This window comes from Amblyomma mixtum, chromosome 3, assembly GCF_055824585.1.
Source record: "Amblyomma mixtum isolate Tamu chromosome 3, ASM5582458v1, whole genome shotgun sequence".
Lineage (NCBI taxonomy): Eukaryota > Metazoa > Arthropoda > Arachnida > Ixodida > Ixodidae > Amblyomma > Amblyomma mixtum.
Window position 1 is genome coordinate 18,881,857 of NC_143014.1, and position 72,089 is coordinate 18,953,945.

Consider the following 72,089-nt stretch of genomic DNA (forward strand, 5'->3'; position numbering starts at 1 on the left):
CTGCCGCCTCTTTCTGTCGCGAGTTCGGGAGCCAAGAAAGCGCAGAGACCGGAGAGACGCTGCCGACACACGCTGCTCCTCGGGAGTGGGACAACCGGAAGTCGTAAACCGAACGTCAGCGAATGACGTGTTCATGGGCGGAGCCCAGTCCCGGAGCTGTTTTCTTTATTTTTTTATGGTACCCCGCGCGTACGAGTTGAGGGGGGAGAGGAGGAGCGTGATTTTTAATCGCCTATAACTTCGTTGTTATTGATGCTAGCTCAAAAATTCTTGCGCTGGAGTGACGAGTGATGGATTGCCTATCTTTACATAATCTCAATAAATTTGTTTCATAGTCCCTTTAAACCCCTACGACATTGCCTCCCCCTTGAGCAACTGGTTGCAATCAAGAGTCGTTCACCCCGTCCCTAAGACGCCAGGGCGTAGGCGTGACGTCACGTCCGAGGGGGGGGGGGGTGAGGAGAGTGGCCGCGTGCCCCCCTCTCCCCACGCCCGGCGGCGGGCGGGGCGGCGAGGGATATCTGTATATCCCACAAATGTTATGCAGTGGCCTGCGGCAATAGCTAAATGATATAGATACCCGATGTCCAGGGAAACTGGCTGGGGATTCGTTTTCTTCAGCAGGTTGGCCAGGATCTGCAGAGATGGTTTTGAATCGGTAAAGATAACCCAACGGCCGGCGGTTCGGCGCAGGATGTAAGAAATAGCTTCCTTAATGCTATGAAGCTCAGCTGTAGTAGAGGATGTCCTCCACTGCAGCCGGTAAGAAAGGGCATGGCCTGTTGAGGGCACATAAAGGCCACAAAAAGAGGTTTCTTTAGTAGTTGAACCATCGGTGAAGATATGGGTGTGCTGCGTATATTCCTCTGTTAAGTAGGTGAGAGTAGCTTGCAGAAGCGCTGCCTGTGGCATGCGGTTCTTTGCATTCACACCTGGAACAAACTTCTTCACCTTTAGAGGAGAGAATGTCCATGGAGGAAAGGCCAGAGGTAGTAGTTTCTATGGCTGATTAATAGTAGGGAGGAGCAGGAGCTGCACTGCCTGGCCAGAGCTAGAGTTGCTGTGAGTTAGGTGGACACGGTGTAGGAAGTGCTTCTTCCCTTGCAGGACATGGCGGAGATGGGTACGCATAGTTTCGTGGGCGGCAATGACCTCTAGTGGGAGACATCCTGCCTCCGCTGCTGTTCCTGATGCAGAGGAACCCTTTGGGAGGCCAAGGCATATTCGCCGGCAGTTGTTCCGTGCGGCAACGAGTCTTATTGTTTGATGTAGTTAATCTTTGAATCACTGGTAGGCAGTAGCGCAAGGTTCCTTCAACGTAGGCTTTTTCAAGCAGTATCATTGATCGGCAGTTGTTACCCCACCTTGTTCCCGCCATGAACCTGAACACTTGCGATGCTGCAAGTGATCCTCTCGCGGAGTGTTTTGATCTGAGGTGACCATGACAGATTTTAGTCGATTACAACACACAGGGATCGCTGAGATCGTACATATGGTGGCGATCGTCCGCCTAGGAGCAGCGGATATCGGGTCATCGTTTTTCTTGTAAACGCCATTGCACCACTCTATTCTGGGGAAAGACGAAGACCTCTGGAAGCCAGGTACATCGAAATGTGCAATAGCACTCTCTGAAGACGTTGCTGGGTAATATAGCGCGAACGTGATGCGGTCCAGATGCAGATATCATCAGCATAAATCGTTATGCGGACCCTTCGCGGAAGGGTTCTTCTTATGTGTATAAGGATATTATTGAACAGGAGAGGGCTGAGCACCGCTGCCTGTGGTACGCCCCTCTCCACTGCGTGAAAGCGTGTTGGACCGTTTGGAGTGGTCATAAAAATTTGCCGTTCTTTTAAATAATGCCCAATCCACTTGCATAGCTTTCCTCCAAGGCCAAGACTGGCAAAGGCTGCGAGAATTGCATGGTGAAAGACAGAGTCAAAGGCGGCCTTGATGTCTAGGAAAACGGCTGTCGGGATGTACACAGGATGAAGGTACTCCTCAAGTAATGAGACGAGGGCGATGATATTGTCAGTCGTAGACCTGCTCTGACAGAACCCGTTCATTTCTTGAGGGAACTCATTTCAGCTTTCTAGGAACCAAGTTATGCGTTTCTAGATCATGCGCTCCATGAGCTTACCTACGCAGCTCAGTAGGGCAATGGGCCGGAGTGATGTGTAGCTTGTTGGCTGCTAACAGGGTTTCAAAACGGACACAATTTTCGCCCGCTTCCATTCCGTGGGGACCTCACCAGCCATCCAGGAAAAATTGTAATACTCTAGGAGTCGAAGACGGGAGGTGTGGGGTAGCTTTGCAATGGCGTCATAGGTCACCTCATCATGACCCGGAGACGTGTGTCGGTTTGTCTCCGCGATAGCTGTGGATAGTTCTTCCATTGTGAAAGGCAGGTCTAACGCTGGCACTGGCGCCTTTGGGACGCCTGTTTGACCATCTGCGGAGAGTGTCGAATGCCCTGACCCTGCCGACAGTAGCCTGCAGTATTCTTCTGAGACTTCTTTTATAGATTTTTGTTCGTGAAGGGAGAGTGCAGCGAAGGGGTGGAGTTGTTGAAGTGGCGTGCACATACCTCTAACTATCCGCCAAATATTGGTTACTGGTTGGCGCACATCCAGCGTAGAACAAAAGTCACGCCACTTTTGCCGACTGAGTTTATCCATGTAGCGTCGAATGTGACGTTGTGCCCGGAGGTATGCACGTAAGTCATCGAGGCTTTTTGTGCGCAGAGCTTTCCTTTCAGCTCGCCGGCGTATAGCGCAAAGCATTTGAAATGTGTCATTTGAAGGTAGGCTATCATTTTTAGCTGTAATTTGTGCACTCGCTCTCAGGCAACACGCCATTGTCGATGCTAATTCCTCATCGCGAGTTGCCGCAGTAACTCCTTTGCTTACAGCGTCCTTGTATGCGTCCCAGTCTGTAGATTTTATAAGGAATTTCTTTGGGTTCCTCTGCGCACGGAAAGCCGATATGAGGATTGTGTAATGGTCGCTTCCGCGTGTCTCCAAATCAGTGCACCAGCCAAAGTTGTGGGCGAATGAACTTGTGACAAATGTCACGTCGATGCTGCTGGTAGTCGTCGGGCCTCGGAGGTAGGTGATGCTGCCGTCATTTAATGGCTGAACTGAATGTTTGGAGAGAAGTTTTGCAAGCTTGGCTCCTCGGGCACATGTATGTGAGCTGCCCCAAATTTCATTATGAGCATTGAAGTCTCCGCAAACAATATACGGAGAGGGCGTCCTTGCTATCAAGTTTTCAAGCCTCAAAGCACCAAATGGCGTGCCTGGCTCAAGATATACTCTAATCAGAGTGTACTGTTGTCCGGCAATAACTATGACAGCGCACACGTATTCATTGTCGCTGTGAGGCGGGACTTCAACCGATGAGGCCGGGATATCCTTGCGAAAGCCTATCAGCAATCTGCTGACGTTATCTAGTCGTTATGAATGATGGAAATAGTATCCGTGGAGTCACAAAGTTTCCTCGACGTGTGATTCACAGATGACTATGAAGGAAAAGCGTTACGCTCGCACGAGATGTCGGAAATCTGAGAGTTTAGAGCGTAGCCCGCGAGCGTTCCACAGGAAAATGGTGCATGTAAGGAAGATGTGGGTTGTCAGCTGTGGTGAAGTTCTCGCTGTTCAAGCCATGATTACTGAAGTGTGGTATTACGCCCCTGCGGAGCGTAGGAGACCGACACCAACGGCTCCATTGCAAGGACAGCTTCTACTTCTGGGAGTCCTCCTGACGAGGGGTTTGCACGGATAAGAGCCTTGATGGCGGCAAACAGCATCGGAATCAGTAGGCATGAGATATCTTCTTCAGAGCTTCCGGTTTGCTGCCTGTCGCTGATCTCCCTGTCATGTTGTGGCGCCTTAGGCTCAGAGCGAGCGACGCTGTTTGTCGGGTCTTGTGCAGTGTGTTGCAGCAGCTTTGATGAAGGAGAAGAAGCAACGGACTTCCCGAGCTTCTTTTTTACCGCACCTGCGTAGGTCTTGTCAGCTGCTTTGCCACGCTGTGTTGACTGATTTTCGGAAAGAGCTGCCGTAGTCGTCAAAACCTCGTCAGGGTTAGGTAGTGGTTCATGGCGCTTAGGGGGCTTCCCTTGTGTTTGCTCTGCCGTGCGAGCAACTGTAGCTGCTTTCTTTTCATAACACTCTCCATAGGAAGCAGGGTGTGGGCCACCGCAGTTAGCGCATTTAGGTTGTGCTCTCGAAGTGCATTCTTTGTGCGAGTGGGGGCCAGCACACACTTTGCAGCGCATGGGGCCATTACAATGTCTTGATATGTGGCCATGTGTCTGACATTTATAGCACTGAGTTGGTGTTCCGACGTATTCAGTTACAGGGTAACTACAGAACCCAAGTGTTACTCGTTTTGGTAGCGGCGCATCTTTTGCGAATTCCAATATAACTGTGCGACGGCGTGCCTCTTTGATCTTTCCACCATCCTCAGGAGTGTAGGCGGTTAGCCTCATTGCTGAAAGGACACCTTGGTCGCGTAGATATTCCTGCAGATCTTCGTTTTAGTATGTGACAGGTACATCTTGTATTTTGCCATAACTTGCCGTGTAAGAGAATGGGACTCGGGCTTCTACAGCCACTCCAGCCAGCTTAGTTACCGTGAGCAGACGGTTGCTGGCGGGCAGCGTCAATACTGTAACCATCAGGCTCCCGTCCTTGTGAATGCGATGGCTGAGGACTTTTTCTTGAGCCGATGGTACAACCGCCGAAGCCACAATGTTAGGGTTGGCTTTCGATAGGCTTCCTCCTACCCCGGTGGGCCTGAAGACAACAGGAACACCGGTAGCTCTCTTTTTCTTGTACGAGACAACTGTAAACGATGCTTGGTCCATGTAGTCTGGATGGTTGGTCAGAGGCTTGTTGTTGGCTTGGTTGTCGCGCCGTCTCTTGTTTGCCGGGCCGTGGTCTGTAGCCGCAACTACAGGGGCCGCTGAATCGCCATTGCCGCTGCTGCCATCAGTGCAGCATGGAGTTCAGCTGGTGGTGATGTTCCGTGTCGGCGTGGATACGGCGCACAGCGCCGAGGAGGTCGCTTGACGTGCTTTTGCCGGCGGCCAGGGACCCCCAGGTCGTCGCACGTCAAGGACAGACACCAAGAAAGCTGAAAAACCTCTGAAGTGAGAAAATAAAGCCGAAAATTACGGACCGGTGTCAGACAGCCGGCCCACTAATCATCGTCTTCTCTGCAAAGTAGGATATGCAGATTGTCTTACCGAATGAAAAAGAGATCAACGTTGAACGAGTTTTCATTGACAGCAGATTGATCACAGCAAAGGTTGGGACTGCAAGTAATTACTTCAAGAGAATGCTACTACCTGAGCTAGTCGCGCATTGGTTCTCAGAGCTCCGCGAGAAAAAAAGGCTTAGCTAAGGACCCTGCAGCAACAAAGGATGTTGGCGTAGTGCCAGCATTAGCCACACACCTTTTGCTCTACTGTCACTTAATACTCAGCGTCACAGCCCAAACTTTCTGCGTATGCAAGGGATCGAAGAAGGCAGTATGATTGCATGCGACAACAAGAAGTGCCAAATGAAATGGATTCATTACAGTTGTGTTGGACTAAATCGAGCACCAAAGAAAAAAACATTGGTTCTGCAGCTCATGTTCTGACAAGTCGAGCATCAAAATTAAATGTCTGGATCACTGGAAACTTTCAAAGAAGCAAGCTGTGTCCAGTGCATGATCGCCCACTATTTATAGAGCAATTTCGACTCAAAGCATGACTCATTTGGCAGCAAGGTTGGGTTTATTTGCTGTGCGTGACAACTTGATCCCATTAAAGCATGGTGTGGAGCATTTTGTAAAATTCTTACTGTTACAATTTCCCACAGTATGCAAGAGGAGAAGGAAACGTCTGCATAGTTGGTTGAGCACAAATATACAGCTTAGTGTGCACCTGTGTGTAAACACGCGTTTGCTTCTCTTCTCCTTTGTCACAAGCAGTCAAAACAGCACAAGGATTTCAGTTATGTCAAAGCAACTTTCCTCGGCTGAAGCCCCATACTACCTTGCGTTCCACATCACACAGCTTTGCGTTAAATTTTGCCTTATTAACTGAGACATTGTGTAGTGATCTAACGGCAATAGTACAAACTTGTCCCCATCAATTCAGTGTGGTACAAGAAAACATCAAGAAAGTACACACGTAAATCTTACAAAACACGCAGGGACAGAGTGAAATCAAACAATATGTATTAGCCCACATAGTACACGAACAGGCAAGTAGCAGAGCCAGATGATGCTGTCGTACTTCGCAAAACATGCAGACAGTGTGGACCGCAAGAGGCAATGGTCTCACTAGTCGAATGGGACCACTGAATTGCATAGGTTAATGAGTGCACAGCACACATGTACAATCTTGTCTATTGGGCACTCATTAGTGCTCTTCATTTTGAGAACTTCCAGTGGCAATGTTCCTTAAAGTATAGTGCACTTGTTTTTAACCATTCCAATGACACGTTCAACATGGATGCGAACACTGGCAATCTCTCTCGTTCGCTGAACTTCAGCACTAAGTAGCTGCTTCTTGCCTTTCGTAAATGCAGGAACAGCTAGTGTAGCACGACACATTCCGACACTCTCGGCAATTAAAAAGCCCCTGTCAGCTAACACATCTCCTCTGTTCAACAATTGGAGAACACCACTTTCTTCTGCTATCGTTTTATCACTTAGTCGTCCACGAAATCCCTTGGAAATAAATGTGATCATGCCTTGTGGGCAGACTGCTATCATGAATTTCACCGTATTATGGTGCCTGTATTGCGACCATGTCTCGGATCTAGGCAGCAGTGAAGTTGGTCTCTGTATAAAAACCTCTAAACAGTCCGCTATCACCCTCACTTTCCGTCCAAAATTTTCCACGAATGTAGCTGGCATTGTCCTCACAGCGCCATCTTTGTATGACTAGTGTACAAATGAGCTTAAACAGTCATAGCAGACATCGAGCCACTTCTCAAATATTCTTAAAGCTGTGGACTGCAACACATTACAGCGATAAGCTAGGTTCTGTGTCGAAATGCCTAGCCTCAGTCTCACGAGAAACATCATCATTTCTTCAAACTGCGCGAGCTTGTTTCTGGAAGAGTGCGACACGTGGTCTTTGAGGTGCTTAAACAGTGAAAACACCATTAAAATGTTGGCAGTCCTGTGTAGAAAGCAACTGTTTCATCGTTGCCACGAAGAGAATCTTCGGTGAACTTCGTCGCTGCCAAGTTCTCATTTGCGGTCCGTAGATCATTTCGAAGACTAGCGACTTCTGCAAGTTGCTGGATATATGCAGCTGATATTTCTGTTTAGCAGCTTACATCTGTAGCAAAGAAAGATAGGAAGGTGAACCACAGAAACCCATACAAAAGAAAAATTTTCAGACTAGTACAAAGCTTGAAGTTTCTAACATAACTGTCTTGTCTAAGCAATACCAAAGTGTGTACACCCTCTATCATAGCAAAGAACCCAAGCAGTTTGATTCTAAGGTATGCTGTGTCACTCGGCATGCATTGCAAGTGTTCAAAATTTCTTGACAGTGAAAGTGACTGAACCATCCGAAACTTGTTACACAAGCCCCGCCACATGCCTTGAAGTGAACCTCTTGGGCTCTAGCTTTCGACAGTGTGGGACATACCTCGGATGGCAGACCATAAAACCACACAATCAGTGGCACTTGATGAAGTAAAAGGCATCGAGTGCGATTTTCAATAGAGGCAGTGCTGAAATAGTACATACCAGGTTCCACGACAAGCACTGGCTGTTCGATTTCTACAACAGCTGCCTCAGGTGGTGCGTCTGCAGCTACATCTGCATAAATGAAAGTAAAGTACCAAAACGCATAAAGCAAAAATTTAAGATCGGCTGAGGTTTTCAGCATACGCTTCTGGCCAAATTGCTGCCAAAATAAGCGCAGCCTCTGTCAAACGTTAACAGCCCAAGGGGTTTGCTTTTGAGCCATGATATGTGGCTCATTCTGCTTCAAACATTTTCACGGGGAGAGGAACACTCGCCCACACCCATCCAAAGGTCAGTACTTTCGCAAATGCTACCACAGCTCCACTACGGTGCTTAGATGCAAGGCCCTTGAGCTCTAAACTGTTTAAAAAGGCTCTACATGTCACTGTTGATGGCAAGCCACAGAAATCAGTTACCCATGTAATAAGGGAAAAGGCACAGAGTGACTGGTAGTGCCAACCATCTTGAAAATGCAAGGGGGGGGGGCACTTTGTTGACCTAAAGTGCGGTGAGGCGAAAGCCTTAAGCAAGGCTTTGTTGCTTGTGTCGCTGATGTGTGGTTAAGGTGTTAAACTTCGCCTCTAAGAGTGGAACGCGACAGCGTCTTGCAACACTGCCAAGGAGTCCACAGAACGCCATCGCCCGTTCGGCTGTGCGCCTTGCACGTCGGTAAATTGGTTTTTCGGGAAAGGAAATGTATCTGTCTCGCATATCTCGGTGGACACCTGAACCTCGCCGTAATGGGAAGGGAGAAAGATGGCAGTGAACGAAGACACCGTATTCACTAGACGCGCCTTTGTTCATTCCAAACCATTGAGCTGGCATGGCGGAGTGGTTAGCGTGCTCATCTCGCACTCCGGAGACCCTGGTTCGATACCGCAACTCTACCAATTTCCTACTCGGTTTTATTTATCTGGTCTGACTAGAAATGTTAATTAGCCTAATTTATTAATTAAGCAATTAACTAAACTCAGTCCCACTTACTTGGAGCATCACTATACGATCCCTTTAATTGGTTGCAAGGTTACTAGCCGAAGTACAATGGCTCCCTTTGAAATTTGCGCATTGTGACGTCAAGAACATTTCGACCATTTGAAAAGCGTGACATTTCTGTCGACAAGTCCTGCTTACAACGATGAGGCATTAAAGGCTTCCGCCTTAAAATGGCACGTACCGCGTTCCAAAAACAATCACTGGCTGTTCCATTACCACAGGTGCCTCGGCTGATTCGTTCATTGCTTCATCTGCGCAAGTAAAAAGCACAAAGACTGTTTTCTTGGCAGCAGCATCTTTGCAGCCTTAAATAAGGCATGTAATTGACTTACCAGCTGGAGCTAGGTATGTGCGTTGGGTTCGTCGCGTCTTCAGCCGTTTGTATCTGCTCTCCTTGGCAGGCCTTGCATCGTAGCCGAGGTGTAGCGAGGGAGCCCAATCAGGACTACACTCATCGAAGAGGCCAGCAGGCGAACCTGCGTCAAAATTGTCGTTCGGTAGAACAGGCAACAATTGTTACCTACATTTTACAATCTACGATCGCCTAGTTAGCCGAGCGGTTGTAATTCGCAGTTCAGGTAGCATTGGTGAACCGAAGCATTTCAAAACGCGCAGCAATCGGCTCTTCACTACACGCTCCCATTCACCTTCAATGCTTTCCTCGGCCCTTGCAAAGTTCAGCACTTTTAGTAGGTAGTACCCGCCGCGGTGGCTGAGTGGTTTAGGCCGGTCGACTACTGAACCGGAGTACTCGGGTTAGATCCCGGCCGCGGCGGCCGCGTTTCGATGGACGCGAAACGCAAGGCGCCCGTGTACTGCCAGTGCACGTTAAAGGGCCCCAGGCGGTCATCCGGAGCCCTCCGGTACGGCGTCTATCATAACCCGAGTCGCTTCAGGGCGTCAAACCCCATAAACTAAACCAAACCATCAAGTAGGTGGTGTTTTATACATACCTGATTAAAATGCCGTGAGCAGATACGGCAGTTGTCAGGCTTCGGGATGCCAGCTCGTTTGATCCGTGCCAGCCATATGCGACATCGCTTCTCGGACAGTTGTTTTCTTCGGTTGCACTCGTTCGAACGTACCTTCGGCACCTTAAAGGGGCTGCGAAACACTGCTTGGGGGGATACCGGCTATACTTCAGGTGGGTTGTTTATGTCACACAGATGCTGACTTAAAAAGAATTACAGGAATCGATGCACAGGAACGGGAGTTATTGAGTGAAGAAATTTCAAAATACAAGCAAACAAAACGCTGACCTCAACTCGATTTTGGCGGGGCTTCCCACTCCTATTTCGCTCTCCCAATGACGGCACCTGGCGCAACCAATCAAAACAGCCAGACAGAGCACGTCGCGGAAGTTTGTACTCCATGGTTGCCTGCTCTCTGTAACTCGTTCTTGCTGAGACTAGCAGCGTCGTTTCCATGCCAGAGTGCCCCTGGTGGTGTATTTTTATTTTACTTGCTTTGCAGGGCTTTTATCTAAGACAAACAAGTTGTTTTTGTTGATCTAATATAGAACGCAGACAGGTGACAAAATGTGTCTCTATTTATTCACACAATTTGAAGTATATTTACTGTTTTTCCGATCATCAAGCTCGCGCAGGTGATGTAATATCCGCTGCTAAAAACCCGCCACTGTGTGGCGACGCCATCAGAGCCATGAATTTGTTTTTGGGAGGACATTAAAATATTAAAAAACGGAATATACGCGGTATTACCGACGCTAATAGCACCATTATAACTCACTGTATGCAATCAACAGGCAAAACAGTCAACTAAGATTGTGTTTCTGGGCCCCTTTAAAAAAGCGACGGTCTTTCGCGCCGCTCTTCAACATCTGCTGCCTGCTCTGCGTACGGCTATTGCAGCCTACAACAGCGCAATAAACCATAGCTGCGAAACGCCGCACCTATTGGGGGGGGGGGGGGGGGACACGCACGACATCTCTCGGTACTGCACAAAACACTCGCCCGGTGGACGCCAAGATGGCCGACTGCTCTGCAGTCACCCACACTGCACCGCGTATGGCGCGTCAGTGCATACCCCCTATAACACACATCTTAAATCGGATGAAACGCCTCAGGAAAAGTTTTAAGCGTATTGTATTTGCTGTATTAGACAAGAAAACTGAACACAAGCGCAGATGTTCGAAAAGATCATCGAAGATGTTCGCGCCGCAATGCTAATGAGCGTTGTTTGCCTGGCAGTATTCGATTACAGCTTGTGCAAAATTCGCACATCTCGAAACAAGGAGGCATATTGAAGTGGAGGCCAAGTAAAAAAAATTCTTGTATTAACAAGTCGGCTTTTTTGAGCGGGCACGCTCGTGCCAACAACACATATGCGCTGTGCTGTGCGTGCAATATGGTTATTTACTTGATAAAAAACTGCGTTCTCCCTTTTCCTTCTCATTTTTCCCCCACCTGGAAAGGTATTCCTGCCTGTACAGAAGAATTTGGAACAGGTGCCGTGAACATGAGGTAAATCAATAAAAACAACTGGATGTCAAAAAAGGGAGCTCTAGAGAATTAAGCGCTGTGTAACGCGAAAGAATATGCCAGAAGCACAATTTTTGTTGCCAAATAAATGCATTCGAGGAAAGTGGCGTCAATACGGTGCCGATGGTGGGCTGGTTCCTCTTCGGGCGCCTCGGCCGGGCAAGCCACTGCGCGTTGCAAAATACATGCCGATTCAAATGAACAAAAATTTATGCTCCTCATTCATTACTGTATTTTCCTAGAACCACTTAAAGCCCGTGTACTGCAGCCAAACGATCCGGCAGGCTTTCGTAAGGGATACTCGACAATAGGCCATATTCACGCTATCAATCAGGTGACAGAGAAATGCGCAGAATATAACCAGCCCCTATAATAGCGTTCATTGAATACGAGAAAGCTTTCGACTCAGTAGAAACCTCAGCAGTCATGCAGGCATTGCGGAATCAGGGTGTAGAAGAGTGTTATGTGAAAATATTGGAAGATATTTATAACGATTGCACAGCTACCATAGTTCTCCATAAAGTCAGCAATAAATTTCCAATAAGGAAAGGTGTCCGGCAGGGAGACACGATCTCGCCTATGCTATTAACTGTCTGTTTACAGGAGGTATTCCGGGGCCTGAAATGGGAAAAGTTGGGGATAAGAGTTAATGGAGAATACGTAAGTAATCTGCGATTCGCTGATGACATTGCCTTGCTAAGTCACTCAGGACACGAAGTGCAAAGCATGATGAATGAATTAGACAGGAAGAGCAGAACGGTGGGGCTAAAAATCAACATGCAGAAAACCTAAGTAGTATTCAACAGTCTAGCAAGAGAACAGCAGTTCGCAATTGATGGCGCGGTGCTGGAAGTAGAAAGAGAATATGTCTGTTTAGGGCAGGCAGTGACAGCTGATCCGGATAATGAGAGGCAAATAACTAGAATAATAAGCATGGGGTGGAACGCATTTGGCAGGTTCTCTTAGATTATGAATGGCAGTTTACCAATATCCCTCAAGACAAAAGTATACAACAGCTGTATCTTACCGGTACTCACCTATGGAGCAGAAACGTGGAGGCTAACAAAGAGGGTTCAGCTGAAGTTAAGGACAACGCAGCGAGCTATGGAAAGAAAAACGATAGGTGTAACGTTAAGAGATCGGAAGCGGGCGGAGGGGGTGAGAGAACAAAGGCGGGTTTAAGATATCCTTGTTGAAATCAAGAGGAAGAAGTGGGCTTGGGCAGGGCATGTAATGCGAAGGCAAGATAACCGCTGGTCCTTAAGGGCAACAGAGTGGATTCCAAGAGAAGGCAAGCGTAGCAGGGGGCGGCAGAAAGTTAGATGGGCGGATGAGATTAAGAAATTTGCGGGAATACTGTGGCGGCAACTGGCGAAGGACAGGGTTGATTGGAGAGACATGGGAGAGGCCTTTGCCGTGCAGTAGGCGTAGTCAAGCAGGTGATGATGATGATGATGATGATGATGACTGCAGAGACGGAAAAGTTTTTCTAATCTTTTCAAACCACGCAGCTGGGCAGAATGACGTGGTTGCCGGACTCCAGTCGACCGTATACGCCCACCACGCAAATTACCGTAGGCAGTGTATCTGCATCAACTGATTAGTTTGGTTTATTGGGGTTTAACGTCCCGAAGCAACTCAGGCTATGAGGGACGCCGTAGTGAAGGGCTGCGGAAATTTCGACCCCCCTGGGGTTCCTTAACGTGCACTGACATCGCACAGCACACCTGCATCGACTGTGTAATAATGCAGAACATATAATCAAAATTACGTGTAGTCTTCCTTTGCAAATCACATCATTCAAATAACATGCGTTCAGGTCTCTGGGGTCTTGGAGACGCGCCTCGGATGGTAATGATGAAGCTTCCTGTAATCGACCTCAAGTATTGACGGCGTGAGGCAGTAAGAAACTTGACGTTTTCAGTAACGCTCGTGTGGCCTTCCAGGATTCGCAGCCCGGCCTGCGAATATTCAAAGAAGGAGACACATACAGTGCACGACGGCATTATTGCGTATTGGGCAGAGCTGTACCTGCAATAAACGCGTGCATGTTGATTCCTTTTCAGAGGAATCAGACCTCTCCTTAGACTCCTGACTGGTGTAAACAACGTGACGTCAAAAGGACACGTTGTTGGGTGAGTTGGTTCATGACGAAGGGAAGTTAAGTGCGCAAAAAAAAGATGATCACGAGAGAAGAGACAGGACGGGACGAGCGCTCGTCCCGTCCTTTCTCTTCTCTCGTAATGATCTTTTTTGCGCACTTACCTTCCCTTCGTGACGTGAAAAGGGGGTTGCTCGATGAGCAAAGCCGTCCACTTCAGGTTCTGAACCGGCTAATATAGCTTGTGACCAGCGGTCTCCCGTCCTCTTTATTCTCTTGATTAGACACGCCTCGAAGCCTTTCTTCTCAAAATTACAGCTTCCTTGGTACGGTATCTCAATGCCGCTGTCTCAACCCTTACAAAAATTTCTACCGAGTTTTAATTAAATACTTATTGAGTCTCGGCAATAAATTGTATGGCGCTTTAATTGAGAGCTTATAGACTTTTTTGTTGAGTTTCAATTTAAAATTGGCCACCGTATTCCAATTGGCTGTTTATTAACTTAACTCGATAGATCCAAATTGAGATTTTATTGACTGGCAATACATATTTAACTGACTGTTTATAAACCTGCAGTTCACATTTAATTGCATGTCAATTAACACTGAATTCATATTAAGTTGCCAGTTTATTATGAATTCTTTTGTGGTTTAATTGACAGTTTATAGACTTTTTTGTGTTGAGTTTCAATTTAAAATTGGCCACCGTATTCCAATTGGCAGTTTATTAATTTAACTCAATAGATCTAAATTGAGATTTTATTGACTGGCAATACATATTTAACTGACTGTTTATAAACCTGCAGTTCACATTTAACTGACTTTATTAAAAGATCTAAATACATCCAGTCGAAAGTTTACTGGTTGTTTATTACCTTGCCACAGTGTTCCGACCTACATAGTGCATCCGCTATGTGCGTGTGGTGATCTCAAAATCACAACACTGCAATACACTCGCACAAAAGAAAATTGGCGAATTACCCTTCCTGGTGTTTCCAGACCAGGGTTTCAGAAATGGGTTCTGTGACATGGCATAGTGTGTTCTCATCTGGCGCGACCCAGCCGGCTGATACCAGCTCTGGTGTGCTTTGGTTTACTGTTTCCTGGTGCGGTTGGTGTAGCATTCCGGGATGATGATGTCAAAGGAAGGGTGAAGCATCCGGAAACAAATTTGTTACCTAACATGTCTTCATAGTGATGCTCAATGTTTGGACATACTATCGTGAGCAAAATTAAGAAACCAATGCAAGTGCATGCTGAAACGTGCCATATTGCATATGGGCATCGGTCTCGACAACAGGATTGCTTCGTCAGGCGGCGCCCGCATGCAGTTTGGTAAAATTCGGCAAGAACTTACAGGGGTCTCTCAAATTTGAGCACGGTAGTATGTACGTAGCAGCATGCAAATAATTATTACATGATTCATGTTCTTGACAAGCACGAAGAGCAAGTACGTATTGAAAGAACAAAACAAACGCTCACATTTGCCTAAGAGCAACCTTAGCTTTATTAGTAGACAAAAGCAGCGAATGAGTCACACTGGAGGCCCCTCGCGTCGTAGTCAGCATCTTTTTCGAGAAAGTCGAATATCTTTCATTGCCTTGATGGCAGCTTGAATCCATTTGTATGTAGCGACAGTGCCTGAAGATTAAGGGAGAAAAATTATATATTTATTATGATATACACTGCTATAGTAATGATCCCATTGCAAAGACAACTAGCAAATGCTGCTATTTGCATTAAAGGAGGATGGCTAATGTGACAGCACCCATGAATGCCAACACTGAATCAGAATCTCTTAGGCCTCAACACTTTTAAAATACCGAGCGTCACAGCACATGGCTGCCAAATACCAAAAGCCTTATTTCTAAAGCATGACAGCTGAGCATTCATGAAAAGTTGTTAATTCCTGGCTAGTTTTTCTGTTCATGCACTGCCCCATTGTGCTCAGAACCTCGCCATTTAAGCTGTTTATACTGTCCCTCACATGAGCTATGAACTATGCCCATCAATTAACCTCTTGTACACAAACCTTCACATGATGACATTCCTACAGTGAATTGGTCACTAGCTTCCATCCCGTACATTTGTTATTATCCTTTGTTTTGGGCTTCCTAATAAACCACTAACAAATCCTGAGTTGCAATTCTCGAATACATTGACGGAGTGAATATATACTTCTCTGCTAAATCCAGCTAAAACCAGTAATCACCTGTGAGTGCATCCATTTTCACTTGCGTGAGTGCCTTCTGTAGAGCCTTTTCCTAGCCTTCCAATATCCTTCTCCTGAGCAGTTGCCAATGAAGCTGCGCTGTACCACTGCTTCTCTTCACCACACAGTTGTGGTGGCCCGCTTCAGAAATACTGCATCCTTCGGGATTCCGTCCAGAGTTTGTACACAGCCTTTACAATCTCGAAACAATAAACGAATGCACCTGCAGGAAACAGAACACAGGAATAAAATTTCTATGCTATAGTCACAGCCAGGAATGAAACGTTAATTGCGGGTTTAACGTCAAAGCGACTCAGGCTTTGAGGAACACCGCAGTGAAGGGCTCCGGACATTTTCGCCACCTCGGGTTCTTTAACGTGCACAGACATCGCATAGTAGACGGACCTCTAGATTTCGCCTCCATCGACATTACACCGGCACGGCCAAGATCGAATTGCATTTGTTGATTGCATAGTGTCATATGGTACTATGCTTTCATGCCTGTTGAAGCACGCAAGCCAGAAATCATGTAGTTGTTTAAAATAAACACCAAACTTACACCTTCACAATGATGGTGTCATGCAATAGTAGTTGGTTCCGATGTAAGAAAGAAGTGAAAACGGTAATTGTGTACTTTGCCTTTTTATAACGTTAACTGCACAAATCATTTAGGAAAATGATTTCATGGTGATGAAAATCACAGATTAGTGTGTGTAATAGCAAATATTCAAAAATAAAAATAGTATGCAACAGTAGGAGCACTGCCTGTATACCACACAAGAGGCTGGGCCTGCTAAGAGCAATTCTGTAATTCCAGCTCTTCCACATGCCCTTGGCACAACACTGAAATGTGCAATACATAAAAAATTTAAATGTGATAAAGAAGGAAGTGTAACACAAACTGACGACTCACTAGTAGACAGAGGAAGTAGAAATAGTAATGCAATAACCAGCACTAAAACGCACTAGTCTTCATAACAAAACACGATGCAATTAGTCACATCAAGATGCAGAGCCATGCCAGACACGCCAGTTTCTTAGAGTGGCAAAAGCACAACTACACTCTAGTATTTCCAAAAAGGTGTGCATATGTTACAAGCCAAGTGCTTCTTTATTGCAATGCCATTTTTCACTATGACCATTGCTGCTAAGTGCATGAGAATAAGAGGGTAACATTTTGCATTTTACCTCTTTGTTGTTTGGTTTGCTTTTCGTTGTACTTGGCTCCTTTCTATTTCTTAGTATATACAGTGCAACCCATATAATGTGGAAAACTGATAATGTAAACAGTTGTTAGTGCAGCATGCATTCATGTCTTATATCCTATTCTTTTCGAGTTGTTTAGCCATGCCATCAGGTAGCAAGCCAAAAATCTGAGTCAACCAGGTCGCTACAATCTCCTAGACAAATATATGTGAATTAGAGCAAGTATACTCACTGAAATGGCAAAAATCTTAAGGTTTACAGTTAAACTACTATTTCAGCTGCACTATAATGCCTTTCATATTTTGCCCCTCAAGTGAAATCAGATGCCTTCGCTGGAAAGGTCTCTGAGGATCAATAACTTCGTGTGGGCTAGTCGGTTAAGCATCATTGTAAGAGGCAGCGCTAAAGAAACCAGGACGAAAGGGAAGACACATATACCACAGGACGAGCGCTGAACTACCAACTGGTAGTTGGACGAGCGCTGAACTACCAGTTGGTACTTCAGCGCTCGTCCTTTGGTATACGTGTCTTCCCTTTCATCCTGGTTTCTTTTGCACAGCCTCTTACAATGGGTCTCTGAGGAGTGTCATGCGACACTGGCGTTACAGTAGAAGAATGAAAGTTATCCTACTGCTACAACTGTTTAGGAGTGTTATGTGACACAGGTATTACAGTAGAAGGATAACAAGGCTGTCCTCCTGCACTAATATCGCCTTAAAATGCTGCTCTGTAGCCCGCCACTTAAAATCCAGAATCAAAGTTGCAGTATTGGATGACGCTTTATTGAGAAGAAAAACACATATACTATTTCAAAGGGAAATGCCAACATATGCCGTCAACACTGGTTCAAAGCACACTGGTGCAACACACTGATCTCAACACAGAGTTCTAGAAAAACGCACTTTAGAAAACTCAGTACTTACATGTGTTCTGCAATACACATTGAACGGACACAGACAAGGAAGACAGCCCCACAGTTGGACAGCGGAGACATCCTTTTCAGTGACAGCTCTTTTCAGACCTCTTCACCATTGGACAGCAGGCACTTCACCTGCATAACATCATAATTTGAATTTCACCTGTGCAATCTATGGAAGATGAAGTACCCACAATGACTGTGTAATGGGTATTCGTATTGCCAGTTTCACACAAACACAAGGCAAAGTTTAAACAGACAAAAGTTAACTTGCTCACAATTGAATCCACGATAAGCTCTGCACTGTTTAGGGTTCTTCAGAAATATTTAATCTGAAAGGGCTGTATGAAAAGGCTGCAAAGCGCTCGAGCCTATTTTTGGACTGGTTATTCTTCAACATCCAACATCACGGTCGCCTGCCACATCACGGTCGCCTGCAACAAAGGCGCAGCGCCTCATCTCTTCCGTTTCTCCTCGCCTTAGTGCTAGGTGCTTAACTTGCGTGGTGGCAAATTGCGCGCATTCCTGCGCATTATTACAGGTCTTACCTGAAAACGAAGACTCAACGCCTTCCAGTAACCGCTTTCTTCTTTTGTAAGGCGGTTCCGGTAGATAAAAGATGCAGCAGCTTCCATCGGTGAAGTCCAACGTGCTGTCATGACGAAAAACCAGCAGGCTTCCCCGGGCTGGAAATTCTACTGCCAGCGGTGCCAAAAGCTACGATCACAAGTCAACCCAAACACGAGTTTGAAGCAGCGATTTTGAAATAAATACAACACAAATCATGCCCAAACGAGCGAGCGGCGAGCACAAACGGCAGCACGCCGGAACGACCCGCGTGGTCGCGTGGTGGCTTGGTGCCCGGATGTGTTCGTCTTGTCACGTGACCTGCCAGCCTGCGCGCTTGATTTGAACGGCGTTAGCAAGTCTGCGCGGCGCGGGCGCAAGGTACATATGCCATATATTGGTTTCTCAATAGGTGTATTGAATACTGGTCTCACGAGGCATTTCAACAGCCTGTATGCTTATACTCTATGGTCCAATCAAGATGATGCCATTTTATTTCATGCGTTTGCCTCCTTTTTGTTGTAATATTCTTTAGTTACCCTCGTGTACATATGTGTGAGTGCTCCCTATGTGAGCAAATGTGTACGGGCCCTTATAACCGACACCTGCAAAAATCCCCGATTGGATTGACAGTATCTTCAATCAAAATAAATATCAGGTTTTTCAGGGAAGACTCAAAAATTTTCCAAAATAGGCTTTTTGGGGTAAAAATATGGCTTTTGCGGCACATTATTACCAGTATCGCTCGACACCGGGAAGCCGGTTAATTGTCTTAGGTAGTAAGCTGGTAAACTAATTTCTAACTTTTTAACTATCAGAGATAGGTAATTCGTTGCAATTAGAGATTTGTAGCCGGTCGTTAGTAGTAGCCATATCAGTTTTTAGAATTTCTAAAACACAATTACACTCGCTGCTGTGGCTCGACAAAATTTGGCTTTATCGTGCGAAAATACATTCGCTTTCGAAAGCATGCAGGCAAAGCAAGCTCTCCAGTGCATGTAACTAGTCGAAAAAGCCAAATTTTGTCGAGCCGCAGCCCCAAGGGTAATCGCGTTTTCCAAATTCTAAAAACTGATATGGCTATTACGACCAGCTACAAATCTCTGATTGCAACTAGGCGCCTAACTCTACTGATTAAAAAGTTATTTATTTAAAATTAGTAAACCAGCTTACTGAAGACAGTTTACCGGCTTTCTGGTGTCCGCCAACACTGGTGATAGCATAAACGATATTTTTACCCCAAAAAGCCTACTTTTGAAAATTTTTGAAAGTGATTGCTGAAACGCCCGGTATTCAGGTAATGCTGCCTCCGCACCATTATGCTGTCACATTTATGAATCAGTAACTCAAGTTAGCTCCCCCTTACATTGTGCAATTTAATTCCAACCTAAGGAGAGTTTCATACCACATTTCTCCATTGGTACCAAAAAAGAATACTGTGTTCAGTTATACGTTAAATTTTACACTGCGAAGCGACCTCATGAGCAGTGTTTTTCCGAGTCACAACCTACAACCAACTTCAGCATCATGACCTCTCCCATAGCAGATATAATATGAATAAAGGCTGTTAAGCTGAAATGGGAATCGTTTGAGCTGTTGTTGCGGTTGGTTCCATAATTGCTGAGAAATCTGTTGTAAATTTAATTTTTGTTGCTAAAGTTTTAATTCACTTGTAGTCAGTTGTAATCATATTTGCTCATATCAGTCACTAACATATTGACTTTCTAATGACTCCTCAGAAATCGTCTGTAAATGAATTTTTTCTTGCTTGAGATTTAATTCACTTGTAGTCAATTAGATTTATATTGGGTCATATGAGTCAATAACATATTTACTTTTTAATGAGTCGTGAGAAATGGGCTGTAAATGGAATTTTTGTTGCTTGAGTTTTAATTCACTTGAAGTCAATTAAATTTACATTGGGTCATATCAGTCAAGAACTTATTGACTTTTTAATGACACGGTGAGAAATGCCAAATGGGCTGTAAATTGATTTTTTGATGTTTGAGTTTTAATTCACTTGTAGTTAATTAAATATATATTGGGTCATATCAGTCAAGAACTTATTGACTTTTTAATGCCATAGTGAGAAATTGATGTGAATTGATTTTTTGTTGCTTGAGTTTTAATTCACTTGTAGTCAATTAAATTTATATTGGGTCACACCAGTCAAAAACATATTGACTTTTTATAGACCAAAGTCATTAGGATTTGAGTATTATTAGACTTTTTTTATAAACTTAATAAATACTCTATAAACAGCTAATTGCATCTCAATGTGCTTTTTGTAAGGGAATGGTGCGTCATGCCCGGTCAGGTATGTTAGTTGTCCAACACACCACTAGAGGACTGCGTCGTCTGCTACAGAGGTTTTTAAACGCTTCTAACCAAAATACTAGATGCTTCACAGCCCTAATATTAAAATTAAGTATTGTTCATAACATGCATAATACATCGAGCGCAAAATTAGCCGAAGTAAACTTTTGGTCGAGTAGGCCTTTAAGGTCGTTCGCATTATCCCAGGTAGTTTTTCAGCCAACGCGTGGCACTAGTGTGTTAGATCTACTCCTGACTAACATTCCAATGGCAGCACAGCCTCCACTGGTTATACCTGGAATCAGTAGTCATGATGCTGTTCTTATTGACATGAAGCTGCAATGTGCGAAAGTCTTTGATACCGGTTGTAGGCGCGTTTATAACTACCAGAAGGATCGAACTGCAGAATCTCACTTACGCTGGATAATTTCTACGACGTATTTGAAACGCTATCGGAGTCACTAAATATAAACGATTTATGAAACGTATTCATCGATAAAATAAAGGAACTGCGTGACATATACGTTCCATGCTAGGTGATAGCGCCACGCCGTAGTAAACACTAGTGCAACAGAAAGGTGCGTTTTGCAGCGAATGATAACAAGCTTAGGCAGTTTTCAAAAAGATTTCACCCCATATGCATAAAGATAGGCTTTTGCATTTGACAGAAGAAATGAGTATGGTGGTGAATGAAGCAAAGGGTGTATTTTTTAGTTCTTTCCATTCGGGCATTCAAAAATGGCCGAAAAGTTTATGGCAGTTTCTAAACGAAATGGAAAGGGCGATCTGTCTATCCCACTGCTTCAACATGATGGTGCTGAAGTAAGTGATAATCTTGATGAAGGAAACTGTTTGAGTGTGTACTTTAGTTTTGTGTTTTCTCATAAGTTATAACCAACGTGGGTTTCGTCGTGGATTTTCATGGGTCACACAGCTAACTGAACTCGTCCATGACATAGCTAGTTCTTCAGATAAAGGAGTTTCTGTTGACTGCGTGTTTCTCGATTCTATGAAAGCGTTTGACGCTGTACCACATACTTCATTACAAGAAAAATTATCATTATTAAAGCAAATTAAGTAATAGCATGGATCAAAGCATACCTCCATTTAAGAAAACAAAGGGTGGTGGTTAGCGGTGAAATATCGGACGAAGTTGCTGTAACCTCAGGAGTCCCACAAGGTTCAGTTATGAGACCAATTTCATTTGTAATTTTTAAAAATGATATTTTATCTGGTATATCATCTATATTGAGGCTGTTCGCGGATGCCTGGGCTTTTCCCGAACTGTTTCTAATCCTGCTCACCGTGATGCTTTGCAATGTGACCTTGACAGAATTTCTAAATGGTGTGATAAATGGGGCAATACTATTGATCTCCGGAAAAGTGTCCATATGTGTTTTACTAAGAAAAGGTCACCTTGTAATTTTCTTTGCAGCATTAACTCTGTGAATTTATTCTCCGTCACCGAATATAAATACCTTGGTGTGTATTTAACTAGTGATCTGTTTTGGCATTACTCACACATTACTTACGTAACTGTAAAAGCAGGCCGAATTTAGAGTTTCTTATGCAGGAATGCCAAGTGTTTTCCTTTACATACTAAAAAACTGCTATACACAACTAACTTAAGGCCTATACTGGAGTATGCGAGCACAGTATGGGGCCCTAAAACTAGCGTTGAGGATTTTCGGGGTCGCAGCGGAGCACCAGAGAGAGACGACCAGCGTGGCAGGCTTCCAGTTCCGAACTGCTCGTGCCGGGCGTGCGCCCCGAGCACGCGCAGTCCTTCTTTATTTTCTTCTAGCGCGCGCTGTAACGCCGATCTCAGCGCCGGCGCTTTATAGCGTCGCCAGGCGCTTAGGGGCCCCCGCCTAGACGGAACGGCGAAATTTACGCGCCGGCGGGGCAAAGATGGAGTAGCCAGAGATGGAGAGTCCGGTAAGTTCATGTCAGGTGCCGGGAAGAGCTGTCGGGTGGAGTGCGCGGGCTCAGGTGGACGAGCCTGGCTGCTGCGCAACGGGCGAATGACGCAGGGTGCCAAGCTGACAATGGACATGAGGGCAGGGAAGACCATGGTCGGGCCGTCACCGTTTGCAGTGCTGCCCGCGGACACAAGTGTCGTCGGTGATGGAACATTGCAGCTGATGTCGATGGGGATCCGACGCGCCGTGTACGTGGTCACAAGCACAGGAGCGACCGAAACGGATCCATGGACTGACAGCAGCTGTGGTGGGACCGTCGGCACAACGCTGACAGCCGTGACGATGCCGGAGCAAGTTGCTGGGCTCAATCCCAGGTGCTTGGGTGAAACGGGAGTGACAGTCCGGAGCGACTGGCCAGTGCTGATGCGCGTGTGGGCATGGTCGGCTGTGGGTGGCCGCAAGAAGGTTGTCGCAGTGACAGGCCGTGGAGCTGAGACGGCTACATCAGACGGCTGGCTAACAGCAACAGACACAGCTGGTGGACGGACAGTTGCTGCATTGCTTGGTACGGGTAGCTCTACCATTCGTTGCTGAAGGTTGCTCAAGTCAGGCACCAAAGCAGACGCTTGCTGCGACAGTGTCGAGCTGCCAGGGTCAGACTCCGAGAAGCGGTTGACAGTACTGAGGGCTTGGGGTGGGGCCTCTTGGGCAGGCGGTGTGGCCGCCTGGGTAGTGGAGCTGGTATCTGACAGATGCTGCGGTGCCAGCAATCTCGCTTCGCCCTTTGCACGATCACTCAGGTCACTGACTGACGGCTTTAGCGGAATGAGCGATGAGGCGGCAGGTGAGCGTTCGGCTGGCAGCGATGCGGGCTGTGCCGTAGACGCTGTATCGTCCATATCGGAGGCGGTTTGGCCGGAGGCGCTGAACAGGGTGGTGCGAGGCGCATCTGTTGCTGAGTTCGCTGACGTGGCAAACCGCGGTGGGCCAGGCACCTCACCGAGCTGCTGAGGGAATAGGTGCGGACTTGGGGCCGTGGAGTCGTCGCACAGTGCTGCTAGCGTGTCTGGAGTAGCAGGATGTGCTGTCGGAAGCTATGCGGCAGCGTCTGATGCGGTCGGTGCTAAAAAAGCCGGGCCGGAGACGCTGGACTGGAGTGGCGCCGAGGCGGCGAGGGGCTGCTGAGGCGGGCCGGGTTCTGATGGAGGCTGCGTGGGCGCGAGCGAGGCCGGTGCAGGGCCAGAGGCTGGCGGCGGCGAAAACGGGTCCGCTGCGTCGTAGAGCGGCGGCGGAACATAGCAGGCGCCGAAGAGCCAAGAGGGCCGCACGCAGCTCATCGTATGGCCGGCCGCCGAAGGCAGAGTAGGTGAGCCGACGCAGGAGGTCGGGCGGGAGGATGTCGCAAAGGACTGCGTGTTTGAACGGCTGGATGGTGATGCCGTTCAGGTACATCGTAGTCTCCAGTTGGGCGAACCACCCGCCGACGCCTGCAGGCCGGAACGCCGGGAGCGGCGGATCGAAACTTGGGTGCTGCCAGTACGCCATGCTAGGACGCCGCTGGGATAGAAGGCACGGTTCGCCGGGTCACCACTGTTGAGGATTTTCGGGGTCGCAGCGGAGCACCAGAGAGAGACGACCAGCGTGGCAGGCTTCCAGTTCCGAACTGCTCGTGCCGGGCGTGCGCCCCGAGCACGCGCAGTCCTTCTTTATTTTCTTCTAGCGCGCGCTGTAACGCCGATCTCAGCGCAGGCGCTTTATAGCGTCGCCGGGCGCTATACCTAGCTGTGCGTTTTGTTTTAAATACTTACAGCAGAAATTTCAGTGTGTCATCAGCGCAGAAGCCTTTAGGATGGGTTTCACTGCAGAGACGCAGATGCGTACTTAGGCTGAAATTCTTCCATAATATATAACCATTCTAAAACAGGTATTGTCCGTGACCATTATTTATTTCCGCCAGACTATATATCTGCAACAAGGGACCACACTTTCAAAGTAAAAGGAATTAAATGTAGAACTGATTTACGAAAAATGTCTTTTTTTTCAAAAACAACAAGTGAATGGAATAAGTTGCCCCAGGAAGTCGTTTCAACAAAATCTAATGAATCGTTTGCCGCGTTGCTGTAATTTTATGCTTTTGTTTGTATCAGATTATGCTTCAATGTATTGCCTGTGCATTTTTTCTTGCCATTATGTTGTATGATTATGTTGTAACTCTCTCCCCACCACTCTAATGCGAAACAGGCACTGTGGGTAATGCGACAAATAAAAATAATAAATAAACACCAGCTCCCGTGTGGACCGCCCGAAGGCCGTCCACCGGATGTATAGAAGAATGGATTTTTGGGCCGCACCACCGGACGTTACTTGACTGCCTTCGAGAGTCGAGTGTATGTTTATATTTGTAAATAATACTTTATGCCAGCAGGCACACTGCCGCAAAAAAAAAAAAATTACGCCTTTCGGTAAAGATGGCAAGTAACTACGGTCAAATATGTCATAAGTTTTCCAACGTACCGTTAAATTTAGAAATGAAGCAAATGAATATCCTTTGATTGTTTCAAAATCAATTTAAATTCCACATGTATTAGCTGATTAAGTGCTGTGTAATCTGCCATGACATCGTACTCTGCATTATTATGTTCACGTTACTTTCGGCAATATTGCGTTCTGTTCTGTATTTCTTGCAGTTCTGCTTGCATATTGCCTGCGGTTTATCGCTCTATATTTGTATAATTTGTGTTACTACCTTTTCTGGTTTTGTATTATATTTGATACTAAGTACGTCGTGTTCTTGACATTGTTAACTATGTACCACAGGTCATAGACAACCGACCAATGAATCGCGTCCGCAAAGCTCACTACTCTGTGCGACAATCAGACCCAGGCCTCCCGCCTGAGTAGCTGGGCGGACTTTAATCTTACGCCGACGCAGGCACGAAAGATAATGTTTTGCACACCGGTGTCGTTTGTCCAGCTCGGCTGGACGTGCGACAGACATGTTTGTATCTCACGTACCTCACTTAAGCGCCTCTTTTAGAGCGCAGATCTCAGGCGCCTCTTCCTTCGTCCCGCGTCGTCGGCGTTACAGGTTGTCCAAATAGCAGAGCAAATCGCCACCTGGTACGTGGCTGCCACGGAAACATCCCGGAGGGTGGCTTGCAGCGTGACACTGTGGCAGGTGGCGTGTCAACAGCTGCACTCAAACCGGCTATCGCAATGGTCTGCCAATTTTTTTCTGTGCTCGTGGAGCTTGTAACCATTCGAGATGGGTTATCCACATTGACAAATCGCCTCAGTAGTGCACTGCTACGCCGCGGCTTCTCCTGTATACAGACCAACCAGGTAGTTCGGGTGCTACGCCTTGTTCCCTTGGCATTTTTCGCGCTGCTTGCCACATGGTGGAATCATTTCCGCGCCCTGTCCGTATTGTGTGAGCTCGACGAACAACCTCACTGAAACTGATAACGCTTCTATCCACTGAATGCGCTTACTTCAGAGAACACAGCTCTTCTAGAAGAAGAATTGCCCCGGCGCTCCACGCGTGATTTAATTACACGCCGTGGGTGTAACGTTCCCAGCGGTCCAACTCGTCGTAAGACCGCGCTGCGGAGAATTCGAGTGGGCGCTGTGCTGTGGTCACGGCGTCCAAGACATCCAGGGCGTACACCCCTCTACTGCCCTTGTGCCCCGCGCCCTCGTCAGAGGCAATGCTGAATCACTTTTTGGGAACTTGCCCGGACTTCGGGCTGCGCGCAGCCGAAATCTACGCATCCAGGGCTACCAAACGAGCCTCCTGCCAGACACGCGCATATTTTGTTCCCTGCAGTACATCCACTCATGAGTTGCCGATCGGATTTTATTGATATTGCAGTGGGACGTCCCGCCTGCTGTTTTTATCATGGGACCTGTTTCTGTATATTTCTTGTGTAGTTCTTGCCGCAACTATCAAAATTTTGGAGAACAGTGCAGTCTGCTACAGGGGAGAAATGCGAAATCATTTGCGTTTGAACGTCAGCAACATTTTTTTTGCAAGTCTTCGTTGTCGCATGACACTGATCACGTATCCCTTGAATAACGTCAACACCTTTTTTGTAAGGCGTCGTTGTCGCATGACACTGATCACGTATCCCTTGAATAACGTCAACACCTTTTTTGTAAGGCGTCGTTGTCACGTGACACTTGTCACGTGTCCGTTGAATGACGTCAACAACTTTTTTCCAAGTCATCGTTGTTTAACATCACTACACGTTCCCAAAACATTTTACCGCCATGCAAATCACAACGCGTTCACTTCGTGTCCCTCTAACACGCTTCACCAAACGACTCTTTGTGGCATGTGCCGGCGGCTTCTTTAAGAAAACCCCACAAAGACCAACTATGACCAGTGGGCGGGAACAGAACAGGCAAATGGCCACTTAATCGTCGGTTAAACACTGATAGGAGGAAGGGATGGTTTGCTGTTTTTAAAAAGAAAAACCATGAAACAAACTGATGAAAAAACAAGTGCTGAAGGCCACTTCCTCACTGTACGGTTTTCCTAGAATTCCTCTACTGTGTATCTAGAAGAAAGGTGGCAAAAATTTTAGTTGAGATGTTTCCAGTGCCGATGTACTGGCAGCGTTACCTCTCCTTTCTAGAAAACAGTGCATTAAAGCGGGTGCAACGGATGTGTGTTCATTTTTAACTTCATACTTCAACCTTACCTATCAAAACGTGGCTTCGTGAAAAAGGGACTGATGTGCCACGGTCTGCGGACTGTCGCTTGTGTCAGCAGCCAGAAGCTATTGATCACTGCGTTGTGTTTTGTCGTGATGCCATGCTTTCTGGGACATTCTTCAATGGATTCTCAGAAAGTACATTGAGATTATACCGTATACTATAAGATTTTTACCTACAATGGGAGGTTCTAAGGTTCTATATTATCTTTTAGTGCTCGTAGGACTGTTCAGCTTGTGGAAGAGCCGCGTGATAGATCGCCACGCAAAGCCACCACGTGCATTGAAGTCTCTGTTCAGAGTGGATTGTGCTATGGTGCGCAGGCGTACAGAGGGCAAAACGCATGCCTAGAACAACCAAACTGTGCGTTCCGGAGCTCCCAAAACCGCTGCGACCAAGAAAGCAAAAAATGACGATGAAATTCTATGAGTTTAACCGCACATGTTTACATCGAGACCATTTTTAACAAAATCTTATGGCTAGTTATCGCGTGTTACGCACGAAACACGCTCAGAGCGTGTTCTAGACATGCGTTTTGCCCTCTGTACATGCTTCGCAGGATCCACGTCCTGCCTGGCTGCCTTTGCTCGAAGCATGTGTGTGTTTCCCGGAATTTTGGTGTATGGGCAAAGTGAGAGCAGGATGCTGGTGTGACTGTGTATGACGGGTTGCGTGGTGCGACCTGGTTTAGTCGGGCTTGAAGCCTGTTAGGGTGGGTGTACTTCCATGCAATAAAAAAAAAACCCTCATTCCATATGCGTTGCATGCCCACCAGGCTCGCTGAAGGCCTGGATTCGAACCCCAATAGGAGCGAATTTCTTCTTTCGAATGAGGTCGCGTGAGAAGTGCCACTTCCTGTGGACACAATTTGCGAACAACTTTCGGTGAAAGGTTTTCCTTGGCATGAGGCATGTAATGTTTTCGCATTAAAAACTACTTTCTACTGGAAACTACAGCGCCAGTGCGGGCCCGACTGCCAGCTCGCACGGCGGCCACGGCGCGGTGCAGCTTGGGAAATGCTGGGGAAACGTGGCCGTAGGAGAACGTTACGTTACATATGAGTGCGCTAATTTCACAATCGATGACGAAAAAAATTAGCGGTCGGTTTAGCATGGCTGTGCGCAGAATATCGTGCAGTAGCACTAGTTACGATGGACAGCTAGGTCCTTACGTGCTAAAGGCACTTTACCTAAAGCCTTCATCATAAAGGCTTTTCTCATAAAGTCCTTTACTCGGAAGGCATTTACCATGAACACCTGTACCATAAAGGCCTTTACTAAAGACCTTTGATCTAAATGGCATTTTCACTGAAGACATTTACCTTGAAGGCCTTCACCAAGCTGAAGGCAGGCCAGGGGTGCACAACTGGCAGGTTGCCCACAACGCGGTGGGCAGGTGGGCCGCCCGCTTCAGGGACGTGCAGCCGGTCAAATCTTTAGCTGGCGTGCGTGACGGCCGCGTTTTCCGTGCTCCTGTAGCTTATGACGGAGCAAACTTGCGAAAATATCAAATTTAAGCACAGGCTCACTAAGCCTGTGCTTAATATTGAGGTTTCCGCAAGTTTGCTTCGTCGTAAAGCGGTGGCGCACAGAAAAAGTGGCCGTCACGCACGCCAGCTAAACATTTGGCCGGCTGTACGTATACGTAGTACGTATGACGGGTGCGGGGAACACGCCTAATAGTGCTGCCGCACTAAAAAATTGACATTTTGACGTAGCTATCTACAAAAGTGGGGGTAGCTAATCGAAACACACTGTCGTGCCGGGAGTATTCGTTTTTCGAGATAATTTAGTCAGCTGGTGCAAAATAACGAATTCTTTGCAATAAGCCCTTTACCCGAAACATACAGTACGTTCCCTCAGGAACACGCGTACAGTTACGACCACTCTGAATACGTGTTTCAATAGAACAGTGGCATGGTTCAAACCTGCAATGAACCCTTCAGCCCACAACTAACGCCTTCTTCCGCAGCGATGTGGAAGTCGTGCGCAATCCAGTGATACGAGAAGGCAGTGCAAAGATGCCTAAATTAAAACAGAACGTTTCGTCCTTAGTGAGGAAAATGAGGACGACTACGAACCTTAATATTATGATGTGAGGTGATCTGCCATATGTATACCCTCGCCCCGAAGTACGGGGAAAAAAGGCAGCACCTCACAATGCGTGGAGCAGAGCGCATGGGGGAATCGGGGAAACAAGAGAGAGCGTCATCTTGCGAGCGCTTTTAGTAAATTGGTATACGCGCCCCTTCAACGTCCTCGAATTCCCGCAGTGGCGTTCGTCGGGGCCAAGATCGCCGCCGCACCCGCGTGTGTCGCTCGAGGGAGTCTGCGGCGGAATCAATAGTGAAAGTGCGTTGGGCAGCTAACTTTTTTTTTCGTCGCTGGGGCGAGCACAGAGGCAGGAACCAGACGCCGTCGCTCTATGCTTGAGAGACTTTCTGGGGCACGCGTGTTTCGGGGGCGCTCCCGGCAGCCCGATAGTGGCTGCCAAATGTGTCGACTACTGGCTAGCTTTTATTTAATCGTGCAAGGTCTGTGCGAGCCCCTCGCTTTGGTGGCACGACCCTTCACGATCAAACTGCGCAGAGTGTGGTAATCTCACGTTATTCATGAAATGCGCACATCAGTGTCGCATACAGTCGGCTAGTAATCAGCTGTCCCCTTTCTGAGCACAGCACGACGAGAACACGTAGTACGTATGGATGACATAATCCAAGGAGAGGGCGTAAACTCCGTGATTAGCATCTGTGCTAGCGTCGGCGTACGCTTTAGCGCCACACTGTAGTCTCACGTCAAGCACCTCGCGTAAACTGAGCTATCGGAGACTTCCACACCGACTTCCACAGTTTTCAGTGCGGCGGCTCACTGTGACACCGAGTGAATCTGAGCCATGGTCCGATGAATGGAATAAACCTTAATGTCCAACGGAAAGGTGATCTACTCACCCCCCGACACCCAGGTCAGGGGGCGGGTGCCGCCGCCTCAGATGCAGTCTAGCAGCCTCTTTAGCCATTTGGACGAGCAGGAGCTGGAGCTCAGGGTCCGAGCTGCGTAGCAGGGCCTTCCAGGTGTCTCTACGGTCTGTGTTGTGCGTCCTCCCGGGAGAGTACGGGCATTCCATTATTATATGGTCGAGGGTCCCTCTCGCGCCACAAAAGTTACATTTATTGCTCCTGGCCTCGGGGAACATGTGGTTCGCCATAACCGGTTGCGGGTACGTATAAGTTTGCAGTCCCCTCCACGCGACTGCTCGCCTGTTGTCTAATTTCGGGTCTGGCGGGGGTACCAGTCTAATCTCCAATCTATAATGCTGCGTGATCTCCCCATATTTTAGCATGCACTCTCCGCTCCCTCGGTCATCGAGGGGCCCTGTAGCGGCTCGGCGGTAGAGATGTCGAGGAAGGTCGTGGGCCGCTTCGTTGCCGGGGAAGCCTTCGTGCGCCGGAGTCCAAAGTATTTGAATTTTCCTACCCAACTTTCTCTGGCCTAGGATTCTGGCCGCTAAGGGCGAGATCCTTCCCTTGCTAAAATTTTGTATGGAAGTTTTGCTGTCACTGATGACAAACTTCGTTTTCGTTCCAACGCAAGCTAGCACAATCGTAATTTCCTCGGCAACTTCTATGCTCCACACGCGCAAAGTGGCAGCTTTCACGGTATTGACCCGGCCGCTGACGACCGTTGCCACCGTAAAACCGCCACCACCTCCCCCCACGTCTACATAGGCCACCTCATGTTCGGAAATTTTGCTGAATCTAAATTCTAATGCCTCGGCTCGTTTTTGCCTCCTGTGTTTGTTATATTCCGGATGGAGGTTTTTTGGCAGGGGGGAATCATCAGATTTTGTCTTACTTCCCTATCTACCTCCACCTTTAGCGGGGGAGCCCTATCCGGTTTTATTCCAACTTTGGTCAGAATGGCTCTTCCTGTCATCATGGTGCTAAGTCTCTCAATTTGAGAGGTTCGCACCGTCTCCGCCAATTCTGCCCATGTGTTGTGTACCCGTAGAGCCATCAGTCTCTCTGTCGATGTGCACATGGGCAGACCCAGCGCTCTTTTTACGCATTTTCTCATTAGAAACTAAATCTTTTGTCTTTCCACCGCTTTCAACCTAGATGCGGCGTTGCGTAGCTCAACCGACTGAAGATGCACGCCTGTACGAGTTTGATCAAATTTTTTTCCTTTAACCCTCGGCCCCTGCTGGCCACCCGCCTAATTAGGTTCGGGGTCTGCATCGCGTGATTCTCCAGCCTCCTGATAGTCTCGCCATTATGTCCGTTTGAGTGGAGAATCAGGCCCAAGATTCTGATTTGTTTTACTATTGGTACCTCCTTACCAGCCACTTTGATTTTGATCGCTGACGGTGGCTTGCACCTTAAGTGTTTCGCATTACATATAAATAATTCTGATTTCTGCGGCAAGCACGCTAGGCCTCTCTCGGCCGCATACTCGACTGTGATGTCGGTGGCGGCCTGGAGCAGGTTTTCGACGGCCGAATCACTTCCCCGGTTGGCCCAAAAGGTGATATCATTCGCATATATGCTAAATTTTAATCACTCGAGCTTCGCCAATTTCTCGGGGAGCTCTCTCATAGCCATGTTGAAGAGTAGGGGAGACAGCACCGATCCCTGGGGCGTACCCTTACTCCCTAGCTCAATTGCGGGGGATTCCAGCGTTTGGAATTTCATGCAGGCAGTTCTGCCCGTCAGGAAGTCCCTGATCTACGGATATGTCCTGGTACCTACATTGACCTTGTTGAGCCCTTCTAGGACCGCCTCATGCTTCACGTTGTCGAAAGCCTTCGTGAGGTCCAGCTCCAAAATGGCTTTCGCGTCTTTGGACCTTGACTCTATTATGTCATGTTTGATTTGGAGCATGCCGTCCTGCATACATAAGTGAGGTCGGAACCCGACCATCTCATGTGGCCACAGATCGCCTCACTCCATGAAGCTCATCAGTCTGATCAGGACGACGCGCTTCATCAATTTCCCAACGCATGAAGTTAAAAAAATTGGAAAATTGGTCAGGCGTTGGGAAATTGGTCGCAAATTTGCCAATTGATGAGGCTTCCTTGGTTTCGGTATTAAGATAATGCTTGTCGTCTTCCACTGTTGTTCGAGATTGCCTTTTTCCCAACATTTTCCCAAGGTTTTTCGAGAATGTCAGATCTGAAGATGTATCCTTACTAACGCTATTGCCCCCCACCCTCGTTGGACTCTCGGGGTCCGTGTGCAGGGTGAGCCCTAAGTCAAGCGTGTCCTCCCACAGCTGTCTGCATTTTGGGAATTTGTGCGTGTACCTCCATTTCTGGTGATGTGAATTAAAGTCTCCCACTATCAACAGGGGCTGGTTGGTTGAAATTTTGAGAGCCTTGCGAAGCAGAGCCGTGAACCTCAACTTCCTTTGCCTCGGTGAATTTAAAAAGGCTAGACTTGAGTCCTGTTTTCAAGTTAAAATTTCGACAAACACGTTCTTGATCTCTCTCGACTCTAGATCGTGTTCAATAGCCGCGATATTTCTTTTCACGAGTGTTGTGACCAAGGATTTCTCTCCCCTGACACTATGAAATACCTAATAGCCTGACAATTTTGCGGGGCCCCTAGTCTTCTGCAGAGCAATCGCCAAGGAAGTGTCATCTAATAGCGGAAGGTATTGTTGCAGAATCGGCCGCTTGCACCGGACGGCACGGCAGTTCCACTGCCAGATTTGATTTTCACAGTGCGCCTAGCCATTTTGCAGTTGCGGAACGATCTGCTCCATACTCTGTTGCCACCCGTTTATCAGCAGGATACGTGGTTGGGCGAGGTGGTTCATGACGAAGGGAAAATAAGTGCACAAAAAGGACGATCCTGTTTCTTCTCCCGTCCTGTCTCTTCTCTCGTTATCGTCCTTTTTGTGCACTTACAGTGATTTCTTGATGGTCCGTTCAGTTCTTCAGAAGGGCTCAGACCATTCCAATCGTTGACGATTCGGCGATCAATAAGCAAGATGGCCAGGTGTAGAAGGTCAAAGGAAGGATTATATTTACAAGTATGTACAGAGGTAAACTGAGTTACAGAAGCAAAGTCACAAATGCCCTGCAATTTAATGGGAAATTCTCACACAGAGAAAACTCTCTACCTGACCTTACTTACCGACCGGAGGGTTCCGGTTAAAGCCTAAGTGCTTGTAGAAGCACGTGCCAAGCACGGAGTCCTTCCCGAGAGTACACAAGTCTGGGACTGATCTAGGACTGCTGTCCAGTTGTTTTGCATGCATTTTTATATGCTTTACAAACAAAGAACTTAGGGCGTCATGTTTCAAGGCCCGCCCTAGACTTCCCTAACCAATGAAAGTCTAACATACAGTTACCACAGCCCTGGAAGGTTGGGCACAACCTCGAACCCAGGGCTTGGCAAAACGAAAAAAAGAAACATATAAAAAGAACATTCAGGAGACCCTCTCCACGCGGGACTCCTCACTCTATCCGCACTCTCTCCCCTTTCCACTCTCGCCGCCGCACCCACGTGTCGCTTTTCGAGGGATGAGGAGTTCTAGGTGAACAACAGGGCGAGTCACTTGCACGAATCATCTTGGGAGTGACTCGTGGCAAAGGCAGGAAACGAGCCCCACGATGATTTGGTGCTGGCAGTAATGCCAGCAAACAAAAGGGTCCTTCGCGGAACTCAAAAGTTTCGCAGGTTTCCGCGGAATGGTACAGGAATTCGCTGGCACGCTTTCTTGGTGCCCCGGTGGTACCGGTGGACACCCGCGGTCGACAATGCTAGCAGTCGGCAGTCGTGGCGACGCTGCTAAGCGGGCAGTCACTTCCAGGCTTTTGTGTGTGTTTGCAAGGGACACGTGGGTGCGGAGCACGTGGCTTTACAGAGAAATCTCAGCCTAGACCGGAGGCGCGCAGCGGCCTCAAGCTAAAGAAAGATGGGGGTGTCAATGAAGTGCGGCCTTACACTTACCTTCCCTTCACCTGTTTATGGCGGCCATCTCACTCCTTGACCTTTGGCATTCCTAGGCCTGTTTCTAAACTGCCCCGAAGACAGCTTGAATTTGGATGTTGATATGGTTCATAAATTCATTCATCTTGGCATCTAACTGCTCTAGATTTTCCATCCTCTTCTCCATAGCCTGAGTATGGTCGCTGCCTTGAATTTTGCGTTTCACCAGTGGCGGGAGGGACGCCTCTGTGAACATCTTATCGTCTCCCTGCGGCTGATGATGTGCCGCTGGGGAGGTCATTTGTCTGATGGGTTGTTGCGGAGAGGGGGCTGTCTGCCTCTGTGGTTTCTTTAAGTTTTGGATTTCGGGCTGTTGCGATTCGACCATCCCAGCTAATTTTTCGACCATTTGCTTTGATTTCTCAATTTTCTCGTCCCGTTTATCTCTCTGATTAATTTCCTGGGAGACCTTCCCCGCAAAACTCACACCCTCACCCTCCTTGCTCCTACCTCGTCTCCATGGGTTGGCAGGATCCCTTGAGCTCGAGCGTCCCGTGGACTGGCTCCTGGCACGGGAATCGGAGTGTCCTCTGGGCGGTGGCGGTGGTCTGCCTTGAATCGTTTTCAGCTTCGGGAGAGAGTCCTCGTGGAATCTGAAGTCTTCTCTCGCTTTGGGTTCGCGTTGTCGACTCTGATTTCCCCCTAACAGTCGTAGCTGCTTGCTCCATCTTCTCCCATTGGCGCTTCTTGACTTCGTAGGGAGTGTAGAAAAGGTCACGACACTTGGGGTCGCTTAGTACGTGGCCTTTGCCATACTGCTGGAATTTTAGTTCGCATTTGTGTTCACGTGACGGGTTGCCGAGGCCGCAGCCACGGCACTTGACGTTTTTCGGATCCGGGCACACGTCGTCGCGATGCCCGTGTTGGCCACAGGCGACGCACACTTCATATTTTTTGCGGTACAGCTGGCACCTGTGCGGAGCCCCATTGAGATAAATCCATCTTGGCACTTCTTTCGCCTTGAAGAAAATGAAGATCTTCTTAGAATCTTTGCCCAGCCTGCGGACGCCTCGAATCTCGGTGTTAACCTTGCGGTCTAGGTGGTACAAAATTTCTTCGGTAGAGTATTCGAGCGGAATCCCATGGATGATTCCCTGGCCGCAGTGCTCGGGGGTGGCCACGTAAGCGGAATTCTCCACATTTTCACCGTCGAACTTGAGGTGTTTCAATCTCGCATACTTCAGCTTCCTCTCTGCACTCGTAGTGATGACGAGAATGGAGTGCTGAGAATGGAGTTATTATATCCTCCTTCTCTTCGCTTTAGTCGATCCCCGCCGACATTTTGATGATGTCTGTGAGACGTGCCGTTCCACATTTGATAAGCTTAAGTAGGCCGCCACGTGGTCGGAGAACAATTTTCTCTGCGCCATCTGGAATGCGCGTCTGCTGACGCTCCATTAACTTGGCCGCCAATTTCCTACCTGCTTGCCTTGCCTGGGCCCGCTGTTTCGCAGTTTTCGGCCCGCTCTTCTCCAGCGGCACATATTGTCCTCCTTCGCTTGCAAACCATTGTCCTGGTGCCGAGAGTTCCTCGGGTGTACTGGTGGTTCTTTCCACAATATCCATGATTCACAGCTTTCACCAGTGGGGACGCCGCGAGGACGCGGGCACGGTCGGCCGCGGTAGGCTTAGCGCCGTTAAGCTCAACTCAGCTACGTGCTACGTCGAACACGCAAAGTCCAAAAATTGCGAAAATAAAGTCCCACTTGCCGAAAAAATGGTATCCTCGTGGTCCTCTGATATTCCAACGTCGATTGAGCACGAAAGCCGGGAAAGGAAGATCGAAAGACTGCCGGAAAAGGCCAAAATTTGCGGAGCCCATGTGAAGCGCGTCCGCTCGCTTCGGTGTTCAACTGGCGTCCTCAGCCATGGTCCGAGCGTTCATCGAGGCCGCACATACACTCTTGCCGAATCGTTGTTTGGAGATGCGCGTATCCTAAGAACAGTGCTATACTACAGACAACGCTTACGCGTCCACTGAGAGCACGGTTTGCAGCGAGAGACATACTCTCTGAGTTTTACCCCACTGTTTGCCGTTGCTGTCACGTTCAGCGATGCAGCTTCGTCATTTCTAGGCTTCAGTACCTGCATCTTGCCCATGGCGCCGAACGTAGCTATTAAACGCCTATCCCAGCAGCAGAAACTCCTCGCAGTCCGCAACAAGCACTGTGCCAGGCTCATACCAGGGCTCTACTTCTTGTGTTGTAATTAAGCAAAGCGACGAGCGCCAGAAATGTGGCTGTCCCGGCTTCTGGCGCGCCTTCCGAGACTCATGTAATAACCAAAGTGATGGAGTAGAGCGGGCTTTATTACTGCTACCGCTGTCCATTCCTGCAAAAACGGAAAAATGAAGTAAAGTATGTTATCCCATTAATGGGATCGTGATGAAATTAGGTCCAAAAACCAAGGCGTACAGGAAAGCCGCGTGTCTCCGACCGGAAGCTTTTGAGCCCCAAGATGTCGCCATGTTTCTCTTCATCTGATCACAGGTGGTAGTTAAGCTCAGAGGCTGCCGGGCTTTGCAACGAGCCATAAAAGTTGCCTGTTCATTGCTTACCATGCACAACGTTTATGTGCATTAAAATATGGTCCTCGCTGCCTAGGAGAGGGAGGGCTAACAGGGACAAACCTTCTCGCACCGGCGGTTCTCATCCGCCACAAACAAGGTTCAGCCGCTCATTTCGTTTCTGGTGGCGGTAGTTGCGCAAACAGGCTTCGTGTACGCAGTAGGGTGGTCTCCTCGACCAATCACTACCGCCCTTTTACTTTGAGCACAGAATTCTACCAGTATAAGTTATTTTTAAGTTTCCGGGTCTTCGCGACTCCGTCTCTTCGCAACATTTAACGAGTTTCCTTCTCTCTCTCTCTCTCTCTCTGAAGGCTTCTCGGTTAAAGAAAAGGTGTCACACCTGAGGAAAGAAAGAGATGGAGCTTTATTCCAGAATTCGCACCTACTTTTCCTGTTCTAGCGGAAAATGCTCCGTAATTCACATTTTCTGAAAGATATCACGATTCCTGCACTTGGTTCGCAGGCTTTTGAACAAAAGAATCCGTTCATTAACGTCACTTGGTTCAGGTTTGAATGAAAACTTTACTTTGTTTAAATGATGGAACAAATTCGCAATGGATCTCCAATCTAAGCGAAGCAGGTTGTATGGGACTGTTGAAACCAACACCGCGCTGCACTTGTTCAGACATAAGTGGAAGGTGGTACGATTTTTGCGGGCTTCTCGAAGGGTCGCTAGTTCTTAGGTAAATGAGGCCGGGTCTAATGAATTATCGCAGGAATGGTTGCGAACGCGCTGCCACTGCTGCCAATAGGCTTTGTGCGTGACGGAGGGTTTCATTTATGAGCTAGGTGACGCTGGTGGCGCCAAAGTCCACTGCGCAGAAGCGAGGGTCGCCTTCATACCCCCCCGGTGGCAGACTGCCGTAGATGCTGATAGTGTCTTCTTGCTTATGCAGCAGCTCGCACAGGAATGATGCCAGAATTCAGTGAAACGGATGCGGTGAAAGTTCAGGGTGTAGCTCGTTGCGCTGCCACTGCTGCGTGGGCGTGAGAATAGCCCCAGAATGCGGCCACCTAATCCGCTCTGCTTCTTCGTCAAGGTTACGGCATGGACTCTGTTCAGCGCAGCGCCACTATCGTCATCTACCCGTGACATCAGCAAGCTGCCCTGCCACTTCAACGACACGTGTGATGCCGCATGCCCGTAAGACAGGCACATTTTCATCGCCGTTCCTCCATCGCATGAAAGATCCGGATCAACAGCGACATCATTTGCTGCCTATATGACAGCTGGCGGGCCCCCGCCGCCCTTAGTGGGCGTGAGAACAGCACCAGGATGCGGCCACCTAATCCGCTCTGCTTCTTCGTCCAGGTTAGTTCTGTTACTTCCCTGTACGCTAAGAAATCAAATGACGTGTGCCTGTTGCTGTTCCCACGCCCGGGAGTTTTGCTTTGTGTGCTCAGTGAATGCTTTGATATTGCAAACCAACTGCTAGCGTTGTCCGAGGACGTCGAACCCAACCCTGGGCCTAACACGAGGCACCAGGTACAGGACTCTCTTCCTGACGTCCAGTCTAAGCAGTTGGAAGATATGTTTGCAATACTAGAAACAGTGAACACGCGAACTGCGAAAATGTAACTGGACCAAATGGCTTTTATAAACTCTGTTGATGATCTTAAGAAGTCCCAGCTGAAATTAGAAGAAAATTTGATCGAAATGAACAAAAGATTAACGGACGTCGAGCGCAAAACTGTTAGCATTGACGTAGTCGAGAAAGAAGTACATCCTTTTCAGCAGTTAGTTGACCAACTTTCTAGTGAAAACGCTCAACTGCGCGCACGCCTGTCGTAGCTTGAAGACAGGCAGTGACGCGATAACCTTCTGTTCTATGGCATACCTGACACGCAGTCAGAGTCCTGGGCTCAGTCAGAAGAAAAGGTAGTCAAGGTTCTTTCATCCTGCTTGACAATTCCGTCCTCTGAAACTTTGATCGATAGAGCGCACAGGCTCGGTGGGTTCGCATCGGAAAAATGTCGACCAATTATTGCCAAATTTTTATCTCTCAAGGAAAAGCAGAAAATACTGCTTAATAGTTCCAAGCTCAAGGATGAAAAAATTACGCTCAGCGAGGATTATTCTTTCGCCACCCGTTTCGAATTTGGCAAGTCCCAGCCGCTCACTCTCAAGCTGCGCTTCAATAAACTTTAGAAAAATGCTACTCCGACAATCACTCTGATGACTCCGTTCATGAAACCCCAAGCGCCTTCCCGTTGCCAACCGACCATTTCGAGGATCCTACGAATGATACCCCCAGCGCCTCCGCGCCGCCGACCGAACCTGTTACCGATTAGCACTGCGCGCGGGGCAGTGGAACTAAGTCCCCGGCCATTACCCCACTTCCTTTTTTTGTTCACAAATATTCGTAGCATAATACCTAAACGCGATGATCTTTGTTCTGTTATTGATGCTTGCGATGCTGACATTGTATGTCTCACTGAAACCTGGCTGTCGGCGAAAATAAATAGCTGTGAACTTCTTACCTGCAAAAAGAGATATAACATTTATCGGTGCGACAGAGATTCCAGATGTGGCGGAGGCGTGCTTGTAGCTGTTACTGATACTGTTGTCTTTTCCGATCCATTTTGTAAGCGCGGTGGAACTTGCCGTGGTCGAAATTCGCGCGTGCTGTAGGAAATTTATAGTGGGCGTTAACTATCGTCCGCCGTCTACCTCCCCCACCTTTGTCAACGATCTTCATGATGTCATTCATATGATTACAGTCCGCTATCCGAGTAGTCCCTTTATTTTACTGGGCGATATTAATTTCCCAACATAATGTGGTCTATTGTGAGTTCTTATTGTGAACCTTTTTTAAGTGAATGCGACATGTTCTTGAATTTGTGCAGTGATTTTAGCTTATCCCAGCTTGTAATGCAGGCAACTCGAATTTCACCTACCGCGTCTTATATCCTCGATTCGGTACTCACCACATCGCCTGATTTTCCCAGCCCATATCATACTTGCCAGGGTTAAGTGATCACCTACTGTTTCATTTTTCTTTGACCTGAGCAGTTCCCCATCAACGTAACCACAGTAAATGCATGCGTGATTACAAAAATGCTGATTTATATGCTATTAACCGTGAACTGTCTGTTTTTCTAGACCATTACTTACTAAGCTTTCATGATCGCTGCGTGAATGCTAACTGGAGCCTGTTTAAAGAAAATGTTGCTGCGCTCACTGTAAAATATGTTCCACGCTTAGTCATCACCTCTAACCGTTAATCACCATGGTTCACCGAATCGTTAAAACGGCTCTGTAATAAGAAAAAACGCTTGTTCCGCTCTGCAAAACCAACCGGTTCCCAAGAACGTTGGACTGCTTATCAGGCCGCGGCCTTTCAATATAAAACTGCACTCAAGAATGCCAAAGATTTATTTTTCAATGACACATTACCTTCCCTTTTGATAAATAACACTAGGCAATTTTGGACCATAGTTAACAAAAAAGACAATTCATCCATTAGCCTTAAAGACTCCAGTGACGAGCTAATCCAACCTAATGAATGTGCAAATGTCCTGAACAGTGTATTCGTTTCAGCTTTTTCCAAAAATCAGTGTTCTGTAACCCCTGCATATAATAGTGCTGACTTTTTACCGATGGATTCTATTATCTTTGATCCTGCTGGAGTGGAAAAAATAATAGAAAAACAAAAGATTTCCTCATCATGTGGTGTTGATAACATTATTCTAAGTTCTTTATTAAAACCAAAGTGTACAGTGCAATAATACTTTGTCACCTATTTAAGCAATCTCTTGAGACAGCATGCATACCTGATGACTGGTAGGTCGGGAAGGTTGCATAAATCTGGTGATCAACATTCCCCCCATAATTATCGGCCCATCTCACTTACCAGTATTCCGTGTAAAATTATGGGTCATGTTATTTACTCTCACCTTGCATCGCTCCAGGATTATAATGCCTTTTTTACTGACAGTCAACATGGATTTCGGAAGTGGTTTTCTTGCGAAACACAGCTTTTAACCTTCACACATAATCTAAACTCATTCATCGGCAGGGGTTCCGTTGTCGACTGCGTATTCCTCGATTTTTGAAAGGCGTTTGACAAGGTCTCTCAACAACTGTTTTTTTTAAACTTAGTAAACTTAACCTCGACCCTAACGTTCCTAGATGGCTGCATTCATTTCTTACTAATCGTTCAGTTTGTCACCGCTAATAATGCTTCTTCCTTCACTTCTCCAGTTGGATCTGGAGTGCCACAAGGCTCAGTTCTAGGGCCTCTGCTGTTTCTTATATATGTCAGTGACTTACCTGACAATCTATGTTCAAGAGTAAATCTTTTTGCAGACGACTGCGTCATATACCGCGAAATTAATGATGACTCTGATAGAGCTCTTCTTCAATCGGGTATTGATCATGCTCTTGAATGGACTAACAAATGGAACATGGAACTAAACATAAAAAAGTGCAAGTACATGCGGATTTCTCGTCGTACATTGCCTTCATATCGTCTTAATAATTGCAGCCTTGAGACTGTGCCTTTTTATAAATATTTAGGTGTCTTCATTTCCCATAATCTTTCTTGGAAAGTACACATAGATCATGTAAGCAACAACGCTAACCGCATGTTGGGCTACATACGCCGTAACTTTAATCTTTCTTCTAGGTCCGTAAAACTGCTTCTCTACAAGTCGTTGGTTCGTAGTAAACTGGAATATACTGAATCTATCTGGAACCCCTATCAAGAGACACTAATATACCAACTCGAATCTATACAGAACCGTGCGGCCCGTTTCATTCGCTCGAATTATCATCGTAACTCTAGTGTCAGTGCCATGAAATCAAGCATATCACTCCCACTACTGTCGCAACGTAGAAATATATCCCGCCTTGTCTCTTCCATAAGATTTACTACGATAAACCCATCCTTAAGAGAAAATTTATAATGCCACCTTGCTACGTTTCAGCTTGGATTGATCATAGTCATAAAGTTGGTATTCTTTCATGCCAACAAAACCACTTTTACCACTCATTCATCCCCAGCATATCGGCACAGTGGAATCACCTTCCCCGATCGGTCGTCGAAATAAGTGACCATTCTGTGTTTAAATGAGCTTTAACTAACCTGATGGTAACATAGTACATGTAATTCTTGCGCACTGCCGTTTATTCTTTTCAGCTCATGTGGTAGTGAAACAGACCTGGTATTTTTTTTTCCTTCAGAAATTCTGCTGTTTAAGGGCATGACATAATGTGTGCACCAGTGTTTTCCTGCCATTTTCAACAACTTGCTCCTTGTGTTTTTTTTTTTCCGTGGTATGCTTTACTTTTATTCTCTGCTCAAAATTTCGTGTTAATGACTGTTAATTTGTTCGCTTGTATTTGCTGTAATCTACTCATTTGCGCGAGCCATATTTTTGTTCACATTTTGTGTTACTAGTGACTGCTGTTCTTTACTCATTTTGTCTATTGTACCCACTCCACTGTAATGCCCTCGGGTCCTGAGGGTACTGAAATAAATAAATAAATAGGCTTTGTGCGTGACGGAGGGTTTCATTTATGAGCTAGGTGACGCTGGTGGCGCCAAAGTCCACTGCACAGAAGAGAGGGTCGCCTTCATACCCCCCCGGTGGTAGACTGCCGTCGATGCTGATAGTGTCTTCTTGCTTATGCAGCAGCTCGCGCAGGAATGATGCCAGAATTCAGTGAAACGGATGGGGTGAAAGTTCAGGGTGTAGCTGGTTGCGCTGTCACTGCTGCCAATAGGCTTTGTGTGTGACGGAGGGTTTCATTTATGAGCTAGGTGACGCTGGTGGCGCCAAAGTCCACTGCACAGAAGAGAGGGTCGCCTTCATACCCCCCGGTGGTAGACTGCCGTCGATGCTGATAGTGTCTTCTTGCTTATGCAGCAGCTCGCGCAGGAATGATGCCAGAATTCAGTGAAACGGATGGGGTGAAAGTTCAGGGTGTAGCTGGCTGCGCTGCCACTGCTGCCAATAGGCTTTGTGCGTGACGGAGGGTTTCATTTATGAGCTAGGTGACGCTGGTGGCGCCAAAGTCCACTGCGCAGAAGCGAGGGTCGCCTTCATACCCCGCCGGTGGTAGACTGCCGTCGATGCTGATAGTGTCTTCTTGCTGATGCGGCAGCTCGCAGAGGAATGATGCCAGAATTCAGTGAAACGGATTGGGTGAAAGTGGAGGGTGTAGCTCTCTGCGCTGCACTGCTGCCAATGGGCTGTGTGTATGACGGACGTTCGATTTTTTTTTGTGCTAGCTGATGCTGGTAGCGTAGAGAAAGATATTGGAAAAGAGCGGACACTCTGGACCTGCGACCGAACTACTGCACTAGCTAGTGCAGTAGGTTTCGTTCACAGAGATTTTAGACACGTGCTTTAGCTCTGTTTCGGTTTCGTTAGCAATGCTTTCGATTCTGATTCACCATTGTCTTTTAAAATGCTGATCTACATCGTCTATTGTGCAGTGCAAGCGCTTTAATATTTCATTTCTAAGCATGCTGTGTATACAGGCGTAATAAACTCGGGATCGTAACCTTTTTAATGGGAATACCGTCAAACTTAGAGAGAAACCTGAGCAAGGCTGAATTAGTCCATGAATATTAGTATAATGCGATGAAAGCTGTTCGTATTGAAACTTTTTGCCGTTCTTGAGCCGCTTTTCTCAATAGCACACAATAGGAGAGAGTGGTTTGATACGAAAAATTTTTATTTTTTCTTGTTCACATTGTGTATTGCAGAGAAAGAATACTGGATCACACACATTATAAAATGCATTATACTGTCACGTAGGTAAGTAGCCTTGCCGGCGGATTAAGAACGAAGCCTGAAAACTTAAGCACCGCAGAGGTCAGCAAGAAGGAGAAGGGCTCGAACTTAGACGTGCTCGTTCGGAGCTCCGTGTTTTATTCTTGTTTCTCCTGTTCACGGTCATCTTGTGAAGGATACGGACTGCCTTCTGTGCAAACGGAGGCCAAGGACACGCCTCTAGACATATTTCCAGCAAGGTGGGCGAAATCTCAAGTAAGAAAACCTTGCCGACAACCGAGGTGCAAGCTAGGCTTAGCTCGGGGCTGCTGAGAGAGGCCGCGCTACGCGCCTGTGGCATGGATTCGGCTTCATCGGTGGCAGCCACACAGCTGTCTGCTGCCTCCCCGTCAATACAAGCTTCGGCGGCTACGGGCTCATCCACTGGAGTGTCTTCCGATTCTGCGACTTGTGACGTGGACTGCACCACTGCACCCGTGCCTCTCGCACCGCCTCAAGGAACCGCCCTTGGCTGCAGTTGCGTCTCCCCTTCCAAGGTCAAGAGTACCGGCTGAGCCCCTGACACTTCGTCAGCTGCCGCAAGGAACTGCGCCTATCGAACCAGTTGTGTCTTTCCTACCAAGGCCAACCGTACCGACTGAATCGAGTAAGCCCCTGCCACCCCAACAGAAACCCCCGGTGAGTAGCGCCTCAGGTGCACTTCTACCGACTCCAAAACTGTTCCGCGTCGCCATCAAGCCTACATTGCGCTTTGACATAACTTCCATCCCTCCCCGTTATGTTCAAGTGACTATTGATCACATTCTGGGCTCGCCTAACTACTTTCGATTTGTCGGGCATCGGCCTTCCAACGCTATCATGGTGAACATACATCCTTAGCGGCCGCTGAGAAAATGTGCACTGTTACGCAGATCGCTCTGGACTCAAGCAAACATGTCCCCGTACAATTATATTACGTATCCGGGCCTGACACTCTCCGATGCATCGTCTACCACATGGACAGCACTAGCCCTCCTGAGGAAGTGAGAGCAAATATCCGCTGTTCAACACACGCAGTACTCAAAGCCCGGCCTATGGTGCGCCGGGGCACGCACCTCCTCACCCTTCAAGGCCCATCAAATCTACCAGACTGCCGCCGCGGTGGCTCAGTGGCTATGGCGCTCGGCTGCTGGCCCAAAAGACGCGGGTTCGATCCCGGCCGCGGCGGCTAGAATTTCTTTGGAGGAGAAATTCTAGAGGCCCGTGTGCTGTGCGATGTCAGTGCACGTTAAAGAACCCCAGGTGGTCGAAATTTCCGGAGCCCTTCACTACGGCGTCTCTCATAGCCTTAGTCGCTTTGGGACGTTAAACCCCACAAAACCAAACCAAACCAAATCTACCAGACTACATGACCTACTACGGCGCGATTGTCAAGCCACAGCCCTTTCGTCCCCGCCGTATCTTCTGCTATCATTGTCATAAGACGCGCAGATAATCGGTAGTCTACATTGAACCCATCTACTGTTGGGTCTACACTCTCAGCGGTTTTACCGACACACACATTCTCTACTACTGTAAATGAGGATGATCCGAACCCGGACATGCGCCTTCTTAATCTCTGGGCTCTTCGCCGCCGGGCGGATTATTATGCTTCTCGTAATCCCGTAATCCCCTGCAGCTCTTCCAGCTCATCATCGGGCTGCACGTGCGCGGCGCTACTCAAAGCTACTTAGAAGACAACGCTGGGGTGCATGGTGTGCCTGCCTGTCCTCTACACAAGGTAATAGACATCTTTGGCGGGTATTTCACGCCATGGCGCGTACTTCTCACGTAGCTGGTTATACCGAACGCATTCGCTTGGCTCTGAATGTGGATGAATCTTCATTTGCACAACAAGCAGCGCGTCAGTTTTTCCAACATCATGACTGCCTTCCTACTCCTTCTCCCATGTTATCGATTTCTGAGCCCCCTGATGAGGTTACTACAAATTTTGCCATGACAGAATTGCTGGCCTCCATAGACCGCCTCAAAACAAGCATGGACCCGACGGCGTACCTAACTCGTTCTTTACCAATTTGGAAGGACCTGCTCTCCAGTCCTTCCTTGATACATTCAATGAGGCGTGGCATTCTGGAGTTATTCCTGCAGAGTGGAAACATTCTATTGTTGTCCCAATATCCAAATCAGGTCAGCCGCCGGATTTTCTTTCGGCCCTCGGCCCTATTTCACTTACGCCTACTATCTGCAAGCTTTATTTACTTATTTATCTATCACACTACCCACAGCGCCAGATGGCAATACACTGGAGGTGCGGGGGGGGGGGGGGGGTTACAGTCAAACTGGACGAAAGAAAAAAATTCATGTGATTTGCCACGTAAACTCGGTCGCTGATAATCACAAAAAAAAAGACACTCAAACAACAAAGTATCAGGAACATAAGGCAACACTCACATCGCAAACTAACGCCAGAAAAAACAAAACAAAATCTACAGCAGCATCGAAAAAAGTTACCATTTGAAGTAACGGCGGCCACGTTTGGAGGTAATTGGTTCCAATCAGAAATCGTTCGGGGAAAAAATCACGCACCATATCTGTGTGTTTTGCACCTTATTTCTCTAATTTTTTTTGACATGGTCTCGTCGCAAAGAAACGTAATCTGGAGGAAGTAAGTACTTATCGCTCCGTATGCCTGTTCGAGAATGAACACATTCTAGCAGCTCGCTTGTCATGGTGGCTAGAATCGAATGATTGTTATCCCGAATCTCTAATTGGGTTCCGCCCTCAAACTGGAACAGAACTTGCTGTTTTGGCTGCGAACGTACTTAACCATTCTACCCATAGTCATCTCTTGGCACCCTTCAAGATCACGGTCTCCCGCATCGGCTTCTCCTCAATTTAGTGAATTTTAACTAACAGAACCTGCAGTGTACATGTCCATGAGACGCTTTTTGGTCACTTTACCTCCAACCGTGGTCTACCCTAGGGCTCCGTCCTCGCCGCCAGATTATTTTACCTAACTTTTATACCGCTTGCCCAAGTCCTAGAGAAAATTCCTTCTGTACGCGTACTTGCGTATGCCTAACCTTGTGGTCTTGTCATCCAGATACGTCTGTGCAACAGTCGGCGCTCCAGCAAGCGCTGGATACCTTAACATCACGACTACCCCCTTTGGGTCTGACCCTATCGTGCAGTAATCATGTTTCACTCGCATTGGAAACGGATGTGGCTTACAGAAAGAAGCCTCTTTTACCTTCACGGTATTTTATTCTTAAATTCTTCAAGTAGAAAGTGTGGGTGTTTTAGGTCTTCTAACTCATACAGCTGAGACTGGGACTCCGTGGCTAAACGCGACAGGTAAATCGGCTCACTCTACTCTCGGTCTGATTCGACGCATACCTGTGCGCTCTGCCGGAGCGTGTTTTGATACTGCCTTTCAACTCCTGCGCTCCATCATCCAGCCGCGGATAGTGTACCAGGCCCAATTTCATCGCCTATCCCGTCGACAGTGGGTCTCCCTTGAATTAATCAATCGGGAGGCTATGCGCGCCATAACTTATCTTCTTCATATTCCGCTCGTATCACACCCATTCTGCAAGGGTGCGCTCAACTTCATCCATTAAGTGAAATCATCTACTAACGTGAGGCAAACAGAGCACGCAAGATGTCACTTCAGCTTCATCGTTCACAGACTCTCCCTCCATGGTCGTACTGTTAACTCAAAGACAATGGCTGCTCTGCTTCGACGCCGATATCAGCCGCGCATCTACCTTCAGGGTGCATGATATACAACGATACATCCCCCACAGCACTTCAGGGAGTTACCGCAGTTTACTGTCCCTCCCATCCTCATCTTAACTCCCGCGTTACATATAGCGCGGATACTTGCTCCCCCCTTGCCTTTGAGCTTCAAGCGATACACAATGCAATTGCTTCCCTTCGACTCGTACCCACTTGCGATATTGTTTACATTTACACCGACTCCCCTTAATTAGCTTAAGGCTGTCCGGCGCACATCCAAAATTGCACAATCTCTTCACCCCTGTCCTGTGTGCACACACTGGATGCGGAGCCATGCCCGCGATCCGCATAATATTCATGTGGATGCAATGACACACCTTGGCACATCAGACATCCCGCCACCTTCCCCTCTTCCCCCTGATCTATTCCTGTCCTATGTTCCCGAGAAACAGGCTTTGCGTCAGCGAACACGCGCTCTAATTCCTTCGTGTTCGTACCCTCTCCCACGTAGTCTCACTCGGGAGGAGGAGGTATCTGTGCGCCGGATTCGGGCAGGAGCGGCTCTGACTCCTTCTGTGCGTCATCGGCGCCGTGACAAACGTTTCGAAGTGACTGACAGGTGTCCCACTGTGGGGCTGCGCGAGACCACTGTGACGAAGAACACTTGCTGTGAACTTGCCCGGCTACAGCTTCAGTAAGACGACGCTTCCTAAGGAATGTAAGCCTGCAATGGGACGTTGCAGGGGAATATCGCAAGTGGACTCATGATAATCGCTTTATCGTGAACTTTTACCAATTTTTAAGAGAGGCTTGTTTACACTCCTTCTTCTAACTTTCTCTCCCTTTTTTATTATGCCTAATCGCGAACATCTCGAATTAAAAAGAATAGCAAGAACGGCCGAGGAGAGGGCATGAGCCGCGCACTTCGTCCTCCGAAATCTTGGTTGCTTTCTTTAGCGCTAATGGCAATATTACAAAGAGCAACAATGAAGAAGTTCTGGTAAAACACGTGCACCATGTCACGAACAAATGGAAAAAAATGCGCATACGCGCTGCGCGTTTTCCCTCTAAAACATCACCCGTGCAACAAGAGAAAAGGAGTTCTGAACTGCCAGACATAAGTAAAGGGGAAAAAGGCACGTACAGCCTGCACGCAATTCCTATAAAATATCAGGAATCGGCTGTTCAGAAATCCAGGCACAATATATGGAATACATCATAGTATCACAATAGTAAGCTTGCACACTTGATAAAAAGCAATCACTACTATTTTTGATCAAAGCTTAGACACCATGTAAAAAAAAATCCCCATACGGGCTCATATTCTATGCTACACGCGCAAAACACGGTCACGCAGCATAACCAACGGCTTGCTAACAATGATCTTAGCCCAGTAAACACCAAACTTATTTGTGCAGCCAAGAGGAAACAACTTACCGGAAAAAGGAGGCGACGCTTTGAAAACCGCGATTAGGTGGGCGTAACCAGAGGCACGTAACCGGAGCAATGGGCAGCGTGTGTGACGGACGGTACTTTTTATGCGAGAGGTCTACCACGGCTTCAGCCGCTTCGGCATACGACCCGATGTACTCGTGCAGACGACACACGCAGAATATGTACAGACTTGGGCATACTTGTATGAGCGCTGGAGTGGTGTAAAGTGATATCCTAACTGATCTGCAATGTTGAGGCTTGAGCCTTCATTGTCGAAAGGTACGCAGCAGCGTTTGAGCGACATAATTTTCTGCGAAAACCAGTATCTAGCTTTGAAATGTCGCTTTCTTTGTTCCAAAGAGCACCGCACGGACGCTCTTGACGTCCCTGCTCACCTCGCGTCTAGAGCGTGATCTAGACATCTCTGCTCACTCTCAGCAATGAACGAAATGCGGTAGTGCGAGCGGTTGGGATCCGGTAAATCCTGCTCTTGATGAAGCGCAAATGCTGCAGACTACCAGAATATTAAGTGAAAACTTTCTGAGCACCACAGGGCGCCAAATAAATCTACCCTGCAATTGGGCAACCATGTGTAATGCGCTGACCGCCGTGCACGCCTCTACTTTGTACCATGAAAGGTGACGGGAATATCGCTGCAATAATACAGTATGCAGCTCTGCATCACACAAGGCAAGGCTTGACAGTTTGTTTGCTTAACGATCCACACGATTTACGATAGCGCTTGGAATACTTCGGGAATCATGAAAAAGAGATTAAAACTCCATTAAAATGGAGATTTGACCAAAATCCCGGTTCCGGGTTGTGTTGCCGGTCATGCAGGGATCAAGTAATCTTGGGACCCAGGCGGCCTATAAATGTTTATACATCCATCTCGGCAGGAATGATTGTTTTAAAGGCCGTTTGTGTCGCAGGGGAATTGCAACCGGTGTTTCTTATACCCCGACGCAACTGCCAGAGGAAAACGATTTAGCGATGCGACAACGGCGTACGTGTATGAACATACAGAGAACGGCAGGTACAGATAGCTTGATTTGAAGGAGATGTTCACGCTCTGTCTGTTTTGCATTACCTCTTGAAATAGATCGCATGCCGGAAGTTAGTTTTTGTGTTGACGGTGTGCGTAAATTATTGAAGGATTTGAATCAGGCTAAGGCTTGTGGCCCTGATGACATTCCTGCCGCAATTTTAACGAATTGTGCGGACACATTATGTCTGTATTTCATCCGGCTGTTCCAGAAGTCCCTTAATGAAACCGACTTGCCTGCTGATTGGAAGGTAGCGCGTGTCGTGCCCATACATAAGAGTGGTATGCAAAACTCCGTTTAGAACTACAGACCCGTTTCCTTAACCAGCATAACTTGTAAAATTATGGAGCATGTAATATATAGTTGCGTTATGGCCCATCTCACCAAACACAGTCTCCTATGCACTAGTCAACATGGTTTCAGGCGTGGATTTTCCTGCAGTACGCAGTTGGTAGATGTTGTTCATGATTTAGCATCGGCAATTGATAAGCAACAAGTTGTGGACTGCGTTTTCTTGGATTTCCGTAAAGCATTTGATGTTGTCGCGCACAGTCTTCTTCTATCCAAATTGAAAGTGTATAACTTGGATTGTAAAGTAATTGCGTGGATTGCAGAATATCTGTCGTTACGAAAACAGGCTGTTGTTCTGAACGGTATTTCTTCACAGTATGCACCAGTTACGTCGGGAGTTCCCCAAGGCTCAGTATTGGGACCACTTTTGTTTTCGGCGCCGGCCGAATTTAGATGAAGGCGAAATTCTAGAGGCCCGTGTGCTGTGCGATGTCAGTGCACGTTAAAGAACCCCAGGTGGTCGAAATTTCCGGAGCCCTTCACTACGGCGTCCCTCATAGCCTCAGTTGCCTCGGGACGTTAAACCCCAATAAACCAAACCAAACTTTTGTTTTTGCTGTATATTAATGATATTTCAATTGGCATACAGTCTTCATTCAGGATGTTTGCCGATGATTGTGTTGTTTACAGAGTAGTAAATTCCACTTCTGATTCGCAAATCCTGCAAACTGATTTAGATACTGTAGCAGGCTGGTGTGTGCGTTGGGACATGTCGTTAAATATAAACAAAACTGTTCACGTCACCTTCACAAGAAAACGTGCTAATCATCCGCATAGGTATAGAATTCATGATTTTACTCTAAACATAAGCAAGCCATTTAAATATCTAGGCGTATTTTTTACATCGCACTTACAATGGAATAAGCACATTAATTATATTGCGAATAAGGCAGCATCACGTTTGGGTTTCCTACGGCGGAATTTTAGCCATTTACCAAGTAACTTAAAAACACAGCTGTATTTCAGTCATGTACGCTCCGTACTTGAATATGGATGTGTTTGCTGGGACTCACACACATCTGAGTGTGTAGGCAAATTAGAGAAAATTCAGAATAGGGCTGTTAGATTTGTTCTTGGTAATTATAATCGGCAAGTTAGTATGACGGAAAGCAAACGAAAACTTAACTGGCAAGAGTTGAAGGACCGTAGAAGGTATACATCAGACTGAAATTTTTTTCATGAGATTTATTATTTGCAAACTGGCATACACCGCGAAAAATATATCCAGGCACCTCATTATATCTCAAAGCGACTGGACCACTGCTTGAACAGGGGTGACGTCTTGCGTTTTCCTTTTTTTGTTAGAACTGTTCGGGACTGGAACAGTTTGCCATCGAGCTTTGTATGTATCACATCTAATGATGCATTTTTCCATGCACTGCAATAATTGTTTGATACGTATAATGAAGTCTGTACCCCTGGAACAGTTTGCCATCGAGCATTGTATGTATCACATCTAATGATGCATTTTTCCATGCACTGAAATAATTGTTTCATACCTATAATGAAGTCTGTACCCCCCTGCTGTAATGCCCTGCGGGGCGATGAGGGTAACAAATAAATAAATAAATTGGAGCGGAACACAGGCAGAACTGGACATTGCGCAGCAGATAAATGTGTTACGTGGAGTCCAACTCTGCACCGCGCACATCGGACGGTTACAATGCTTTATTAGCAGCTGCGGCTTGTGGCCTTGCTCCACGAGGATATATGAATAGGTGCAGATAGATATGAACGCTTCTTGATAGGAACCGCCGAGGCAATGCGCGTCTGTGCCGTATTTTCTTAAAGTCGGGAAAGTGCACAACCATGTTTGTAGCAGAGTTGCCGCACAGCGTGCCATGCATTGTTTTGCTCCGCGCATTTGCTGCTCTGCATGGGTGATCAGCAAGTGCTTGCCTTAGACCCAAGCATTGAGCTTACTTTGGTGTTCGCTTATCTTACGCACCGACTGCAGCAACATGGGTGTCCTTCGCAGCAGCCGGCCGAGGCGCTTTCGTCACATCATTTCTCCAGATTTGCATATGTCTTAGGTCAGGCTGCGCAAAACTAGGAATACGTTGCTAGCGAGTGTGCGCAGTTTACGACGGTGCGTAATTACTATGCACGAAAAGTCCAGTGGTGCGACTCGAGAGAACAAAGGGCAACCAGCAAGTATCATATCTCGAAGAAGCCAGGCTTGCTCTGACCTCGGCGGCCAGAGATTTGGGCTCCTTTGCCTGCACATAACCGTGGTCGCCGAGCGCTGGCGCGGCTCCATTTGCCAGTGCGCTCTGATTTAACTCCTGGGACCTGCCTGGAATGCTTTGTTTCGCTACTACGTCTTACTGCTCGATCTTCCCGTTCACGACGATGGTGCATGCAGTACCGCCGTATTTTATGTGAAGCATATTAACGTAGGTTTCGGGCCTTCGCGCGACGCCTGGCGGTGGCCACCATTGACCTTGAAGTGAGATCACGTGATGGGATGTCACGAGATGACGTCACACCGGCTGCAGATGGGGCCTCATATCGCGCCGTCGGACGTCGCCCGGCGGAGGCCTCCACGCTTCGGTTCGCGCCGTCGCGCGCGACGCGGCGGCAGCGCCACCATCGCTGCATCACGTGATATGTGACGTCATGCCAGGGATGAAGCGGAGCGCGCCCGCCGTCGCGTCAGTCTCTGTGCCCGCAACCGCGCCAGCGTCTTTGCGCTGGGCGTGTATGCGGTCAAGAAGTGACGTGCAAACCAAGAGTCATGCATTTACGGACCATAAGAGTGTGTTTGTCGGGCTGCAAAGAATAAAGTAAGACGATTAACCTAAAACCACGTCTCCGTTACTTAGCCCCATCCACACTGAGGCAGCTGCTTAACATGCTTCGCATCCACTGGGCTTAACCTTGATAAGCCTCCAATTTTTTTTTTCCAGCGCGTTCACTGAAAAGTTTGTCGCTTTTAGCAGGTCCTCTTGCGCTCGGTAATCCACCAAAGACGTTAGGCCCTACAGAGACGTGAAAAAGTGCTTTCGCTTTAATAGCGACAAGAGTGCGTCCCCTGAAAACCATAAATTAAGAAAAAAAAATGCCTTCCGTCATGTATCTCACAACGAGCACCCCTTTCCGGTCCTTTGTCTGCTGAATAGCTTGGCCAAGGCTTCGAATCTGGCAATCTTGATGCCATCAGTAGCACAAGAGGGTTGTTGTACAGATCCGCCCTCACCATTTGATCGCGTTCGTACGTGGCATTCGCGGTAATACAGGACGTAATATTGTGCCGCTATGGAAGAGGGTGGCGCTGGTGAACACTCTCAAGGTTCGGTTGCACTACACATAAATGTCCCGTAAAGCAGAAGGTTGGACAGCCGTCGCCGTAGCTTTGTTAGCACAATACTGGACGCGAAATTGGGAGATCTTGGGTTTGGATCCCACCGGCGGCGTGCGGTTGGTTTTTCTCCTGCTTTATTAATCTACCAGTGATGAAAACTTCAAACTAAAAAACAAAGACATCCCCTCTGCTTCTTGTTTTCGGTACCTGTTGGGTTCCGTTCCGCATTTATTGGTCCATCTGTCCTAGAGAGCGACATCCTAACGTTGGGGAACAACTGTAAAAAATAAAGTTGAGGTTATAATGCCGTATAGGTCGCCCAGCGAAAGCTATCAGCAGGCAACGTACGATTCAGGTGAACACCATAGTGAACGAGGAAGATGTTAAGGGGTACTTTCAAGCCTATACTTTGAAAACATGGTGGCTTATGGTGCGGACCCGGCGCCTTTTTCGAAGCGTGGGAAGGACTAAATGGTGACGTCATGATTGAAATATTAAAAGCGCACGTCATAGCCTTGTGATTTTTTTTTGTCGGAGAAATATATCCTGAACGTCTCGAGGTTCAGCGAGACACACGAGACAATAACCAAAAAAGAAGAAACGACGGGGGCAAACTACCGACGCTATCTTCAGATGGTCAGCGCTGGTTTTGTCTTCCTTTGTCATCGCCTCATTTCTCGGGCTGAATTTCAAGCCATTATGGTGCCGACAAGCCAAACTATTTATCCTAATGTCCGACAGGTAGTTCTAGGCATAGTTATAACTCCTTGTTTGAAAGCCTTTCTTGGCCACGCGAGTTTTCGAGCATTGTATTGTCACAGGATTGCGTTCATCGAGTTATAAAAAGAGACAATATTGCAAATTTTTAATAAAATAACAATTTATGAGTAGAAAAACCACAAATTACAATGTCTGGATAAAAATTTTGGTGAAAAGTTTCGTAAAAATCGATTTATTTCAGATAACGGTACCATGCCTGAAAAGTCTTCAAAGTAGATTTTTTTAGCATCGCCACACTTTTGCCAACGGCTTTTCCACGACCCGAAGGCTCCCCGGAAGGTGGCACTCGTGCACGCTTCTTTCACGCCACTTAGGGTCCCATGGTGGTGTCGTTTGAGGGAGATTTCACTTTTGGAAATAGGAAATAGTCTGCTGGTGCCAAGTCGGGACTGCAAGAGGGTTGGGGAATCGTCGTGATGCCGTTTAACATCGGGTAGTCGCTGACCTTGGTGCAGGCGGGGCTGGTTGCACTGTCGTGATGCAATTTCCAATTTCCATGTCTCGCGACGGCTAACCTCACCTGGCTGACCCTTCTCTTCAGTCTTCTTAGCACTTCTAGGTAAAAAGCGCCATTCACTGCCTGTCCCTCAGGTAAATTCGTAGTAGACCGGCCCTTCGCGTCAATGAAAACGATGAGCATGGCTTTCACCCTGTATTTGCTCATTCGAGCCTTTTTTGGAGGAGGTGATGTCGAGTGTGCCACTGAGAACTTTGCCGCTTTGTTTCTGGGTCGTATTCGAATATCCGAGTTTCGTCTTCCGTGATTACGTCATCCAGAAAACAGGGGACTTCTGAAACGCGTTCCAGAAGATTTTTGCAGGCACACACTCGCCTCTGCTTTTGCTCGTCCGTCAAGCTTAGCGTAGATCTTTCGCATCAATAATTTTTCAGTGATAGCCGCCGCGGTGGCTCAGCGGTCATGGTGCTCGGCAGCTGGCCCAAAAGACGCGGGTTCGATCCCGGCCGCGGCGGCTAGAATTTCTTTGGAGGAGAAATTCTAGAGGCCCGGGTACTGTGCGATGTCAGTGGACGTTAAAGAACCCCAGGTGGTCGAAATTTCCGGAGCCCTCCACTACGGCGTCTCTCATAGCCTTAGTTGCTTTGGGACGTTAAACCCCATAAACCAAACCAAACCAATTTTTCAGTGATAATGCTGTGCACTGTCTCTTATCAACGCTCTCTCGGCCATCTTAGAAGAGCTTCTGCCACTTAAAAACTGCAGTTTGTGACATGCTGCCATCCTTGAACACTTGGCGAATCATGCCCAACATCTTCGTACCTGATTTCCCCAGTCCAACTCAAAATTTGATGGCGCACCGCTGTTCAGTCGTTCGCCGCATTTTGTGCTTGCACTCAATCACTCGACAGGGGTCCACTAAAAACACGATCTAGCCTGAACAAACGCGCGCATACGACTGGCGCTTGGCGCGTCTTGACGGTCACATCCGCCACCACTGCGCATGCGTGGTGAAAACGCGCTGTGACGTGCGCTCACGTCAGGAAAAATGGTTCCCGATACTTTTTGTACACCCGGCGGCAAAATAAGTCGGGGCCAAGGAGGATATATAAAACTTGTTCTATATATCCTCCTTGGTCTCGGGGCACGCGAGAGGCGGCCAGAATCAGATAAAATTGCATCGCCGCGCCGTGTGACGTTGCGCTTCTGGTGTCGAGACATCGCAGTGCGCGTGCGCGTCCTTTCATGCTTGCCGCCTTGACTTTTTTCTCGCTTGCGCCGTACTAGCTGATTACCTGCGGCGTTTGGCAGTAGGGGCCGCTTTCTCTATTTGCTACGTCAGGCGCTCAGTTCTGGGGGGGGGGGGGGGGGGGGGGGGGGGGGGAGGGGGTTGGAGGGGGGGCAGGGCGAGGGTGAAGCGTGCGCTGCTCGCTTTGCCCTGGTTGGACAGATAACGTATCGCGTTTCTCGGCGACAGCGCGGTCACTTTCATTGATCCCTTCTATTCCTTGCATTTTTTTTTGTTTCAACGACCGTGTGATGTTGAAATAGGAAAGAGAATACCGCAACGGAGAGGCGTTCAATAGAAAAATGATTCAATTTATTAACGTCAGCTGAGGCAAGATAGGCAGGTCACTTGCACATGAAATAAAATACACGTAGACGAGTAACGAAATAACGCGAACAGGTTTAGGCGTGGCAATATATGTTGAACATAAAAGAATAAATGTGAAACCAACGCTAAGGGCCAACAAAAGACAAAAATATTGTCGAAATCTGTGCTCCGCGCCATTTTCCTTTTCTAAGAGGCATCGGCGAATGCATTGCTTCATTAATAAATGTTTTATTGTGTTTACGTGATGATGTTACTATTACGCTTTTTAACTGTCTAGTTCAAGCGCTTACAATTCCAATTTGCTTACAATTCCATACTATACATTGCCCTTTCGTGTAGCATTATCCACAGGGCGCGCACATGACTAAAATACCATGTGTGTTTTCAGGAATAGTTCTGCCAGTGAAATATTATGCGTTATATTAAAGGAACTGGGTGAGTGGTTATGATCAGTACAGCACAGTGGTTGAGTCATGTGTCTGCAAACTCTTTTTCGTTAGGCTGTATGACACACCAGAACTTCCATGATGATCAACGCAACATGATGAGCCCATTACGTACCTCCCTGAGATTAGTGATCACAAAACTATGCATGTCAACATCGACCTTAAAGCAATTAGGCGCCCAATATACAATAAAACAATCCGCCTTTGCAACAAAGGTAATTATGATAAAATGAATGCCGAACTGACAGCGTTTTTCGTAAGTTTTTCCTCAAGTTTTCATTCACGAAGTATTCATGAGAACTGGCTAGCATTTAAGAATAAACTTGATGCCCTAGTCAATGCATTCCTTCCCCAAATAACTTTCCACGCTAATCCACACGAACCATGGTTTACTAAAAGTCTTAAAAGGTTTGAAAATAAAAAGAAACGCCTGTTCCGCTCAGCAAGAGCCCATGGAACGCAAAGCGCATGGGCGAAGTACCGCGCTGCGGAAAAATCGTATCAAACCGCTATCCATGACGCCAAGCAAAACTTTTTTCATCAAGACCTTCCTAATATGCTCAGCGATAACCCCAGGAAGTTCTGGCAAGCCGTTAACCCTCATCATGAACACGCGATTACCCTCAAAGACGAATCAGGCGCGGCTATGACCTACTCTGAGTGCGCTACTTTATTCAACGCAGCGTTCTCATCCGTCTTTACTAATGAAACCGAAACACAACTTCATACATCTAATTTACTCTTCGGGCATGCTATGCTGGTAGTCGCATTTTCCTCACTGGGTATTGCGTCCTTAATTAGAAACATGAAAATCTCATCTTCATCTGGTGTGGACAATATTAACTCGAAACCTCTAAAGAACACTAGTGATATTTGTGCCGAGTTCTTATGCTTACTTTTTACCCAGTCACTCTCAACAGGACAACTACAGGACGATTGGAAAACTGGAAAGGTCGTTCCAGTCTACAAATCAGGTAACAAAGATTCGCCGTTAAATTACCGACCCATTTCCCTTACTAGCGTACCCTGCAAACTAATGGAACACGTCGTCTATACTCATATCATAAACTTCCTCAACTCGGACAATTTTTTCCATTCGTCTCAACACGGTTTTCGGTAAGGTTTTTCTTGTGAAACGCAGCTAGCCCTATTCATTCATGATTTACATGCTAATCTCGATTCTAACCTACAGACCGACGCCATTTTCCTGGATATTTGACAAGGTACCTCATAAACGCTTAATCCTAAAACTTTCCCGTTTGACGCTTAACCCGTGCGCATGTGGTGTCCCCTCTCTTGTTGTGTTCTTCTTGTCGCGCCGCCGTCCATTTCATCATGCACCAACTCGCCCCTCAGGCCATTCTTCTGTTTTTCCCGTTTGAACTTGCCCCCCGACACAGTAAAATGGATAGAAGAATTCCTGACTAATCGCTCACAGTTTGTCGTTGTTAACAATCAAAATTCCAATCCGCTACCAGTAACATCAGGAGTCCCTCAAAGTTCTGTACTAGGCCCGCTTCTATTCCTAATTTATATTAATGACTTACCGACCAATGTGTGCTCTAATATTCGCATGTTTGATGACGACTGCGTTGTTTATCGCACAGTTACTAACGCCTCCGACCCAACATACCTTCAAGATGACCTAAACCACATACAGGAATGGTGCGACCGTTGGCTAATGGAACTGAACCCTCATAAATGTAAACGTTTGTCCTTCCACCGCCGCCGTAACCCGCTTGATTTCCCATATGTAGTCGCTAACGTTCACCTGCAGTCTGTTTCATCATACAAATACTTAGGCGTCACGCTGTGTAACAACTTATCATGGGCTACACACGTTACTAACATCATTTCCTCGGCTAATAAAACTCTCGAATTCTTACGACGTCATCTTCGCCACGCCCCACAACAGGTAAAATTACTAGCATATAAATCTCTTGTCAGGTCAAAGTTAGATTACGCATCGCCAGTTTGGAACCCTCATCAAGTTTACCTTATCAATGCGCTCGAGTCACTTCAAAACAGAGCAGCCAGATTCATTCATTCCTCCTATTCGTACGACATCAGTGTGACATCTTTAAAAGCGGAATCCAGTTTAGCGCCCCTTTCACTTCGTCGTTGTATTTCTAGCCTCTGCCTATACCATAAATTTTTTCATAGTTCGCTGCGCTGCGCTCCCTACATTGCCCCACCAGCCGGCATATCCCACCACATTCGTCATCCTTTCCAAGTGTTTCGCCCCCGTGCCCGTACTGTTACCTGTGCCGCTTCTTTTTTTCACCGTGTTTCTGTAGACTGGAACGACCTCTCCAATGACATCGCTACCATCTCATGCCCATCCACATTCGCCGAAGCTGTTACCAACCATTTTTCAACATAACACTTGTTCATTTGACTGTTTGTACCCACCCCTTATGTAATACCCCCAGTGGGTCTTTAAGGTATTAAAATGAAATGAAATGAAACAGATTTGGAACCTTTTATTCCCTACAGTTTAATTTTTACTTAGTCCCTTTGTATTGGCTGTTTCCAGCAGAAGAAAACCGAATGAAAAAAAAAAATGGCTCTAAGGGTTTGTTTCTGTGACAGGAACGTAGTACCGTAGTGCAGACACGGGCACATGACAAGCAAACCGTCCATCTTCGACCTCGAGGCACAAAGGGCCTTGGTTGCGAGAGTTCGGGCAGCGGCTTCAGCCAACGCAGTCCCGGGCTGAGGATCCGACCAACCCCGCCCTTGCCCAGGAACCATTTCTACAATTGTACTACTACTATTATGGCAAGCAATTGCTTCAGCGCTTAGAACTATCGGGCAGGGTGACGTGTTATTCAAACTCTTCAGTGAAGTGCATGCACATGTGCCGAGAAATATAAAACTCGTCAGCGTCAATACTGGCCGCTGTACTGAGCTGTCATTGAAGAGACAGTGTTGTTTCACATGGCCGCAGTGAACGACTGTGGAAGCTGTAATGATGCAAACACGACCAATAGTTTTCGGAGGTATCACGTGTAATCATGCTCTTTTAGAGCATTTAGAGCGAGCGTAAACATCGCAACACGTCCAGCGTGGTTGCAGGAAGTGAGAAGGACCCGTTCCAGCAGCGATGAGTAATAGCTCGTTCAAAAAAACAGAAATCTTGCAACTGTGTGTTATCTGTCCAACCAGGGCAAAGCGAGCAGCGCACGCTTCACCCTCGCCCTGCCCCCCTCCTACCCCCCCCCCCCCCCCCCCCCCAGAACTGCGCGCCTGACGTAGCAAATAGAGAAAGCGGCCCCTACTGCCAAACGCCGCAGGTAATCAGCTAGTACGGCGCAAGCGAGAAAAAAGTCAAGCTTGCAAGCATAAAAGGACGCGCACGCGCACTGCGATGTCTCGACACCACAAGCGCAACGTCAGACGGCGCGGCGATGCAATTTTATCTGATTCTGGCCGCCTCTCGCGTGCCCCGACTTATTTTGCCGCCGGGTGTACAAACCCTGTAGAATACTCGGAATAGTGACACAACAAGAGGTTGGAATTAAAGCAATGGACAAGTTTAAAATTTGGACGTGCAGAGAACAATGTAGTAGCCTGATGTGCACAAACGGCATAAGAGTGCTGAAAATAGCGCTGTACTTTCCTAATGAAATTAGGGCTGCCTTTGAGAAAACATGAAGAAAAGACATTTTCGTGAATGCAATGAAAACCAAGCGCCCACTCAATGAAAAAGCAAGGAAAGGTGTTCGAGAATGAACAAATACAAATATACGAATAGTGAGCTTGCAGTTGCAGGAGACGTTCAAGGAAGCACTTGTTCCAGGGGATTATCTAAGAAGATTTCGATAAAACAACTTACGTCATTAAAGATTGCACTGTGCAAACATACAAATAGAAATAGCACCTGAGCATGCGAGATTTGGAACTGACAGCAGACTCTGGCATATGACAAACAGCAGTACCTTCTCTGATATATTATAATATGTAGGCACTATCGAACTATGACAACGCCTGTAAAATTCAATATGTACACAATCATTCTGATTCGCAGACTTTAGCACCCAGTAGCAAGTAAGCAGTGAAAACGTTCAAGGCAGGAATCACTTCGTATTTGCAAGAGATAATGCTGTAGATTTCTCTATTGTGAAAGCAATAGTCCACATTTAGAGTGATATGAAGCACACATATCCTTTACTTTAAACCATCGCCAAGTGCGTTCTGATCGTAGCTTTCCTTCACCACGAACACAAACAATTTTTAAGCATTGTTTCACTCAGCACAGTCAACACACAGAGCAACAATTTAGTCCGAATGGATGTGCCAGGAAATTATTAATATTGTCAAAGGAAGATAGTTTTCTTTCAAACTTCGTAGCGATCATCCGAAAGACGCATTACGCACCTCCCACAAAGGCACCTTTGGGACTGGTGTAGGCACTCAGCGACAACAGCACACCACAGTACCAAAGTGACTGTAACACCCACCCGCTGCAACGTGATGCCAGCGGAGCAGTTCTCACGTTGACACTTTCCTACTGAGTCATTCGCGTCCTGTGCGTTTTTGATATCCAACCAAAATCGTCTTTCCGAAGGCAGCAGCGTTAAATCCGTAGGACTGGAGCTGTGGCTGGTATGGCAAAAAAACAAGCGCTCACACGTAGGTGACGAGGCCAAAAAGTGACCAAGAACTTGAAATTAACGCTTATAAAAGGCTAGGAGCCACACTCAGTGAAGTCACGAGATGACGAGGTACACTGGCCAGGCCGGCAGCTAGCGCCAAGCAAGCTGCAAAAGAGTGAACGTGGACGGCAGAAGACCACGAGCGCTTGTGTTGTCTGCGTCCTTCTTGGTCTTTGTTCGTCTAAGCTCGTACGTGGTCTGCAAGGTTTAAGAGCAGCTGCTCGCTGCTGGGAGGGATTGCGAACACAAATAGCTTTTCATAAAAAATAACTTTTCTATCAAATGCAGAAAAATGAAAACAACTTGAAGGAAGTGACTAAATGAAGTTTTAAGTCGTTATAAATCACAAATATGTAGCCAACTCATTTTCTTTTGTGTTTGTCCACTGACTTGACTTGGCGCTTTTGTTCAGCAGCCTTAGATGATAGTAGCTGGTGCCTGGTTCTTGATCGCAGTCGAGCCCCACCTTCGCGACCTATGTACATTGACCCTGCAGTGCACTGCATATCACCGGTGCAGCAGAGCCGTGAGATATGCTTCACGATTCCGTCTGAACACAGTGCAGAGGCAAGCGTAGAGCATACCCGCTGAAAGAAGACGTGAAACGGAACCGCCTTCTTTTCGTTCTTGCAGCGCTCGGCAGTCAAGCTAGGCGTCCGCAACGTCGCCGATTTTGTGGATAAACCACAGCAGTTTATTGAAAAACGAAAGAACGGTGTCGTGAGTGCGCTCTCTGCGGCATCGTGGGCCTTAATCTATCTCGCGGCTCTCTTGAACAGTGGGGGCGCGCGGAACAAAGGTGTGGAGCAGCAGTGCCGTGTTTTTGAGACGCAAAGGTCTTCCCCACTCGCATCGTGCGCGCCCTTTCATTATTTTCGGCTGCCTTTGTAAACTAGTCTCCTTGGGACTCCAGACGCTTCTCCCAGCGGTGCTGCCATTGTTGGAAGCATTATCAGAAGGCCTCTTTCGGAATGGAGTTTAGCTCAGCTGTCGTTGCAGCCATAATGTCCTCTCTTGTCTGAAATCGCGCTGCTTGCAATTGCCTTTTGATATTGGGAAACAGCCAGAAGTCGCAGAGGGCCATATCAGTATAGTAAGGAGGCTGTTGAACTACAGGAGTCTTGGTTTTCGCCAAAAAAGTAAGAATCAAGTGCTAGGAATGTGCAGGAGTATTGTCGTGATAGATGCGCCAATTTATGGTTGACCACAACTCCGGTATCTTGCGCCGCACAGCATCACGTAGGCGACGGAGGACATCCCTGCAGTACCCTTTGGTCACAATTTGACCCTGTGGTGCGCACTCGTGGCGTACCACACCGCGGGGGTCAAAGAAAGCAGTCAGCATCACTTTGACGTTGCTGCGCACTTGGCGGGCTTTCTTTGGTCTTGGTGACGTGGAATGCTTCCACTGCGATGTCTGGGATTTGGTTTACGGGTCGTACCCGTACACCCAAGACTCGTCACCAGTGATTATGGTGTTCATGTAGTCGGGGTAACTGTGCTGAATCTTACGAATGGTTTCTACTTAGGTGTCGCCCAGTTTCTGACAAAATTTGATGCAGCAGCGCTGCTCCAGTCGCTCCGCCATTTTGCTTGCAATAAAAAACCGAGGAGAGCGCTGCGCACTGCCTCACTCAAACGCTGCGTCCCAGCGACTGGCGCTATGGGCAGGCGAGAAAAAATTCGAGCATGCGCACGAATGTTAAAGGTCGGCTGATGAAAGCGCGCTTGTTTCATATCTATCAGGTGTTCGCAAAAAAAAATAAGGTCGGATACTTTTCTAACAGACCTCGTACATGATGAATGCTAACAGTCACCGAAACCAAGGAGCACAGGGAATGTATCTTTTTTGAATTCAATTTTTTATGAATGGGAGTTTAATAAAAGCCGAAAAAAAACAACCACATGCCGAGGGAGGTATCCGAACCCACGAAATCGAAATTTCCCGCCAGGTGCTCTACCAGCTCAGCTACGGCGACGGCTGTCCAGTCTGCTGCTTTCGGGGGTGTTTATGTGTAGTGTAACGAAAAAAAAAATAAAACATCCTGTGCGCTCCTCGGTTTCGGTGACCGTCAACATCCGTCCTGTATGTAATAACGAGTACCTCCTTACATCCCCTTGTCAGCTGGATAGTTGTCGAATCCGGTATTATAGATGCCATAGATAGCATAGGAGGGTTTTCGCAGAGCTTCCAGTTTCACCATTCTGGCATGTTCCTTCGTGGCACTCGTGGTAATACAGGACGTACTACGTCCGCCACTACTGATGAGGGTGGCGCCGGTGAACACTCTCAAGCTTCGGTTACACTACACATAAATACCCCCAAGAGTAGAATATTAGGCAGTCATCGCCGTAGCTCAGTTGGTAGAGCACCAGACACGAAATTTTGAGGTTATGGGTTCGGATCCCACCGACGGCTTATGGTTGGTTGTTCTCCTGCTTTTACTCATCTCCCTTGGAGAAAACTACAATTAAAAAATAAAACATCTCCTGTGCTCCTTGGTTTCGGCGACCGCATCCGCCGCATTGCATTTGCCGAAATTTACATAAATATCATATTTCAAATTTCCTGCCAGGTTAGCACTCACGAACCGAGCTTTCATCGGATGTGCTGAGGAGGAGAAAAAAAAAGTAAGCTCCTCTAAGGCCCGTTGGCCGCCCACACAGCCTGACTGAAGCAACAGACGCATTCTGTAGGCGAACAGAGATGACAATGCAATGTTAAGTGTTGTGGGAACCTGCGCCGCTGGTCTCCTGTGGTTGGCTTCCCCGCGATGCACCCTCCCTAGCTTGGTTAGTTACCTTAATTAACAAGGTTGGGCGCCAGCATCGCAGCCACAAGAGCGGCACGGATGGCGTGATTGCTGTGCGCGAGGGGGAGATTGCTCTGTTCGGCTGGGGATCTCGTCGCGTACGGACGTTTCGGCGCGGCTGTCCGCTCTTCGCCGGCGGCGCGAAGCCTCGTGGGAAGGAACGTTCTTCCGCATATCGTCCCATCCGGCCGCTGAGCATCCTTTGCTCTAGCGTGGGCGAACATTCGCTGATAACCTTGCTGGTGAGCCGGCCGATCTCAATTCTTTAGCGTATTTGTTGCTAGCTGGCGTTATTGTTGTAACAATGGCCTGTTTGTATCATTCAGAGTATGGTTCCTTTGTTCCCTCAGAGCAAAGACTACCGTGGTCGGCGTGCGCTCGCTAGCGTACGCGATCACGGCGTGGGGTCCACGCGGTTTTGAACTCTGTCAGCCGCGGTTAAACGGGGAGAACGTAGTTATCCCCATAATCAAATCCTGCAGCTTGGAGCTGAAGATCGAGCCAGGGGCCGCTGATGCAGCGGCTTAGAAGAAGGAACGCGGATAATATAATTTTCTTAGGGTGATTTTTAAAGCAGTAAATTTAGCGCACCTCCTAGAAATCGGACAGCACGGTTTTAAACAGCAAAATTAGCAAACATCAAACTTATGCTTTAACCTACAACCCTGTTTTTTATTGCGAAAGCAATACTGCGCTGGTTTTGAGCCTTCAGCGTCGTCCCGGCGGCTCCACGTTTGACCTTTAGCTAGACCTCTGTTGTGGCGTTCATTGATGCGCTCTGACATAGCGTTGTAGACTGCGTTGATTTGGAGGAAAGGAAAGGCGCCTTACCAACTCTGTCGTTTACTGGACACCTCAATAGCACTTTAAGCTAATTCCGGCGTTCATTGACGCGCTCTCACATAGCGTTGTAGACTGCGTTGATTTGGAGGAAAGGAAACGCGCCTTACCAATTCTGTGGTTTAGTGGACACCTCAGTAGCACTTTAAGCTGATTCCGGCGTTCATTGATGCGCTCTGACATAGACAGCGATGTAGACTGCGTTGATTTGGAGGAAAGGAAACGCGCCTTACCAATTCTGTGGTTTAGTGGACACCTCAGTAGCACTTTAAGCTGATTCCGGCGTTCACTGATGCGCTCTGACATAGACAGCGTTGTAGACTGCGTTGATTTGGAGGAAAGGAAACGCGCCTTACCAATTCTGTGGTTTAGTGGACACCTCAGTAGCACTTTAAGCTGGTTCCGGCATTCATTGATGCGCTCTGACAAAGACAGCGTTGTAGACAGCGTTGATTTGGAGGAAAGGAAACGCGCCTTACCAATTCTGTGGTTTAGTGGACACCTCAATAGCACTTTAAGCTAATTCCGGCGTTCATTGATGCGCTCTGGCATAGACAGCGTTGTAGACTGCGTTGATTTGGAGGAAAGGAAAGGCGCCTTACCAACTCTGTGGTTTAGTGGACACCTCAATAAAACTTTAAGCTAATTCCGGCCTTCATTGATGCGCTCTGACATAGACAGCGTTGTAGACTGCGTTGATTTGGAGGAAAGGAAACGCGCCTTACCAATTCTGTGGTTTAGTGGACACCTCAGTACCACTTTAAGCTAATTCCGGCGTTCATTGATGCGCTCTGACATAGACAGCGTTGTAGACTGCGTTGACTTCAGGAAAGGAATGGCGCCTTACCAACTCTGTGGTTTAGTGGACACCTCAATAACACTTTAAGCTTATTCCGGCGTTCATTGATGCGCTCTGACATAGACAGCGTTGTAGACTGCGTTGACTTCGAGGAAAGGAATGGCGCCTTACCAACTCTTTGGTTTAGTGGACACCTCAATAACACTTTAAGCTTATTCCGGCCTTCATTGATGCGCTCTGACATAGAAAGCGTTTTAGACGACGTTGATTTGGAGGAAAGAAAACGCGCCTTACCAATTCTGTGGTTTAGTGGACACCTCAGTAGCACTTTAAGCTGATTCCGGCATTCATTGATGCGCTCTGACATAGACAGCGTTGTAGACTGCGTTGATTTGGAGGAAAGGAAAGGCGCCTTACCAACTCTGTGGTTTAGTTGACGCCTCAATCGCACTTTAAGCTAATTGAGGCGTTCCGTGCAGCACTCAGGCTTTCGCCTTTCGCTACTGTAGTCGCTAAACTTGCTCGTAATTTGCTTTCACAACCTTCCGAGCTTAACCAAGCTAAGCCTCTGCCATTTTTTCCCTTTTTTTTTCAATTTCTTCCTATGAATTGAATTTACTTTGACGCTATCGGCATTCTCAGACTAATCGAAAACCTTTAAGTTCCTTGCTCCTCCGGTATTGACGATATATATTTGAAATACTTGAATAATGCAAAGGTGTACAATGTTACGATCCTTACTAAACTCTTTCATCATTGTCAGAGTGCAGATTGTAGTCCCAATGATTAGAGAATTGGCAGGGTGACTCCGCTGCACAAGTTTTGCAATAAGCATTTCGTCCTGTATTGCTCATGAACATCCCTAGGAGAATTATAGAACATGCCATCTATTCTGATCTCGTTACCTTTTCACAATCGAATTCCTTGTGCAGCAACGTTCCACACGTTTTCCTTTATCCGTTTCACGCCAAACTCTGCCCATATGTTTCGCACATGATCTACGCTGTATACTCGCCCGTAGGTCTCAACCAGATCGCATTTTTATAGATTTTCCTAAAGCGTTTGGAACCGTCTCTCATATGCCCCCCCCCTCTTTTTCTTTAAGCGGCGTAATCAGATTTTAGTTTATTGCATGGTTTTGCTGCTCCATTTCTAACCGAACGCCCATAACATTTAATTTCGAACCGGCAACTGTTATATCTACCATGCCTCGTTCTTGGGCACCTCATTTATATAAACGACTCCCAAACCGCGCAACCACCTATACCCCCCTCAGTACCTCCTTATGGGAAGCTGCTCTGTCTGTCTGAGCGATCAGCAACGGCTGATCGTACTGCTCACAGAATAGCAGAAGCCGTCGGAGTCCATGACTGAGGACCCCGCCAAAAAGGACCGGTCCGACAGTCGCTCTTCCTAGACTTCGGGGCACGCCACCGCAACGATGCAGGTCACAAGAATGCCCTTTTTCATGCAGGCCTTACTGATATGGATTACCACGTCAACGCCGCCGGGCTGTCAAGGCAGCTGTTACAACCTGGACATGGATTCCGACGTTCGGCAGCAAGTTGACTTCATGGACAACGAAATCGACGCCGTGCAGTACCCGCTTGTATCAACCTTTCCCCATCTGGCGAACCGTTTCCACATCTGGCAACCAGGAACTACGCTCAGCGCCACCGCGTTGGTTGGACTACAAATACCGCCATCACACTGCGATCACTCGGGGCACGCCACCGCAACGATGCAGGTCACAAGAATGCCCTTTTTCATGCAGGCCTTACTGATATGGATTACCACGTCAACGCCGCCGGGCTGTCAAGGCAGCTGTTACAACCTGGACATGGATTCCGACGTTCGGCAGCAAGTTGACTTCATGGACAACGAAATCGACGCCGTGCAGTACCCGCTTGTATCAACCTTTCCCCATCTGGCGAACCGTTTCCACATCTGGCAACCAGGAACTACGCTCAGCGCCACCGCGTTGGTTGGACTACAAATACCGCCATCACACTGCGATCACTCGGGGCACGCCACCGCAACGATGCAGGTCACAAGAATGCCCTTTTTCATGCAGGTTGGTTACTTACCAAATTCAATTTGCATTCGCTCTGATAACGCGTTTTTGGTTGCGGTGTCGTGCCCCATCGACGCTGACTGCAGTTTGCGAAGGTTCTTGTGCTCTTCATGCTACCAGTGTATCAACGCATATGTCGTTTGTCTTATGCTTGTGCTAGCCGGGGATGTGGAATTGAATCCAGGACCCCCAGAGAATAACGCCCCTCAGCCGTCCCTCGAATCAATTGCCTTGGCTATATCCCGCATTGAATGCTCTCAAAATACTATGCTTAGTGAACTAGCGTTGATTCGCGCTGCTCAGTCGAAGGTCGAGGATTCAATATCCAGCCTTTCAGCGCGAGTTGACGCCCTGGAACAATCCACGAGCTCAAATCAGTTAAGTAGCCAGAGTTTATCAGCCGATCCTGATATGGCTAAACTTTCATCCGACATTAAGCTACTTTCAGATAAATGTGATGACGCTGAGAACCGCCTCCGAAGGTCCAATTTGCTGTTTTTTGGAATCGCAGATCAACAAGATGAATCTTGGTCCGAGTCTGAATCGCGGATTATTTCATTCTGCGCGGACGAGCTCGATGTCACAATTGATAGCCACGATATTGAGCGTGCTCACAGACTTGGCCGTTTCCAACAAGGAAAAAACCGCCCTATCATTGTAAACTTTATGAGATTTAAAGACAAAGGGCGTATCCTTTTTGCCAGCTCCAAGCTTAAAAATTCTTCCTTTTCTGTCCGTGAGGACTACTCTGCACGCGTTCGCTTGGCAAGGAAGAAACTTTTTTCGTATGGTCAGCAACGAGGTGGCTCATTTAAAATCCGGTTTGATAAGCTCATCACGAACAACAAACAGTTTGTGTACGATGCTGTTAAAGATTCTGTGGTTGAAATAAATTTATAGCGCTCACCGCAGGCACACAGGTCCTTTATGCACCAATGCTTCCAAAATCGCACGCGTGCAGCCCCTGCCCCAATCGATAAATCAGTTTCCGTTTTACTAACAAATATCCGAAGTTATTTTCCAAAGAAAGAAGCCGTGGAAGCTATATTGCAAGACAACAGCACAGATATTGCGATCTTTACTGAAACGTGGCTCACACCTGATATACTGAATGACGAACTTTTCCAAGATAAGCAATCCTTCACTTGTTTCCGCCGTGACAGACCAGGGCGTAGGGGAGGCGGCGTGATGGTTCTTGTTAAAAGTATTCTGGTCTCTTCTGCTGTCGCAGTGAATAGTAAAAGTGAAATAATTTGCGTGAACGTTTCTCTTGCTCATTGCACCAATATAATAATCGCATGTTACCGAGCACCTGACTCCGATCATTCCTTCATCGACGACCTAAGTACCATTCTGCTCGACATAAATAAACAGTTTCCCAGAGCCAACCTTATAGTTAGCGGCGATTTTAACTTCCCTGACATCGATTGGGACAATCTAACCGCATCTTCCCGCCATTCCAGAGAATTTTTGGATCTTATTCTTTCGTTTGACCTCTCTCAAGCAGTCAGAACACCAACTCGGGGCACTAACATCCTAGATCTTGCACTTGCATCTAATCCTGATTTAATCCAGTCTTTATCATCCATCGCCGGTCTTAGCGATCATAGCATAGTGTTGTTCAATTTTTCAGTTCGCATCACTCCGCGACAACGCTCAGTGAAATACATACGCGACTACAAAAAGGCCAATTTTTCTAAAATCAATGAAGAACTAGCAAAATTTCTTCACCACTTCGAACAGACTGCCTCTTTCAGGTCTATTGATGATAACTGGTCCATGTATAGAGATAAAATTACCTCTTTAACTGAATCTTATGTACCCCTCGTTTGCATTCGTGGTGATGCCGGAAAACCGTGGTTTACCAACTCTTTAAGAAGTCTGTGCAATAAGACAAAACGATTATTTAGAGAAGCTAAGGGCTCCAACTTAGCGTCTAAATGGGAAAAATATTTTAGCTGCCTGAGAAATTACACCAAGTTGCTTAAGAGCACTAAACAAAATTTTTACAGCAATGACCTACTCGATATCCTTCGAAACAACCCAAAAAAGTTCTGGACTATTTTAACTCCAGGTCGTAGCGGTTCGCATAATATATCTTTATTAGATCAAGATGGTTGTCATGTTCCAAATGAGCTTCGCTCGGACGTAATGAATGCGTACTTCTCATCTGTTTTCACCCACGAACCAGCCGTAAACATTCCTACATCACAGAGCCTAAATGTATCTGAAATGCCACCTGTTAGTATCTCAGCCGAAGGAATATGTAAACTTATTGAAGATTTAAAGGTATCAAATGCTCCTGGGCCCGACAACATTTCTGCGAAAATTCTTAAATGTACCAAAGTAATATCCAGCCACTTCCTGCAAATCATTTTCACGCAATCTATTTCTAGTGGCCAAATTCCGTCTGAGTGGAAGATTAGCCGAGTCGTGCCTTGCTTTAAGGCAGGAAACCGCTCTGATCCATCAAATTATCGTCCCATCTCGCTAACATGCATTGCGTGTAAACTACTTGAACATATTATTTACTCCCAAGTAGCTAATCACCTCGATAGAAATTCTTTTTTCTTTCCAAACCAACACGGATTCCGTTCTGGCTACTCATGTGAAACTCAACTTTTTGAATTTACGACTGACCTCCACCTAAACCTTGACTCCTTGTTTCAAACAGATATCATCTACCTCGATTTTTCTAAAGCTTTCGACCGAGTTCCCCACCAGCGCCTTTTGGCTAAACTTTCCTCCCTTTCACTGCACCCGCTGATATTATCATGGATTCGCAGTTTCCTAACTAATCGTTCGCAATACACCGTCATCGACAACCATCCTTCTACCGTTACTAAAGTTACCTCCGGAGTGCCTCAGGGCTCAGTTCTTGGGCCGCTCCTGTTTCTTGTCTTTATCAATGACCTTCCTGCTGGCATTTCATCATCCATCCGTTTGTTCGCAGATGATTGCGTTCTTTACCGCCGTGTTAGCACTACGAACGACCAGTCATTGCTGCAGGACGACCTGAACTTGATACAAAGTTGGTGCTCTACCTGGCTCATGAAATTGAATGAAACTAAATGCAAGTTTATCCACGTGTCCCGTAAACGATCTAACCTGCACTTTTCATACTCGCTAGACAGGACCGCGCTATCTGAAGTTGAATCCTACAGATACCTCGGCATAGAAATAACAAGTAATCTTAACTGGTCGAAGCACATTACGTCCCTGGCTGCTAGCGTTTCTAAATCACTAGGATTCATCAGACGATCGCTCACATTTTCTCCCCCTAAGGTTAGACTAATCGCATACGAAACTTTCATCCGCACTAAACTTGAATATGCATCGAGCATTTGGAATCCCCATCAAGAGTATTTAGCACATATGTTAGAGGCCATTCAAAATCGAGCAGCTCGGTTCATAACATCAAATTATGATTCTTGGTCGAGTGTTACTAATATCAAATCCTCCGTTGGTTTACCTTCCTTGGCATCCGTCGTAAGATAGCAAGGCTCTGTCTATTTCATAAACTTCATTATAATTTTCCCCAACTGCGTGAGAGCCTAATTTTGCCCCCTTTAAGATCATCGCGACGTTTGTTTAATTGCCGTAATATCCAACGCATTCATGGTTCAACCAATGCGTTCAATTCCTCGTTCTTGCCAGCTGCCATAGCCGAGTGGAATGTCCTTCCTGACAGTGTTGTGAATGAAGTTAATTCCCTAAAATTTAAACAGATGTTAATTGATTTATTCCGCAAATGATTCCCGTTGAAGGCCCTTTTTCCTTTTCTTTTCTTTTTTTTCTTTTTCTTTTTTTTCTTTCTTTTTCTTGTGTTTACCTACTTACTCGCTTGTTTTTCTTTTGAAGTGTTCACAGCTGTATCGACATGTGTCTAAGTTTATGTTCCAACTTTGTTCTTTGTTCTTTGTGACTTGATTACTGTTCGACCCCCCCCCCCCCCCTTATGTAATGCCCCCTGGGGCCCTTAAGGGTAAATAAATGATGATGATGATGATGAAATGAAAGTTTATCACCGCCACCAGCACCTAACTGCCAACCAATTTTCTTCTAGTAGAATTTTTTTCAGGGATGGTACCATTTACCACGAACTTGATGATGATCGTGATATCTACCTCCTCCAGTGTGATATTTATGAGGTTTTGGATCGGTGTAATGTGTGCAACATGACACGAAAGATTAAATAGTATAAACATTTGCGCATCTTTCGTCTGTCTACTATGGCCTC

General features: G+C 47.2%; 2 pseudogenes; one reads left to right on the forward strand and one right to left on the reverse strand.

The window, feature by feature from the left end:
- Window positions 1-6,336: 6,336 nt before the first annotated feature.
- LOC149349374 (uncharacterized) lies at window positions 6,337-30,334 on the reverse strand (annotated as a pseudogene).
- Window positions 30,335-37,775: 7,441 nt separating this feature from the next.
- Window positions 37,776-39,063, forward strand: LOC149349375 (uncharacterized; annotated as a pseudogene).
- Window positions 39,064-72,089: the final 33,026 nt, after the last annotated feature.